General features: G+C 38.3%; 2 protein-coding genes and 1 pseudogene across 2 annotated transcripts; 1 reads left to right on the top strand and 2 right to left on the bottom strand.

The window, feature by feature from the left end:
* Nucleotides 1-15,868: 15,868 nt before the first annotated feature.
* Nucleotides 15,869-16,834, bottom strand: LOC116865405 (olfactory receptor 688-like). Its single transcript, XM_032853676.1, has one exon. It carries the CDS (start codon nt 16,832-16,834, stop codon nt 15,869-15,871), a length of 966 nt encoding a protein of 321 aa, XP_032709567.1.
* A 9,056-nt stretch (nt 16,835-25,890) lies between these two features.
* LOC116865404 (olfactory receptor 52L1-like) lies at nt 25,891-35,382 on the bottom strand (the record flags this gene model as incomplete). The annotated part of the gene is made up of 2 exons (XM_032853675.1): nt 34,412-35,382; nt 25,891-25,921 (listed from the first exon to the last, which is right to left on the bottom strand). Coding segments are annotated over exons 1-2 (1,002 nt in total), but the record flags the coding sequence as incomplete, so codon positions are not given.
* A 13,683-nt stretch (nt 35,383-49,065) lies between these two features.
* On the top strand, nt 49,066-50,032 carry LOC116864910 (annotated as a pseudogene).
* The last annotated feature ends 1,754 nt before the right edge of the window (nt 50,033-51,786 follow it).

The following is a 51,786-nucleotide window of genomic DNA, read 5'->3' as shown; positions in this document are numbered from 1 at the left end:
ATCTCAGTGAGGGCAGGGACCTTATCTACTTTATACCCCTTTATTCCTGTGACTAATATAGCACTGGACATATAGTTGATAGTTAAAAAACTGATATGTATGTTATACCTGAAGCTGATGTGACATTATATGTCAACTATTATTTGAATAAAAAAAAAAACTTACCCAATGACTACTTTTATGTAGGGTAAATTAGCTGCCCAAATTCATGCAGATATCAAATAGCAGAGTTCAATACAAGATAATGTGAAAAGCAGGAAAAAATACAGTTTCATTAAGAAATTCTAGAAAAGTTCAATATAACATTTCAGGATGTTGAAAGTGGTATAATGTTTAGAAGGATGGTCTATGGAGTCAAGCAGATAGATGTAGATTTGAATTTCAAGTTGGTTTCAAATCCTGTTCCTCACATCACAACTACTGGTACCCTGTAGCACCATAGCATAAGGTGAGATGAAGGTTCTCAAGAGATTACAGCTCATCAGCCCCAGGGTCCTAGACTCCCAAACTAGGACTATTCCCGGATGGCTTGAAGAAGGGGGTGGAACAGTGTGAGGAGTTACCTCAGACCATAAAACTCATAAAACTTTGACTGGAGTCTCCTATGTGCGAAGGGGTTTACTTTGCACATTTCCATGGCTGGAGAGCCCCACTGTCTGCAATATGGGCATGTCAGAACTCAGCCACGAATTCCCAGATTAGAGCTCTTAACTTCTGCCCCAGTGAAGAGATTGATGGAAGGTAAAGAAAGGCAAGGTGAGAAATCCAAGGACAGGGAGCCAGATTCATAGACAGGGACAGAATCCTGAGAGGGGGACTGTCTCCACTGATTCCCCTCCCAGGGTCCATGATAGTGGCTGATTTACTTACTACTGCAGGAGGGCCTATGAAGATGCCTCCAGGCTTCCTTCTGGGCTACTTCCCCTTTCCTGGCTGTTGCTGCCTATGCTGGGTCTTTTGTTGCTCAGAGCAGATGTGTCCTTTTCCTACCACTCCTGGGGTTTTGGATGTGAATCACAGGTCTGAAATCACCCGGTCTTGGTCTGAACCCCTGGCCCCCTTCCCAACCCCCAAAGGCTCACCCCATAGCACTCTTCATTGCCATATAACTGCCCCTGGAGCAGATGTCTCACTCCAACAGGAGGTTCCCCAGTGACTTTGGAGGCCTGTCTTGGCTGCTCTGGGAACAAACCTAGTCCCAGGACATGGGCCCAGGAGGTGGACAGCTCTGCCAGTTTGAATTGTCAGAAGAAAGTGTGTTTGCCCTTTTTGTCTAAACGTGGTTTCCTCCCCACTCACTGTAGCAAGTAGTCAGTTCTGTTGTAATGGAATGCAGGAGTTCTTCAAAATCACTGTGCTATGCAAAACTCCACATGAGAAACCACAGGACTTATGGGGAAAATGGAAATAGGAGTGTAGTACTCAGAAATGTTACCAGTGACACATGAAAAAGATAGAGAACTAGGGTAAACCTAGCAGAGTTTGACACATGTCAAATGGTTAAGGAAATACAAATACTGTATTTGTATTTTACTTTAGAAAGTACTTTACAAAGTAAAGACAACACTTTACTTTGAGAAGAACATGAAATTTGGTGTTGAAAGTGGGCTGAAGGGCTGTAGCTTATGAGCTATGGTGAAGTGGTAAAAAGAGCTTCGTCTGAACTCAGAAAATTGTGATTGAGGGTGGAAAGCTGGTGGGCTTTAGGAGTGTGTGTGTGTGTGTGTGTGTGTGTGTTATATCCTAGGACGCTTGCTCCCAGCTTGATGCAGTTTTCTGTGTTTGGATTGCACAAAGGCAAAGGTGAAATCTGGTTATCCTCCAATTGTTTTGTAATGTATCAAACCAAGCGATATAGCAGAAGGGGCTGTATCCTCCTTATCCTGTGTTCACAGTCTTCCCCTAGAATCTTCCACCTCAATATTTGAAGATTCCAAGGACTGAGAACTTCACAGAGTATGTCTATTGCACAGACTTGTGCCTGGGTCTTTCCATGGCACTTCCTAGTCACACCCTGTATCCTCAGGTTCTGTCTTTTACTGACTCATCCTCTTATAAGAGTAATCTTTGTGTGTTGCTCTCACTTCATCACCTTTTTCATCTGTGACCATCTCAAATCTGTCCAATTGCTATATTGAAACTGCTTTTGCTAATGACTTCCATATTGCCTAGTTGAATAAGCATCGAATTAGAAAGAGTCCCAGTAGGGAATAGATGGCCCACTCAAATTAGAACAATTAGGGAAGGATTTATGTATGAAGGGACTACTTAAAAGGATGTCATTAGTAAAAGATCCTAAATCATAGTGCAATTACCTTGGGTTAGTGACAGCACTTGTCATCAGCTTTAGATGTGAAGGGAGGAATCACTAGATATTTGAAGTAGTGAGTTGGCATAGAGGTTACCTTAAAAAGAACTTTTTTGATTGGTGCTGAATTTATTCTGTCTCTTTAGGCATGAGTTATGTTTGTTAACTTTAATGCCACTCTCTCATGTTGATTTTACTCAGATATCTGGTTGTATTTGTTATTAAATAAAATTGTACTGGACAGGATGAGCAGTGGAAGTTGATTTTATTCTTATACTAATGCCAGCAATAAAGAAGAGAGCTCAGATCAATTCGGATACCCAGTTCCATTAACTCAAAGGCAGGGTTAAGCTGGGGTAATGTGTCAGATGGAATGAGTTTAAGTCACCTGGGGTGAGCAAGTGGAAATGTGCTGGGGAACTTCAGTGGGAGGTTGATCAATGGGATGTGTCAAGTACATTGAGTTATTCCTGAGATTTCCAGTGTTTTTGTCTGTGATTAGACCATCTGTGTTTGCTAACTGGTGCCCTTAGAAATTAGGCTGGTATCCTTTACAGGGATTGAGAGATGGGGTGCTATCTCTTTAAGTGTTTATATTTTAGGAGATAGTTCCTGGGTTCTTGAGAAAAACATTTCCTAGGTTGCCAAACTGGCAAGAGGTTAGGAAAAGATTTATATATACCGCAAAGGGACACAGACTTTATAATTACAAATTTGCTCAAGTAAGTACTCTAAGAAAGCAAAGGACAGGGGCTTATAGTCTAGAAGAAACTGTCTAAAGTTTAGTCATCTTGATCTTTGATTGTTTTTTTCCTAGTAGGCATCCCAGGATGCTGCTGTAGTTGGTTGATGCAACATGTAGTACAGGAGATGTGGAATATGTTAATAGCTTAATTTATACTTGAGCTTATTCCCCCATGGTTCATGTGGCATGATTATTTATAGCCATGTGGGTCACTGTCCTGTATTCTGACCCAATCTTGAATATTCTGAAACACCCACCGCTGTTTCTTTACTTTTGGCCTACTTCTCCAGGAATATATGTGCAGGAGGACCGACCTGCCTGACTACTTCTCTGTGCTGCTTATTTATCAGCAGCTTGATTGTATCATGACCTTCTGCTTCTTGTAGTATTAGACATCTCTGAATCTGAATCAACAGTTTTTTTCCCATGCACCTTTTGGGCTTCCATTCTGTTCCATCATTCTATCACAGTAATCTTTCATCTTTTAGAGTTTCCTCATGTTTCTGTTTCATAAATGACTCTCCATTTGTTTTGTATCATATTATGAGTTGATTTATTTTTGAATATCTTGTCAATATTAATTGGTTTTGGAGTGGGAGGAGGTAGGGCGTGCTGACTTTATCATGTTGATCCAGAGATCTTTGGAACTTATTTACCCTTTAGAACTTTTGACACTTTCTTCATGGCTTATTATTTTATTAATGTCTGAGAATAATGCATGAAGAGAACATGATGTGTATTGTCTGTTCTTAGTGTTAGCTATTCAGCTTTCCTTCAAATCCACCTTTGTATAACTTTCCTTTATTATAGAGACTGGGAAGCTAAAATACTCTACTTGAGAGTCTTCCTTGTTATTAGAGATGAACATCAGATCAATTTCTGACCAATCACATATAAAGGTCTATGGAGGTTTCCTTTTCTGTCTCTTCCTGTTGAGAATTGTGTGTGGAGGATGGTGGTCTTTGCCTTGAATGGCAGAGCAGAAAAAATAGAAAGTCTGATCTTTTGTTGGCATAATAGAAGTGTCATAACAACTCTGAACTGCCTGATTATCCCTCTCTCTCACGCTTCCGCTCTGTGATGAGATAAATGACCTCCAATTTGGTTAAGCCATTATAATCTAGTGTCTCTTATACAGCTAAACACAATCCTAATTGATTGTTGACTAATGTTAGTGAGGCACACCTTTCCCCTTCTTGATATTTTGCTCTTTGTGTAGGTCAGCACATTATTAAAACACTGCTGGCTTCTGTTAACCGTTTACTCACTTCCCAGAGTAGAAGTGTTTTCAACATGAGTGACTAATATAAAGAAGAAATGATGGTCATGTAGAGCTCAGTCCTCTTCTTATTTCTGCAACATGTGTCTCTATGGCTGTCAGTCATGGTAACTGCAGTTTTAATGGTTTTATGCCTGCAGGGTCCTATGTCTTAGCAGTTTGGGAGAGTCAGTTTGATTCAAGAAATTGTTGGCATTGGTTAATTGATAGAGTATATGGAATGGAGGATATAAAAGGCATTCAAAATATGTTTAGAATAGCTGAATGGTTTGACAGCCAAGGCAAAAGCATCGTTGTCCAAACTTCTGGGAATTAATACAATTTTTTCAGGAAGCTCTGAAAAAGTGGTGGACAGAGACATATACACCTACCAGCCAGGAGAGCACAAAAAACAAACAAACGAAAAAACAAATGAAAAAAACCCAAAATACATTTGTGGAGAGAAAAATTTCAAGAAAATACTAGCAAACAGATATGAGCAATTTATAAAAATGATTATATGCTATAATCAGATGTATTTTTTTTTTTGCACCAATGACCATTTATTGAGTGCTTCTGTAAAGTAGGCACTGTGCTGTCTATTCACATAGAGACTCACAGAACACTCAAAATTGTATGAACTAGGTCTGATTTGAATGGATCATCACCCTCAGCCTTAGCTCTGCATTTTTTTTTTATATAATTTTATTTTTTATAAACATATATATATATATATATTTTTTTTTTCCCCCAGGGGTACAGGTCTGTGAATCTCCACGTTTACAAACTTCACAGCACTCACCATAGCACATACCCTACCCAATGTCCATAACCCCCCCCCAACCCCCCTCTGCCCAGCAACCCTCAGTTTGTTTTGTGAGATTAAGAGTCACTTATGGTTTGTCTCCCTCCCAATCCCAACTTGTTTCATTTACTCTTCTCCTACCACATTAACCCCCCATGTTGCATCTCCTCTCCCTCATATCAGGGAGATCATATGATAGTTGTCTTTCTCCGATTGACTTATTTCGCTAAGCATGATACCCTCTAGTTCCATCCATGTTGTCGCAAATGGCAAGATTTCATTTCTTTTGATGGCTGCATAGTATTCCATTGTATATATATACCACATCTTCTTTATCCATTCGTCTGTTGATGGACATCTAGGTTCTTTCCATAGTTTGGCTATTGTAGACATTGCTGCTATAAACATTCGGGTGCACGTGCCCCTTCGGATCACTACGTTTGTATCTTTAGGGTAAATATCCAGCAGTGCAAATGCTGTGTCATAGGGTAGTTCTATTTTCAACATTTTGAGGAACCTCCATGCTGTTTTCCAGAGTGGTTGCACCAGCTTGCATTCCCAACAAGAGTGTAGGAGGGTTCCCCTTTCTCCGCATCCTCGCCAGCATCTGTCATTTCCTGACTTGTTAATTTTAGCCATTCTGACTGGTGTGAGGTGATATCTCATTGTGGTTTTGATTTGTATTTCCCTGATGCCGAGTGATGTGGAGCACTTTTTCACGTGTCTGTTGGCCATCTGGATGTCTTCTTGGCAGAAATGTCTGTTCATGTCTTCTGCCCATTTCTTGATTGGATTATTTGTTCTTTGGGTGTTGAATTTGCTAATTTTTTTACAGATTTTGGACACTAGCCCTTTATCTGATATGTCGTTTGCAAATATCTTCTCCCATTCTGTCAGTTGACTTTTGGTTTTGTTAACTGTTTCCTTTGCTATGCAAAAGCTTTTGATCTTGATGAAATCCCCATAGTTCATTTTTGCCCTTGCTTCCCTTGCCTTTGGCCATGTTCCTAGGAAGATGTTGCTGTGGCTGAGGTCGAAGAGGTTGCTGCCTGTGTTCTCCTCAAGGATTTTGATGGATTCCTTTCTCACATTGAGGTCCTTCACCAATTTTGAGTCTATTTTCGTGTGTGGTGTAAGGAAGTGGTCCAATTTCATTTTTCTGCATGTGGCGGTCCAATTTTCCCAACACCATTTATTGAAGAAGCTGTCTTTTTTCCATTGGACATTCTTTCCTGCTTTGTCGAAGATTAGTTGACCATAGAGTTGAGGGTGTATTTCTGGGCTCTCTATTCTATTCCATTAATCTGTGTGTCTGTTTTTGTGCCAGTACCATGCTGTCTTGATGACGACAGCTTTGTAATAGAGCTTGAAGTCCGGAATTGTGATGCCACCAACTTTGGCTTTTTTTTTCAATATTCCTTTGGCTATTCGAGGTCTTTTCTGGTTCCGTATAAATTTTAGGATTATTTGTCCCATTTCTATGAAAAAAATGGATGGGATTTTGATAGGAATTGCATTAAATGTGTAGATTGCGTTAAGTAGCATTGACATTTTCACAATATTTGTTCTTCCAATCCAGGAGCATGGAACATTTTTCCATTTCTTTGTTTCTTCCTCAATTTCTTTCATGAGTACTTTATAGTTTTCTGAGTATAGATTCTTAGCCTCTTTGGTTAGGTTTATTCCTAGGTATCTAGGAATAATAGTTTTGGGTGCAATTGTAAATGGGATTGACTCCTTAATTTCACTCTCTTCTGTCTTGTTGTTGGTGTAGAGAAATGCAACTGATTTCTGTGCATTGATTTTATATCCTGACACTTTCCTGAGTTCCTGTACAAGTTCTAGCAGTTTTGGAGTGGAGTCTTTTGGGTTTTCCACATATAGTATCATATCATCTGCAAAGAGTGATAGTTTGACTTCTTCTTTGCTGATTTGGATGCCTTTAATTACTTTTTGTTGTCTGATTGCTGAGGCTAGGACTTCTAGTACTATGTTGAATAGCAGTGGTGATAACGGACATCCCTGCCGTGTTCCTGACCTTAGAGGAAAAGCTTTCAGTTTTTCTCCATTGAGAATGATATTTGCGATGGGTTTTTCATAGATGGCTTTGATAATATTGAGGTATGTGCCCTCTATCCCTACACTTTGAAGAAAATTGATCAGGAAGGGATGCTGTACTTTGTCAAATGCTTTTTCAGCATCTATGGAGAGTATCATATGGTTCCTGTTCTTTCTTTTATTAATGTGTTTTATCACAATGATTGATTTGCAGATGTTGAACCAACCTTGCAGCCCTGGAATAAAGCCCACTTGGTCGTTGTGAATAATCCTTTAAATGTACTGTTGAATCCTATTGGCTAGTATTTTGGTGAGAATTTTTGCATCTGTGTTCATCAAGGATATTGGTCTGTAGTTCTCTTTTTTGATGGGATCATTGTCTGGTTTTGGGATCAAGGTGATGCTGGCCTCATAAAGTGAGTTTGGAAGTTTTCCTTCCATTTCTATTTTTTGGAACAGTTTGAGGAGAATAGGAATTAGTTCTTCTTTAAATGTTTGGTAGAATTCCCCCAGGAAGCCGTCTGGCCCTGGGCTTTTGTTTGTTTGGAGATTTTTGATGACTGTTTCAATCTCCTTACTGGTTATGGGTCTGTTCAGGCTTTCTATTTCTTCCTGGTTCAGTTGTGGTAGTTTATATGTCTCTAGGAACGCATCCATTTCTTCCAGATTGTCAAATTTGTTGGTGTAGAGTTGCTCATAGTATGTTCTTATAATTGTCTGTATTTCTTTGGTGTTGGTTGTGATCTCTCCTCTTTCATTCATGATTTTATTACTTTGGGTCCTTTCTCTTTTCTTTTTGATAAGTCTGGCCAGGGGTTTATTAATCTTATTAACTCTTTCAAAGAACCAGCTCCTAGTTTCGTTGATTTGTTCTATTGTTTTTTTGGTTTCTATTTCATTGATTTCTGCTCTGATCTTTAATGATTTCTCCTGCTGGGTTTAGGGTTTCTTTCTTGTTCTTTCTCCAGCTCCTTTTGGTGTAGGGTTAAGTTGTGTACTTGAGACTTTTCTTGTTTCTTGAGAAAGGCTTGTACTGCTATATTTTTTCCTCTCAGGACTGCCTTTGTTGTGTCCCACAGATTTTGAACCATTGTGTTTTCATTATTATTTGTTTCCATGAATTTTTTCAATTCTTCTTTAATTTCCTGGTTGACCCATTCATTCTTTAGAAGGATGCTGTTTAGTCTCCATGTATTTGTGTTCTTTCCAAATTTCCTCTTGTGATTGAGTTCTAGCTTCAGAGCATTGTGGTGTGAAAATATGCAGTGCATGATCCCAATCTTTTGATACCAGTTGAGACCTGATTTAGGACCCAGGATGTGATCTATTCTGGAGAATGTTCTATGTGCACTAGAGAAGATTGTGTATTCTGTTGCTTTGGGATGAAATGTTCTGAATATATCTGTGATGTCCATCTGGTCCAGTGTGTCATTTAAGGCCTTTATTTCCTTGTTGATCTTTTGCTTGGATGATTTGTCCATTTCAGTGTGGGGAGTGTTTAAGTCCCCTACTATTATTGTATTATTGTTGATGTGTTTCTTTGATTTTGTTATTAATTGGTTTATATAGTTGGCTGCTCCCACGTTAGGGGCATACATATTTAAAATTGTTAGATCTTCTTGTTGGACAGACCCTTTGAGTATGATATAGTGTCCTTCCTCATCTCTTATTATAGTCCTTGGCTTAAAATCTAATTGATCTGATATAAGGATTGCCACTCCTGCTTTCTTCTGATGTCCATTAGCATGACAAATTGTTTTCCACCCCCTCACTTTAAATCTGGAGGTTCTTTGGGTCTAAAATGAGTTTTTTGTAGGCAACATATAGATGGGTTTTGTTTTATTATCCATTCTGATACCCTGTGTCTTTTGATTGGGGCATTTAGCCCATTAACATTCAGGGTAACTATTGAGAGATATGAATTTAGTGGCATTCTATTGCCTGTAAGGTGACTCTTACTGTATAATTGTGTCTGTTCCTTTCTTATCTACTACTTTTAGGCTCTCTCTTTGCTTAGAGGACCCTTTCAATATTTCCTGTAGAGCTGGTTTAGTGTTTGCAAATTCAGTTTTTGTTTGTCCTGGAAGCTTTTAATCTCTCCTTCTATTTTCAATGATAGCCTAGCTGGATATAGTATTCTTGGCTGCATGTTTTTCTCGTTTAGTGCTCTGAATATATCATGCCAGCTCTTTCTGACCTGCCAGGTCTCTGTGGATAAGTCTGCTACCAATCTAATATTTTTACCATTGTATGTTACAGACTTATAACATACAGGCTGCTTCAGGATTTTCTCTTTGTCACTAAGACTTGTAAATTTTACTATTAGGTGACGGGGTGTGGACCTATTCTTGTTGATTTTGAGGAGGGTTCTCTGAACCTCCTGGATTTTGATGCTTATTCCCTTATCATATTAGCAAAATTCTCTTCAATAATTCTCTCCAATATACCTTCTGCTCCCCTCTCACTTTCTTCTTCTTCTGGAATCCCAATTATTCTAATGTTGTGTCGTCCTATGGTGTCACTTATCTCTGGAATTCTCCCCTCATGGTGCAGTAGCTGTTTGTCCTTCTTTTGCTCAGCTTCTTTATTCTCTGTCATTTGGTCTTCTATATCACTAATTCTTTCTTCCGCTTCATTTATCCTAGCAGCGAGAGCCTCCATTTTGATTGCACCTCATTAATAGCTTTTTTGATTTCAACTTGTTTAGATTTTAGTTCTTTTATTTCTCCAAAAAGGACTTTTATATCTCCTGAGAGGTTTCTCTAATTTCTTCCATGCCTTTTTCGAGCCTGGCTAGAACTTTGAGAATCCTCATTCTGAACTCTAGATCTGACATTTTACCAATGTCTGTATTGATTAGGTTCCAGTCTTTGGTACTGCCTCTTGTTCTTTTTTTTTTTTTTGTGGTGAATTTTTCTGCCTTGTCCTTTTGTCCAGATAAGAGTATATGAAGGAGCAAGTAAAATACTAAAAGGTTGGCAAAGACCCCAGGAAAATACGCTTTAACCAAATCAAAAGAGACCCCAAATCATGGGGGGGAAGAAAGGGGATAAAAAGATCTTCAGAAAAAAAAAAAGAAACAATTAAAAAAAGAAAACAAATAAAGAAAAAATATAAAAAAGAAAAAATATATATATTAGATAAACTAGTTAAAAAAGTTAAAAAAGAAAAGGATAAAAGTTAAAAAAAATTAGCAGTAGAAGAATAAAAAAATTGAAAAAAATTAAGTTAACTGCAAGACTAAAGTACCATGGGGAGAAAGCCATGCGTTCTGTGCTTTTCTTTCTCCTCCTCTGGAATTCTGCTGCTCTCCTTGGTATTGAACCTGCACTCCTTGGTAGGTGAACTTGGTCCTGGCTGGATTTATTGTTGGTCTTCTGGGGGAGGGGCCTGTTGTAGTGATTCTCAAGTGTCTTTGCCCCAGGCAGAATTGCGCCGCCCTTACCAGGGGCCGGGCTAAGGTAATCCGCTCGGGTTTGCTTTCGGGAGCTTTTGTTCCTTGAATGCTTTCCGTTGAGTTCCAGAGGACAGGAATGAAAATGGCAGCCTCCCAGTCCCCGGCCGGAGGAGCCGAGAGCTCGGGGCCCCACTCCTTAGTGCACCCTCAGAGAATAGCGCCCAATCACCCCCGTCTCCCTGGTCTCTGGCTGTGCTCCGAGCTCACCCAGCTTTTGACCTGTTCAAGGTAACCCTGAGCTGAGAGCTCACTCCTCCGCTCTGTCTCTGTAGCTGGCTTCCCCGTTCTAATACCTGCAAGCTCTGTGACACTCAGATACCCCTGATCCTTCTGTGACCCTGCAGGACCTGAGGCCACGCTGACCCCGCGTGGGCTTCACCCTGGTTTATTCTCTGGAGTGATGTCCCTCAGTGGAACAGACTTTTAAAAGTCCTGATTTAGTGCTCCGTTTTTCCGCTGCTTGCCGGGAGCCGGCCCCTCCCCCCGTGGTCTATCTTCCCATTGCTTTGGATTTACTCTCCACCAGTCCTACCTTTTAGAGAGTAGTTTTCTGTTTCTAGAATTGCTGTTCTTCTTCTCTTTAATCTCCTGTTGGATTTGTAGGTGTTTGCAATGTTTAGATAAGCTATCTCGCTGATGATCTGCTACCTGATGTAGTCTCAGCCTGCTACTTCTTCACCATCTTGACTCTTACCCCTCAATCAGATGTGTTTTATCTCCAAAATGCAAGATTGACTTAACATCCAACAATCAATTGATGTAACATGCCATATCCGTGTAATATAAACCCAAACCACATGGTCATCTCAAGATGTAGAAAAAGCATTTGAAAAAAATCTAATACCCATTCAAGATAAAAATACTTACAAACTAGGAATAGAAGGGAATGCCCTCAATCTGATAAAGGGCATCTATTGAAACCCCACAGCTAAAAGACTTGATGACACAAGATTGAAAGTTTTCTCTCTAAGATCAGGAATGAAATACATAGGTCTGTTCCCACCACTTCTATTGAACATTATACTGACGTTCTAACCAGGACAGAGGCAAAAAACTGAAATAAAAGATATTCTGATTGTAAAGGAAGGAGTAAAACTATCTCTGTTTGCAGACAACGTAGCCTTGTATGTAGAGGATCCTAAGCAATCCACTAAAAAGTTATTATAATATAATTGAGTTCCACAAGGTTGCAGGATATAAGGCCACTTATACAAAAATTATTTGTTTTTTACACTAGTAATGAACTATTCAAAACTGAAATAAGAAAACAATTCCATTTAAAACACAATGAAATATTGAAGAAATTAAAGATGAACTAAATAAAGGGAAAGATATTTTGCGTTCATGGATCAGAAGAATTAATATCATTGAGATGACAGTACTCTTTAAATTGATCCATAGATCAATGAAATCCCTATCAAAATTCTATCTGCGTTTTTGGGAGAAATGGACAAACTCATTTTAAAATTCATGTGGAAATTCAAGGGACCTGGAAGAGCTAAACAATCTTAAAAAAGAACGAAGTTGGAGGACTCACACTTTTGAACTTACTACACAGTTATACTGATCAAAACAGCATGGTATTGATATGAGGATCTACATATAGTTCAATGGAATAGAACTGCAAGTTCAGAAATAAATTATCACACTTATGATTAACTGCTTTCAACAAACTTATCAAGTCAGTTCAATGGGAGAAGAGTCTTTTCAATAAATGGTACTGGGATAATTGGATATCCACATGTAATAGAATGAAGTTGGACCCTTTCCTCACTTATCATATATAAAAATTAACTTGAAATGGATCATAGACTTAAATGTAAGAACTAAACTATAAAACCATTAGAAGATAATATAGGAACAAAACTTTAAGACATTGGGTTAAGCAAAATCTATTAGATCAAAAGCACAAGCAACAAAGAAAAATATATAAATTAGACATCATCAAAATGAAAAACATTTGTGCTTCAAGGGATACCATCAATGCATTAAAAAGACAACATACAAAATAAGAGAATATACATGTGAATCATGTATCTGATAAGGAACTTGTATGTAGAATATTCAAGGAACTCTTACAACCCAATAACAAAAGGACAAACAACCCAACTAAAATTCCAGTTTTAAAAATGGGCAACAGATCTGAATGGACATTTCTCTAAAGAAGATATGCATATAGCCAATAAGCTCAACATCATTAGTCATCAGGTAGTGGCAAATCAAAACCACAATGGAATACCACTTCACACTAACTGGAATGCCTATCATCAAAAAGATAGAAATGAAAAATGGACTTTTTTTTTTTTTTTTTTTTAGAGAGAAAGTGCACAAGAGCAGGGAGGGAGGGGGAGGGAGGCGGAGGGAGAGGAAGAGAAAGTATCTTAAGCAGATTCCACACCTAGTGTGGAGCACAATGTGGAGCTCAATCTCATGATCCTGAGGTCATGACCTGTGCCCAAATCAAGAATCGGATGCTTAACCAACTGAACAACCCTGGTGACCCCCAAATGGATTTCTTATTGTAGAATGGTCTTAGAGTTTTAGAATAGTGTTATTTGTGGAGATAGTGTAGAGAGTTCCCATGTATTTCCACTCCCAGTTTCTCTTTTATTAATAACTTATCTGGTACAGTACATTTTTCACTTTTAATGAACTAATATTGATAGAATATTAACTAAAGTGCATACTTTATTCAGATATTTTTAGTTTTTACTTAATGTCTTTTTTTTTGTTCCAGGATTCCACCAGGACATAACATTGCATTTAGAACCATTTTGATTCATGGTTTTCTTACGATTAGACCAGGGTTATGTGTTTTTGGAGAAAGACCATAGGGGTAAAGTGCTGTTCTTATATCATATCAAAGATACTTATGAACACAATTTATCAGTGTTGGTGTGAACTTGATAACCTAGCTGATATGGTGTTTGTCATGTTTCTTCATTTGTAAATTTATTCTTTCTCCCACTTCCCATACTGTGCTCTAGTTGAGGGTGGTGTATGTACATAAATTATTTGGAAGTTTTGTACATGGAAGATTTGTCTGTTATCCTCCATTCATTTATTTGTTGTATCATTTACTTATATTAGTGTGGTATATTAGTGTGGAATATTTTGTACATGGAATATTAACCTCATACTAGGACTTCTGATGTGTAAAGAACTTAGAAGTCATCATTCCTGTCCTGACAAGAAGAAAAGTCAGAAAAAAGGAATATTAATAACTTATCTTGTATCCATTAGGGAATTGATTGTTACAGGACAAAAAGTCACCCTAAAATTTGATGAGATAGAAAAACACTGGTTTTCCTACCTGGTTACTTAGAGTAGAAGCTGCTGGAGTGGCAAACTGGTAGGAAGACTTCAAAGGTAATATTGAAATATTGCTGGATTACAAATGTGGTCTAGCATGAGAATGAGAAATAGGCAGGGGCTGCAATTTTACAGAGGCTCCATTCTATATTATTTACAGCAATCTCTGTAGATTCTCACAGTAAAGATCCAAGAGGAGACCCCTGGCATGGGGAGGGGAAAAGTTAACATTGTGAAATAATCCCAGAGCATTTTCATGATAAAGTTTTCCTCTCCAGGAGAAGAGACTTGCTAGAAATATACCCCATGTAGAGGAAGGTTATTCTTCTGACTCCAGGAAGTCAGTTAGCCCTGTCACCTCCGTTCTCTGATGGGACCAAGAAAAGTGGTTGGTTTTCAGTTTGTCCAGCTTTATCTTGTTGTAAGAATGGGAGTGACAACTTCTGAACTTCTTTTACGATTTGGAGTGAAAGGAAGTTTCTCCGAGTCTCCCATAATTTTTACTGATTTGTTAGTTTTCCAAACACTATATCCATTTAAAGATCTTTGTCCATCATTTCTACTTGTTCTCACCCAGAGTCTTTCAGTTATCCTATACGTCATTAATAGAAATGGAATCCAATCTCTTGGATAACCAGAGGAAAAGAGATTCTAGTATCTTTCTCTTTGGACTTATTTTTTCCTCCCTGAAATTTAAAAAGATCTCAAGGACTTGGTCCAGACATCATATAGAAAGAATAGCAAGGTCTGACCCATCCATTAGTGTGCTGCTGTTTATCAGCTGTCAGTGCTTTTGTTTTTGGTATATGGAATCACAATTTAAAAAAGGTGAAAGCACCTGGTCCAATTCTGCCTTGACATTAGGTGTAATAAAACTCTATCTAACTTGCTCTGTCAAAGGAAAGATTATTCAATTCCTTAAGGATTAATGGCCTAAAATTCTCACAGTTAGTTTCCAAATTTATTGGCACAAGTTAGGTTTCTCTTTGAAAAGTGTGCCATAATGCCATGTGATTGGGTCAGCATGAGATGCAATCATATCCACATGTTATATTGAAGCCAACATTCCACCCTTACTGAGCCATACTCTGGCATTGAAATAAATTAAAAAAAAATGACCAATTTACCCTTCTTTTTGTTCTTAAACATCTGTCATTTCTCTTACGGAAAAAGTTTCTCTTCAGATACTTCTGATATTCTTTACACTTTCAGTGACCCATTGGACATCATTGGGGTTGTTTTAATTCATTAATAAAGTTCAAGTAATGTTGAATGTTAACAAAAAACAGTTGGGATATTCCTCTTTGGGCTCTAATGCAAATAAACTCAAGAGTTGGTGAAGACTTTATAAAGTAATAAAATACTGTCAAATGCTTGACTTACATTTATATAACTAACAGGATCCTCTAGGGGGACTCTAGAGGATTTAAATGTGCTATATTTACTTTTGGACAGGAAGAATCCTGCCAACTTTTAAATGGAAAATTCTTTTATTAAGAGACGTGATTTGTAGTCTCACTTGGATATCATTCCTTTTTATTTTCATCTTTATTTATGTTTTTAAAAGTTAGTAGCAAGGTTGAATAGAGAGAAAAGGATTAAGAACAGGGTTTGCTTGGGTTCTAAAGTCACTGCCAACTTCTTTCCCACTTCACCTTGGATAAGTTTCTCAATAACAATTGTGTCATCTAAATAACAGTTGGACTTGTTTCATAGGGTTGTTATGCAATTATATGAGTTAATATTTGTGAAATGTTTAGAACAGTGCCTGGCACATAGTGTATGCTATACAAAACAGGTAAATTAATATGAATTGATGTTCCTAACAATTAGGAAACATGCAATCTTAACCCAGGGCTGTTACACTCTAAAGCCTGTGCTCTTTCTGTAATACCAGTTATAAAACACTGCCATTTAAAGTTGTCTCACTTCCTGGACATGTTGTCGCCCAAACCAAGCACCTTCTGGAAGCCTACTCTCAGCTCCTGGGTCCGGAGGGCATACACCATGGGGTTAAAGGCTGGGGACATGACATTGTGTAGCACATTGAAGAGAGCAGAGATGACAGGGACCTTTCTTCCTGCCACCTGGGTGACAGACACAACAATAACAGCTGTGTAGAAAAAAAGAATGAGGATGAGATGGGAGCTGCAGGTACTCAGGGCCTTTGATGTTGCTTCAGCAGAGTTCAGCCTCAGCACGGAGCGAATAATCAAAGCATAGGAAGCAAACACCAGACCCATGTCACTCCCAACCATAACCCATACCAACGCCAACTGGTAAAATCTGTTAATTGTGATGTCATCACAGGCCAGACTGGTGACCCCCAAATTAGAGCACAGGCAGTGGTCAATTTCATTCCTGGAGCAGTAGTGTCTCTGGGCAGCCAGTACAGGCACTGGGATGGTCAAGAGGCCATTCCTGAGCACCATGGACAATGTGGCTTTGATCGCAAAAGCCTCAGTGACTATGGAGGGGTACCGAAGTGGGTAGCAGATGGCTACATATCTATCGACAGCCATGCAGAGGAAGATGCCTGACTCCATGCCCATAAAAGAGTGGATGGCATAGATATGAGCAAAGCACTCAGGGAGGCTGACGGCCTTGGCCTCAAACCAGAGAATGGCCAGTATCTTGGGCATGATGATGGTAGCCAGGCCAATGTCCACTATAGCCAAGATACCAAGAAGCCAGTACTGGGGCTGGTGCAGGGAGGGCTCATGTTGGATGGTGAATAAGATGAGGATGTTGGCACCAAGAGCTAAGATGTAGAGCAGAGCCAGGGGCAGGGAGAGCCAGTGCTGCCACTCGTGAATGCCTGGAAGCCCCATGAGGATGAACTCAGACACTTGGATCATGGAGCTATTGTTTATACTTAGGGTAGTATCCATATTGTAGGATGTCTTCTTCTCAGCATCTGCCTGTGGATTAAGTGAAGCAAGGATAGTCTGTGTTTAGCTTAGGTGAAGGTCAAAATTTGTGTACAGGTATAAGATTCACAAACAATAATTCGGTCTTTTAAATATAATGCATTCTTTATCCCCTTGAGATTCTGGGAAAAAGTAATTAAGAATAAAAGAATGTTCAATATAGATAATAAGGTAAAGATTTAATATAATAAAAATAAAGATTTATTGATTTTATGCACCTGGAATCCTGCATAGAAATTTGTTTTCTCATAGTTTTATAGGCAAAAAGTCCAAAATCATGGTGTTGGCAGTTCTGGTTTCTTCTAAGTCCTCTCTTGTTGGCTTTTAGATAGTTATCTTCTTCTGGTGTCTTCATGTCATCTAGTCTTTGTGAATGCACATGTCTGTGTCCAGATTTCCTCTTTTGGACCCTAGTCACATTGGATTATGCCCTGTGGTCAAGATTTCATTTTAACTTAATTACGTCTTTAAAGACCTTTTGCCAACTGTTAATTCTGAGGTACTAGAGATTAGAATTTCAATATATGAATTGAGGGATACAATTGAGCCATAATAAGTAAGTAAATTTAGGGAGTAGAGGTGATGTCTCCATTCCAGGGGATCTTCAGAAAGAGAAAAAAAAAACAGCAGTTAGAGCTCTAACCAGGCTTTTTAAGTGCCCTGTTGCTGGAAAATAGTTTCCGACCTAAAACACTTCATTTAATCTTCACCAAACAGGTGTAATTCATATGAGGAAACAGACTGAATGATTTATCTAAATAAGGATCATGTGTCGAAATCACTAATAAGTGTCAAAGCTATAGCAAAATTTTAATGGTATGCATTTAAATTCAGCATTCCTTCTATAAACTCTTAGTGGATAGCTCAGTACTCTATAGAATAGCATTTGTTTCCTCTTCTGATTATTAAAGTAATGTTAAAGACATATCTAGGGCTATATTTTTAAATCACCAACGTTATTAACAAAAGATAGAAGGAGGGATTAATGGCAATAAACTTTTATTTATTTTTTCTTTTCAAGATTTTATTTGTTTATTTAGATTTTATTTATTTATTTGACAGAGATCACAGTAGGCAGAGAGGCAGGCAGAGAGGGGGTGGGAAGCAGGCTCCCCACTGAGCAGAAAGCCTGATGTGGGGCTCAATCTCAGGACTCTGAGATCATAACCTGGGCCAAAGGCAAAGGCTTAACCCACTGAGCCATCCAGGCATCCCACAATATTTTATTTAAATTCAAGTTAGTTCACATATAGTATAGTATACTTTCAGGGAAGAACTTAGTAATTCATCAGTTGCATATAAGACCCACTGCTCATTACCTCAAATGCCCTCCTTAATGCACATAACCCAGTTTCCCCATCCCCCCTACCCCTCTCCCCTCCAGCAACCCTCAGTTCGTTTCCTAGAGTTAAGAGTCTCTTATGGTTTGTCTCCCTCTCTGTTTTCATCTCACTTTATTTTTCCTTCCCTTTCCCTATGTTTGTCTGTTTTTGTTTCTTAAATTCCAAATGGCAATAAACTTTTAACAACTTCTAGATTTCTGTATGGTACAAGTTGGAAATACAGCATGCTTTTTTTTTTTTTTTTTTGCACACATTTAGACTTTTTTTTTCTTTGTTTAAGTAATTTCATAGCTTACCCTTGGCCCTTTCACACTTGGTCCTTTTCATTTTTACATTCTTGATTTGTTAATTCTTTAATCTTTGGAGAACTTTTCAAATAATTGTACCAAAAAGTGTACTTGAGAGCTTGATATTGGCAAAATGGTGAACTAGGAAGCTCTCTAGGTCTTTGTTCTACCACAGAACACTAATAAAGCAACAGATTGGCCAAAATAGCATTGTGGGAGTTCTGCGAACTAAGAAACTAAGTGAGGATCTATAGGCACCAAGTAAATGCCCAACCAAGGAAATGCCACACTCACAATTGCAGGATTTTTCATGGCATTTTTTCTCACTTTTGCTTTACTGTCTCCCTTGCGCAGGGTGGTACATGCAGGAGGAATCCACCCAAATCTTAGTTCCTCCCTTGAGATGTAAGGAGACCATACATCTCCCTTGAGATGTATGGTCTTCTGACTGGAAAATCTCATCCTTTTGAGGTTGTCCCATTATCTTAGAGCTCAGCCTCATTCCTGTCCTGTTTTCTGATCATAGACATTTGTTTCTACAAAAGTGAAGAGCCTGTGAGAGGGAGATACTAGAGATGAAGATCAAATAAGGAAAGGCAGGGGTGCCTGGGTGGCTCAGTGGGTTAAACCCTCTGCCTTCAGCTCAGGTCATGATCTTGGGGTCCTGGGATTGAGCCCCACGGCGGGCTCTCTGCTCAGCAGGGAGCCTGCTTCCCCCCCTCTCTCTGCCTGCCTCTCTGTCTACCTGTGATCTCTGTCTGTCAAATAAATAAAATCTTTAAAAAAATAGGAAAGACAGCCATGGAAGCCAAAGATAAGGCATGTAGTAATCAAATTCAGAGTTCAGGACAGAATTACTGGAATGTGAGATGTATACATCCCCTCACCTCTCAGGATGTACATTATTGGTTGTTTTCCTTATTACTTCAGGAGACTCTTTGAAGAGGTTCTCAGACTGGCACTGCTTTTTGTGGCTGCTTCTGCTCTCCTGGCTTTGGCTGCTTGTGTTCAGCCTTTTGTTGTTCAGACCACATCTGTAGCTTTGTTTGACATCCCTGGAGTGTGGGGTTTTAGAATAAATTAGATCCTGGGGATGCCCTGATTTGGTGTGCTGCTCTTTAAGCCCTCCCCACTCTATTCTAAGCATCTTCCAGGGACTAATGCTTTTTTACATTGAAATGGGAAAAGGGCTCTAGTGCCCTTAGGGGTTAGTTAAGTAATTTCAGGGAGTAGACTGATTCAACACTAATCTCACTCAGGGCAGCCCACCAGATGGACATCTTTCCACTCCAGACTCCCCAAAGCTTAACTCACCCTTCTCTGATGAATAATGCCCCCTCAAATTAAAGGACAGTTCTGAAGTATTCCCCCCTTCAGATATATTTTTCCTTCATATCCCTTCCAGGGATTGCTCCTATCTATTTTCCCCTTTACAAACTTTGTGCGTAACCTCTTTGTTAATTCTTCTTCATCTCCTCCATACTTATTTCATTGCAATTTAATTTTTGTTTCAACATTGTACAGAAATTACTCTCGCTAATGCTTGCTCTCAAATTGCCCCAAATAATGGATTTTTAGAATGTAGTCTTGCCTGAACACTCTCTGGTCTTAGTCTGTTTTCATTGGTTCCTTCTAGGACCACTTGCCTCTCTTGTATTTTGTGACTTGGTACTTTTAGTGTTAATTAAACTGAAATAACGGAGCGATATTAAACTTGTATTATAAACTTGATATTAAACTTCAGATCAAATGCTCCTTAATGATAAGTATATTTGCTGACAATTCTGTCTAAAATTCAGTCCCAATTCTATCATTCTTTGCATTATCTCTAGGGCACTTAATCACAGCATGCCAAAGTATGGGACTATTTCTTTGTCATTTTGATTTGTAAAATTATTCTCTTATTCTTTGGGTTGTCTTCTTACTTTTTTGGATGGTATCCTTTGAAACACAAACATTTTTAATTTTGATGAAGTCCAATTTGTCTATTTTTCCCTCTCATCCTGTACTTTTGGTATCATGGCTAGGAAGGCTCTGCCTAAACAAGTCATAAAGATTTACTTGTACATTTTTTTCTAAGAGGTTTGGAGTTTAAATTTTCATATTTAGGTCTGTGTCTCATCTTAAGTTAATTTTTGGATATGGTGGAAAGAGGGATTCAACTTCTTTCTTTGCATGGATATTCAGTGCTTTTAGCACTATTTGTGCTAAAAGACTATTCTATTCTCATTGAATGATCTTGGCACCCTTGTTGAAAATCATTTGACCAAAAATGTATGAGTTTATTTGTGAACTTTTTTTTTTTTTTGAGATTTATTTATTTGAGAGAGACAGAGAGCACGAATGGGGAGGAAGGGAAGAGGGAGAGAAAGAAGGCTCAGCAGGGAGCCTGATGTGGTACTTGACCCCAGGACCCTGGGATCTTGATCTGAACTGAAAGCAGATGCTTAACAGACTGAGACACCCAGGTGCCCTATTTGTGGACTCTTATTTCTGTTGCATTCAATTATTTGTCTATATTTATGTCAATACCACATTGTTTCACTTTTTTTTTTAAATTTAATTTTGTTTTTTCAGTGTTCCAAGATTCATTGTTTATGCACCACACCCAGTGCTCCATGCAAAACGTGCCCCCCTTAATACCCACCACCAGGCTCACCCATCTCCCCACTCCACTCCTCTCCAAATCCCTCAGATTGTTTCTCAGAGTCCACAGGCTCTCATGCTTTGTCTCCCCCTCTGATTTACCCCAATTTACACAGCCATCAGAAAGTATGAATACCCAATCACCATTGATGGGACTGGAGGAGATTATGCTGAATGAAATAAGTCAGCAGAGAAAGTCAATTATCATATGGTTTCACTTACTTGTGGAGCATAAGGAATAACATGGAGGACATTAGGAAAAGGAAAGGAAAAGTCGATTGCTTTGTAATCATTTTTGAAATTGGGATATGCAGGTTCTTCAGCTTTGATTTTTTCCATGATTGTTTTGACTCAAGGTCCCTTGAAATTCTGCATGAATTTTATGATCAGCTTGTCCATTTCTTAAAAAAAATTAGTATTTTGCTAGGGTTGTATTGAATCTCTGGATTAATTTGGGGAATACTATCTGAACCATATTAAGTCTTCCAACCATGAGCACAGATGTCTTTCCATTCATTAGTTCTGCTTTAATTTCATTTATTTATTATTTGTTTAAAATTTTTTTTTAAATTTAAATTCAATTTAATTAACATATACTGTATCATTAGTTTCAGGGGTAGAGTTCAGTAATTCATCAGTTGCATATAACACCCAGTGATCGTTGTATCAAGTGTTCTCCTTAATGCCCATCATCCAATTACCTCATGCCCCCACCTTTCTCTCCTTCAGCAAGCCTCAGTTTGTTTCCTAGAGTTAAGCATCTCTTACGGTTTTCCTCCCTCTCTGTTTTCATACTTTAATTTCTTTGAGAAATGGTTTGTAATTTTCATTGTACATTTATTCTTAAGTATTTTATACTTTTTATTAGTATTTTATACTGATTAATGGTATTGCAAATTGAGTTATTTCTTAATTCCATTTTGAATTGTTAATTGCTAATGTATACAAATATACCTGATTTTTTAAATGTTAATGTATCCTGCAACATTTCTGAATTTATTAGCACTAATTTTTTTTGTGAGTTCTTTACAATTTTCTGTATATAAGATCATGCCATCTGTGAATATAGTTCTACTTCTTCCTTTTTTACTTGAATACTCTTTATTTATTTTTACTGCCTAATTGTCTAGTCAGTCTACCTAAAGGTTTGTCAATTTTGTTGATCTTTCCAAAGAGTTGAATCCTGGTTTTGTTGGTTTTCTTTATTCTTTTCTATTCTCTATTTCATTTATTTCTACTGTAATCTTTAGTTTTTCCATCTTTTTTCTTGCTTTGTATTTAGTTTGTTGTTCTTTCCTAGTTACTTAAGCAGGAAAGTTAGGTTTTTGATTTAAGATCTATTTTATTTTTTAATGTACCTGTTATAGGTCTAAATTTTAAGCAATGCTTTTGACATATCCCATAAATTTTGGTATGGTGTATATTCATTTTTATTCTTACCAAGTATTTTCTAATTTTCTTTTTTATTTCCTCTTTGACCCAACTTTTGAAAGATATGTGTTTTTAAATTTTCATGTCTTTTTAAATTTCCAGTTTTCCTTCTATTATTGAGTTTTAATTTCATTCCATTGTGATTAGAGAAGATACTTTGTATGATTTCCGTCTTTTTATATTTACTAATTCTTGTTTTGTGGCCTAATATACGATTTATCCTGTAGAATGTTCTATGTGCCCTTAAAAAGAATGTGCATTTTGCTCTTGTTGGGTTGAATGTTCTATATATAACCATTAGGTCTAGCTGGTTTATAGTGTTGTTCAAGTTTTCTATTTCTTTATCTTATGTGTAGCTGTTTCATCCATTGTTGAAAGTGGTTGTTGAAATCCCCAAGTATTATTGTTGAACTCTTGACATTTTCCTTCAAGTCTGTCATTTTTTGCAGCTTTGTTGTTTGGTGGATATAATTGCTTTATTGTCACAGTTCCTTGACAGATTTACCTTTTGTTATCATATAATATCCTTCTACATCTCATGTAGTGAATTTTAAAATCTAAAGTCTAATCTGATTTTAAGTATACTAATATATATCATAGCTTTCTTTGGTCGCTATTTGCATGGATTATCTTTTTCTTTTCTTTCACTTTCAATTTATTTGTGTTTTTGGTTTTAAAGTGAGTCTCTTTGTAGACATCAAATAGTTAGATCATGTTTTATTTAATCCATTCTGCCAATTTCTGCCTTATAATTGGAGAACTCAGCTAGTTAAATTTAAAGTCATTATGGATAAGGAAGGACTTCTGCCATTTTGCTAATTGCCTTCTACATGTCTTGTATTTTTTGTATTCCTGAATTTCTCAAGTCTATGCGTTATACAAATATATTACAGTATACTATTTTGATTCCCTTCTCCTTTTTTTTCCTCATTTATTTTATTGTATATGTTTTGGTTATTTTTTTTAGTCTTGTTCTGAGGATTACAATTAACACCTTAATTTATTATAATTTTGTTTGTATTAATACCAATTTAGTTTCAATAATATTCACAATACTTTGCTTTTTATATAGTTCCATCCCTTTATCTTGTTATTGTCACAAATTACAACTTTATGTGAATCCTTTAACATAAATTTATAATTTTTGTTTTGTAGTTGTACTTTAAATCATAAAGAAAAAATGTTTATTAATAAATATATAATAGTCTTTTTAAAAAATTAAAAAAAATTAATTCCACTCAGGTTAACATACAATGTTATATTAATTTCAGGTATACAACACAGTGACTCAACTATTCTATGCATTAGTCAGTGCTCATCACAATAAGTGTACTCTTAATTTCCTTCACTTATTGTACACACTCCCCCCAACCACCTCCCCTCTGGTAACAATCAGTTTGTTCTTTATAAGTAAGAGTATACTTTTTGGTTTGTCTCCTTTTTCCCATTTATTCATTTGTTTTGTTTCTTAAATTCTGCATATGGGGGCACTTCAGTGGCTCAGTTGATTGAGAATCAACTAGGTTTCAGCTCAGGTCATGGTCTTGGGGTTGTGGGATCAAGCCCCATGCCAGGCTCTGTGTTCAGAAGGCAGTCTGCTTGAGAATCTTTTTTTCCCTCTACTCTTCCCCCTGTTCACTCACACTCTCTCTCTTTATCAAATAAATAAATCTTAAAAAAATTCCACATATGAGTGAACCACCAGGCTCACCCAACCTCCCACCACTCCTCCCCTCCAAAACCCTCAGGTTGTTTCTCAGAGTCCACAGTCTCTCATGGTTCATCTCCCTCTCCAATTTCCCCCAACTGCCTTCTCCTTTCCATCTCCCCATGTCCTCCGTGTTATTCCTTATGCTCCAAAAAGCAAAACCATATGATAATTGACTCTCTCTGCTTAACTTATCCACTCAGCATAGCCTCTAACAGTCCTGTCCATTTTGATACAAAAGTTGGTTATTCATCCTTTCTGATGGAGGTATAGTACTCCATAGTATATATGGACCACATCTTCTTTATCCATTCATCCATTGAAGGGCATCTTGGTTCTTTTCACAGCTTAGCAACTGTAGCCATTGCTGCTGTGAACATTGGGGGACAGATGGCTCTTCTTTTCATTAAATCTGTATCTTTGGGGTAGTGCAATTGGAGGGTCACAGGGAAGCTCTATTTTTACTTTCTTAAGGAATCTCCACACTGTTTTCCAAAGTGGCCGAACCAACTTGCATTCCCACCAACAATGTAAAAGGGTTCCCCTTTCTCTACATCCTCTCCAACACATGTTGTTTACTGTCTTGTGAATTTTGGCCATTTTAACTCGTGTAAGGTGTTATCTCAATGTGGTTTTGATTTGAATTTCCCTGATGGCTAGTGATGATGAACATTTTTTCATGTGTCTGTTAGCTCTTACTATGTCTTCATTGGAGAAGTGTCTGTTCATGTCTTCTGCCCATTTTTTAACATGATTATCTGTTTTGTGTGTGTTGAGTTTGAGGAACTCTTAATATATCTTGGATATCTGCCCTTTGTCTGTAATGTCATTTGCAAAAGTTTTCTCCCATTCTGTGTGTTACTTCTTTGTTCTGTTGACTATTTCCTTTGCTGTGCAGAAGCTTTTGATCTTGATGAAGTCCCAAAAGTTTATTTTCATTTTTGTTTCCTTTGCCTTTGGAGACATATCTTGAAAGAAGTTTTTGTGGCCGATGTCAAAGAGGTTACTGCCTATGTTCTCCTCCAGGATTCTGAGGGATTCCTGCCTCATGTTGAGGTCTTTTATCCATTTTGAGTTTATCTTTGTGTACGGTGTAAGAGAATGGTCGAGTTTCATTCTTCTACACATAGCTGTCCAATTTTCCCAGCACCATTTATTGAAGAGACTGTCTTTTTTCCACTGTATATTTTTTCCTGCTTTGTCGAAGATTATTTGACCATAAAGTTAAGGGTCCATATCTGGGCTCTCTACTCTGTCCCACTGGTTTATGTGTCTGTTTTTGCGCTAGTACCATGCTGTCTTGGTGATCACAGCTCCATAGTAAACTTGAAATCAGGCAATGTCATGTCCCCAGTTTTGTTTTTCTTCTACAACATTTCCTTAGCAATTTGGGGTCTCTTCTGGTTCCATACAAATTTTAGGATTGTTTGCTCCAGCTCTTTGAAAAATGCCGGTGGAATTTTGATTAGAATGAGATCGAAAGTATAGATTGCTCTAGGCAGTATAGACATTTTAACAATGTTTATTCTTCTGATCCATGAGCATGGAATGGTCTTCCATCTTTTTGTGTCTTCTTCAATTTCTTTCATGAGTGTTCTGTAGTTCCTTGAGTACAGATCCTTTACCTCTTTGGTTAGGTTTATTCCCAGGTATCTTATGGTTCTTGTTGCTATAGTAAATGGAATTGATTCTCTAATTTCCCTTTCTGTATTTTCATTGTCAGTGTATAAGAAAGCAAGTTACATAAGTTAGTGTATACGAAATGATTTTTGATTTTGTATCCTACCACATTACTGAATTGCTGTATGAGTTCTAGTAGTTTGGGGGTGGAGTCTTTTGGGTTTTCCATGTAAAGTATCATGTCATCTGCAAAGACAGAGAGTTTGACTTCTTCATTGCCAATTTGAATAACTTTTATTTCTCTTTGCTGTCTTATTGTTGTTGCTAGGACTTCTAACACTATGTTGAACAAGAGTGGTGAGAGTGGGTATCCTTGTCGTGTTCCTGATCTTAAAGGGAAGGCTCTCAGCTTTCCCCATTGAGGTTGATATTCATTGTGGGTTTTTCATAGATAGATTTTATGAAGTTGAGGAACGTTCCCTCTATCCCTATGCTTTGAAGCATTTTAATATGGAATGGATGCTGTATCTTGTCAAATGCTTTTTCTGCATCAACTGAGAGGATCATTTGGTTCTTCTCTCTTCTCTTGTTGATTTGTTTGAGCCTGATGATGGGTATTATGGAGGGCACATATTGCATGGAGCACTGGGTGGGGTGCATAAACAATGAATTCTGGAACAGTGAAAAGAAATTTAAAAAAATAAATAAAAGTTTAAAAAAAGAATTTATCAAACTCAACACCCAGAAAACAAATAATCTAGCCAAGACATGGGCAGAAGACTTGAACAGACACTTCTCCAAATGAGAAATACAGATGGCCAACAGACACATGGAAAAATGCTCCACATCACTCGCCATTAGGGAAATACAAATTGAAACCACAATGAGGTGTCATCTTACACCAGTTAGAGTGGCTATAATTAATAAGACAAGTAACAACAAATGTTGGTGAGGGTGTGGAGAAAGTGGAACCCTCTTACACTGTTGGTGGGAATATGAGCTTGTGCAGCTACTCTGGAAAACAGTATGGAAGTTCCTCAAGACATTGAAAATAGAGCTAACCTATGACCCATCAATCGCACTACTGGGTATTTACCCCAAAGATATAGACATAGTGTAAAAAAGGGGCACATGCACCCCAGTGTTCATAGCAGCAATATCCACAATAGCCAAACTGTGGAAGGAGCTGAGATATCCTTCAGCAGACAAATGGATTAGAAGATATGATTCACATATACAATGAAATATTACTCAGCCATCAGAAAGGATGAATACCTACCATTTGCATCGACATGGATGGAACTGGAAGGGATTATGCTAAGTGAAATAAGTCAAACAGAGAAAGACAATTATCATATGGTTTCACTCATATGTGGAACATAAGGAATAGTGTGGAGGATCATAGGGGAAAGGAGGGAAAACTGAATGGGAAGAAATCATAGAGGAAGACAAACCATGAGAGACTCTGGACTCTGGGAAAGAAACCAAAGGTTACAGAAGGGAGGGGGTGGGAGGATGTGGTAACCAGGTAATGGGCATTAAGAAGGGCATGTGTTGGGATGAGCACTAATGAATGGGATGCAACTAATGAATCATTGTACACTACATCAAAAACTAATGATGTACTAAATGTTGACTATAATTGAACATAGTAATTTAAAAAAGTGAAAGGCAAAAAAAAAAAAAAAGAACAGCTTTTCTGAGTGATTATTCTAGTTACAGACATTGTTGAATATCTCTTGGGGGGGTCTGTGATGAGGAATTAAGGTAAAACCAGCTAGCTTCATTTCGTGATTTTTTTTCTCCTTTACCAAACAAGAAGGAAAAGGAAGGAAAACAAACAAAAGACTGTTTGTTTTTTTTTAACAATTTCTTTGCTAATATCTCATTTTGCTCATGCATTGTTAACCTAGTTTTATTTGCTTGTATCTCTATGTGTTCTTGTAGTTCACTGAACTTCTTTAAAAGAATTATTCTGAATTCCTTGTCAGACAGTTCCTGCATCACCATTTTCTTATTGGAGTTTTATTAGATTCCTTTGATGATTTTGTGCTTACCTGAATCTTTGGGATCCTCATATCCTTGCACTGCTATCTGTGCATTGGGGTAATCAGTCTCCTTTCCATACTCTACAGCTTTGCTGTTCAGCTCAGCTTGGGGGTACTGAATGGGTCAGTTGGTAGCAACAGTAGCACAAGGCTTGCTATTGTGGTCAGGTGGAGCCACTGTCCAGGCTTCCTGGTTGTGTAGGTCCATAGGCTATGCTCTTTGATTGGGAAAAGTTACTGGCTGGGCTGTCTGCATGGGCAAGACCACAGGCTGTGTTCAACAATCAGGCAGGAACATAGGCTGAGTGAGATTGTAAGCTCAGGCTCCAAGGCTAGCCTAGATCCAGGGTCATTGTTATGTTATGCAGGCTAGAGGCTATGCTCAACAGTTGCACAGGGCTGCTGACTTTCAGTTTGTTTGGGGTGGAGTGTTTTTTTTTGTCATTTTTTTCTGCATTTACCATTTTGTCATTCTTTGAAAATCATTTTTTAATCATTTGATCAGGATAAGACTTCCTGGTCAAGCCCAACAGTGAATTTGGTTCCCTGCCTAGATGAGGTCATATAACAGACTCCAAAGCTAGTAATGCCTCTTTACTGGGGACTCAAATCAGGCAGCAGTGCCAGCTAAGCTCACTGGCCAGATGGATCCATGAGCTTAGTGCTGCAGATGGGGTGATCCACTGGCTGAGATCTCTACTCAGGTTCTACAGCAGGAAGACTGTTCTCTAGCATTTGAGCACTAGTTGTGGTAAACCCTTACCCCTGTTTTCCATCTCTATATTATGCCCTGTGGTCAAGCCATGCAGATTAACTCATGATCCCTCTGAGGCAAGACCAGAATGGACCTCCCAGAAAGCACCCTGCAATGTTGGTGGAGCTGGATGTCCATACTGGGCTCTCCTTTCTTCCTGGAGAAACTGGATAGGACCTTTCAGTGCAGTTCTGTTTTATCCTGGTAGAGGCACAAAGCAGGTATAGTGAAACCTCTCCTCTTACTCTTCTAACGCAGTCTTTCTGGGTCTTTGTGGTCCAGGAGAATGCTACAGCTTCACTCCGTGGTTATGGGATTTTCACAACAGTGTCTTGTCTATGGATAACTACTAGTTTGTCTTCTTGTGAAGAGGACTAATGTCAGGCAGCTTCTGTTACCATCTTGATGATATCATCCCCTTTTCTGTTTGTCCTTGGTAAGTGCTATTAGGGCTTTTGGACTGACAACATGATTTACTTCTTCTCTCTCAAAGTTACTTTCTTTCTTTTTTTTTCCATCTGCAGAAGTTATCTTATAACTGGAAGTTTGTACCTTTGACTGCCTTCACCCATTTCCCCCACCCCAACCCCATACCCTGCCTACGGAAATCACCAATTTGTTCTCTGTTTCCGTAAGTATGGTGTTGTTGTTGTTTTTAAAGATTTTACATACAGTATTTCTTTTCTGACTTACTTCACTTAGCATACTGCTCTCAAGGTCTATCCATGTTGTTGCAAATGACTGGATTTCCTTTTTTATGGTTAAAAAATAATCTATTGTGTGTGTATATTATATATATTATATATATGGAAAATATATATCCCACAATATAGTATGCACACACACCCCACAGTTTGCTATTCATTCACCTGTTACTCATTAATCTATTGAGGAACACTTAGGCTATTCCCATGTCTTGCTATTGCAAATTATGCTGCAATGAACCTAGGGATGCAGATATCTCTTTAAGATACTGATTTCATTTCTTTTGGGTATATATCTAGCAGTGGGATTGTGGAATCATATGGTAGTTCTGCTTTTACTGTTTTGAGGAACTTCTATGGGGCTTTCCATAGTAACTGCACTAATTTACAATACCCATTAACCAATTTATCAATTCCCATTAACAGCCCACAAGTGTTTCCTTTTCTGGGACACCTGAGTGGCTTAGTCAGTTAAGCATCTGCCTTTGGCTCAGGTCATGATCCCAGCATCTTGGGATCAAGTCCTGTATCAGGCTCCTTGTTCAGTGGGGAGCCTGCTTCTCCCTCTCCTTCTGTTGCTCCCCCTGCTTGTGCCCTCTCTCTCTCTCTGACAAATAAATAAATAAATAAAATCTTTTTTAAAAAAGCTTCCTTTTCTCCACATTCTCACCAACACTTGTTATCTCTTGTCTTCTTGATGACAGCCATTCTAACAGATAAGAGGTGATACCTCATTGTGGTTTTGATTTGCATTTCTCTGATGGTCAGTGATGTTGAGCTCCTTTTCATGCACCTCTTGGCCACTTGTAATGTCTATTCATTTCCTCTGCCCATTTTTAATGGGACTGTGTGTTTTTTTCTATTAACTTGTATAAGATCTTCATATAATTTGTATAATAATCCCTTATCAGATATATGGTTTGCAAATATTTTCTTCAGTTCCATAGTTGCTCTCCACTTTGTTGATGGTTTCCTTGCTATGCAGAAGCTTTGTGGTTTGCTGTTCTACCACTTGTTTAGTTTGGACTTTGATGCTTTTTCTTAAGATATCAAATCCAAAAAGTCATTAAGAAGACCAAAGTCGAAAAGTTTACCTCTTCTGTCTCATTTGAAGTGTTTTATGGTTTCACGTCTTACATTCAGGTCTTTAATCCATTTTGAGTTGATTATTATGTATGATGTAAGATTAGGTCCTCTAATCTTCTGCATATGGATATCCAGTTTTCCCAACACTATATATTGAAGAGATAATCCTTTTCCCACTGCATATTTGTATTTGCCTTATTCTAATTAAATTGTCCATATATGCATGTGTTTATTTCTAGAGACTCTATTTTGGTCCACTGATCTGTGTATAGGTTTTATGCCAATACGATTTTGTTTTGATTACTATCAAAACTATTACTATTACAAAACCATTAACTTTGTTATATAGTTTGAAATCAAATGACTAAAGAGATACATAAATAATAATTCAATAAAATTTCTAGAATATGGGGAAATATTCTAGGATTGGGTCAAATACTTTCAAATATTTCTGGAATTTATAAATCTACTGCATTGACTTTATAGAAAAATCAGAATGAAGAAATCTATAAACCAGGGAAGGTATGTATGTGCGGAGGGTAGAATTATTAGTGAAAGGACTGGGGAAAGTTAAATCTAGATGCAGATGTGAAAAATGTTCTTAGTAAGAGATTCAGGAGGTGGGAATGTAAGCTGGTGCAGCAGCTCTGGAAAACAGTATGGATGTTCCTCAAAAAGTTGAAAATAGAGCTTCCCTATAACCCAGCAATGGCACTACTGGGTATTTACCCTAAAGATACAAATGTAATGATCTTAATGATATGGAATGATGTCAATTAGATGCCCCTCCCAACTTCCTTTCTAGTAACATGAACTGGGTAAAGCTTACAAGAGGATTGTCATGATTAGTAAAATGCATCCTGTTTATATGTCATAATTAGTAAAGTTCACCCAAATATTTATAGCAGCAATGTCCACAATAGTGAAACTATGGAAAGAACCTAGATGTCCATCAACAGATGAATGGATAAAGAAGATGTGGTGTATAGATATACAATGAAATACTATGCAGCCATCAAAAGAAATGAAATCTTCCTATTTGCAATGAAGTGGATGGAACTAGAGCATATTATGTTGAGCAAAATAAGTCAGTCAGAGAAAGACAATTATCTGATCTCTCTGATATGAAGAATTTGAGAGGCAGGGCGGGGAGTTGTGTGGGTTAGGGAGGGAGAAAATGAAACAAGAGGGGATCGGGAGGGAGACAAACTATAAGAGACTCTTAATCTCAATAAACAAACAACTGAGGGTTGCTGGGCAGGGGTGAGGAGGTAGGGATAGGGTGGCTGGGCTATGGACATTGGGGAGGGCAAGTGCTATGGTGAGTGCTGCGAAATGTGTGAGCCTGATGAGTCTGGGCAAATAATACACTATATGTTAATAGACTCTGCAAATTAAAAAAAAAAAAAAGAGAGAGATTCAAGATTCAAGAAGTAATCCAAGTTTAAAATCATTAGAACTGATAACAAATTGAAAGCCATCCTTTAGTGACTTGATGAGGGAACTGTTCTTGTATTACCAGAGCAACTGGGTCAGTGAAGTCCTCTCTGTGCAAAATATGACAAGAAAAGTTAAAGCCAAAAAGCCTGTTTTAACATTAGGTTAAATGGATATAAGTTCAAACATTAAAATATTTTCATACTATTGATAAATGTTTAATATGGATAAGCAAGGAAATCAGGGAAGGCACAAATACACACTGCTAGGAATGAAACAGGAGATATATGGGGATGTACTATAGCCAAAGTAGAAAATAAAACAGTAAGAAAATGACATAAACATTTTCTGATAGTAAAATTGAATGAGTAAAATAAACAGATTTTTAGACAAGAACTGAAAACCTTTTCAAAAGGAAATTCTAAAAGACACCCTTCAGGAAGAACACATATCCTACCTGGATGGTCTGATAGGAAAAACATCTACTCCTTAGGCTATATGTTAGCTACAAAAAGATTCTCCCCAAACATAGTGGCTTCACCCAGATACAAGCTTCTGTCCTGGGTTTTTAAGTCAAGGTGGTGGCCCAGATGGCATCAGGGACAGAGGCTCTTCTACAGTGTTGCTCTGACAGCTTCAGCACACATTTCTATCTTTTTTTTTCTATTTAATTTAGTTCTCACTTATTTACATAAATTTACATTTCTAAATATAAATGTAATAAATTTATATTTCTATATTTATGAATTTACACTTTGTAAAAAAGTATTTGATAGCATAGCATTTATTTTTCTTCTCTAATCAAACTGATGATAGTATAATAAAATTTGTATTTTTATTGCCTATAAGTTATTCTCCCAAGTTGTTTTGAATATGCCATAATTATATCCATATTTCTATCTTGTGGTCGAAGGAAGCTCTTCAGATCCCACCATCATACCCATATCCCAAGCATCAGCAAGTGGTGTAAATGGGAGGAGAGAACAAACCGCTACTTGGAATAACCTACCTAAACTAAGTACCTCTAGGGCCATGACGGTTCTCCTGTGGATATGATACAAGATAGAGCACAGCCTGGGCTTCCCCAGGACAACTCACCAGAGTTCAAGTCCAGGCCTACAACCAAGCTGATGAGAACATGTAATTGCTTCTGCAATAAGAACTCACAGGACTCCTCCCTAATTCACCCACATGTACCAACCAAACTGAAGACTTTATACTCCATCTCTGTACCTGAAACTATTCATTAGGAGTAAAATTTATCAAGAAAGAAGAAACTGGAACACTGATCCTTCCAGTCCCTCCTTTCAACCACTATGGAGTCCCAGAATAGGACCCTCTCAACACCAGAGCACTATAGCAGGGCAGCAATGACTTGCATCTACCAGGACTGAATAAAATTTGTTGCTACTTAGAAATACAAAAGAGTTAAGCCATATTTTAGTGCAACATCCAACAAACAGGATGCACTTTACTAATTATGGCAATCCTCTTATAAGCTTTACCCAGTTTATGTTATTAGAAAGGAAGGCGGGGGTCATCTAATTGACATCATTCCATATCCACATTTTAGGAAGAGAAATTCTTCTCCCAAGTGCCAAAACTACTTCTAAATGTATGAATAAAGCTGTGTTTACCATTACCAGACTCTAGCACATTTTATAGTTAATAAATAATAATAATTACCTGGGTGTTCTGCTTTATTAAATTAAGACTTATAAAACACACATATATTCAATACTGGTCATATTTCTTCTTTTTCCTAATCAAAAATATGAACAGATGAAAAATGCAAACAGAACTTCTTAAAAAGAAATCCACTCTACAATATACATTTCTTCCTTGAAAATAGTTTTATATTTTATTTTTCTAAGAACCTATTATAGTGTCTCCCTAATTAAATTAATTTAAATACATGACTAACAGTCATATTGTAACAAGAGGTGTTTTCTGACATATTGACAGTATCAAATGATTTGAGAGACTCTGTTGCTACATAGAACCTGAGTGACCTAGAGCTAATAGCACTAACTTCAAGAGTGTGAAGACACTCTAAAACCAAAGACATGCAAATACTGGGATTTCCCATTCCCTTACCAGATGCTGTTGTACACTTATTAGCTGAATCCAGAAAAAAATGGCTTATCCAAAGCTCTTTTCTCCAGTCCTCAAGTCCCCTCAACACAGGAATAGAGAAATGTTGGGATTAAAAGCAAAAGAAGCCATAGGAAAATATGAAAATAGGAAAATAGGAAAATAGGAAAACTCCAGCTATCTAGGTAACCAAATTAGTGATGGAGCCAAGTCCCCAGCAGTGTTCTTTCCCATGAGACTAGCAGGACAGAAAGAACTCCTCACTGCAGAATGATCTCTATCCACAGAGTCTAGACCAGACAGGGACTCTTGGCTATTCCTTTGGCAGCGGCCTCAGAAAAAAATAATGGGGATGTGTTCAGATCTGTCCTTTTAGGGAGAAAACCCTAATCACTCGCTGGCAGATCTGCCGGGTCTTCACCCCATAAACAAGAGGATTGAATGCAAGTGGCACAAGGAGGTAGAGGGTGGCCAGAAGAACATGAACATGATGGGGTACATGGTGGCCAAAGCGATGAGTGAGGAAGGAGAACATCCCTGGAATATAGAAGATCAGGATGACACAAATATGAGACCCACATGTGCTAAAGGCCTTAAGACGAGCCTCTCCCCCTGGTACCTTCAGCACAGTCTGAAGGATGAGACCATAGGAAATACCAATGGCCATAACATCTAGCCCAACCACAAGCAGGGCCACCGCCAATCCGTAAGTTCGGTTCACTGTGGTTTCTGAGCAGGCCAGTTTTACCACGGCCATATGCTCACAATAGGTGTGACCTATGATGGTGGCCCAGCAGAAGACGAGTCTCTGCAACAGGATAGGGAAGGGGAGGAGGAGGAGCAACCCCCGTACCAGCACTGCCATCCCAATGCGCCCTATGATCCCTGGATGCAAAATGGTAGCATGGTGCAGAGGGTGACAAATGGCTACATAGCGATCCAGAGCCATGGCCACAAGTACACCTGACTCCATGGAAGAGAACGCATGGATGAAGAACATCTGGATCAGGCAGACAGTGTACCCAATCTCATGGGCATGAACCAGGAGCACCGCAAGGGTTTTGGGTGCAGTGGAGGAGGCCAGCACCAGGTCAATGCCAGAGAGCATGGCCAGAAAGAGGTACATAGGCTGGTGCAAGGATGAGTCAGTCCAGACGATGAAGATGATGCTCACATTGCCCATTACGGCAAGGAGATAAAGGACACACAGTGGCAATGCTATCCAGTGCTGGCTTTCCTCCAAACCGGGGATGCCCATCAGGAAAAATGAAGGATGGAGTAGCCTCCAACTTGAATTACTAAGGGCCATCATCAATGGCTCGGACACAGAAGGAAAAGAAACCAAAATCATGATCTCTCCATTCCTGGTGGGTTATCCCAGTGTCTAGATCTGGCCACCATCTTCATGAGAAGAAAGAAGCTGAAAGTGAAGCACAAGCAAATAAAGTGAGATACAAAGAAGAGAATCCCCTGGTCTTGAGACAATGTCTTTAAAGTGAGACATCCACATGTCTGAACTACAATGGGTCTAGTTTCATTTACAGATAAGAGTAAACACTCTGCTTTTAGAGAGATGTTTAAACTCTACCATTCAATTACTTCTCACTTGGAATGTCCACTGGAAAGGATCCTCTGCAGCTCCTCTTGCCATTGATGAACACTGTAAATCAATCTGTTCTCTTCAAAGTATTCTCCCTCAGTTTCCACAACACAGCAGCCTACAGTTGTTCCTCCTATGTTTCCCATCCCACCCCCTTCTCCATCTACATTTCTCTTATATGGTGTTGATTCCAGGGTCCCATCCTCTCCTCTCTTCTCTGTTCTGTACATTATCTCTGATTGAGTTCATCCATTTATTAATATTGTAACCAATTACATCCTTTAATTTCTTCCAAATCCAGGTTTCTGAGTCAAATACTTTTCTGTAATCCAGATCTATTTTGCATTTATCTATATCTAAATATCTATACCACACGCTCAAGGAATTCAAGACTGAATTAACTTGCTTACTCTTCCCAAATCCACTCTTCCTCCTTCATGCTCATAGCTTTGTGAGTTAAATCACTATATGTACCTATTCAACCCAATGTAGAAACCTGAAAGGATCCTTTCTCATTCTTATCTCTCCTCTCTTTTACTTATGACCAGTTCCTGTTGACTACAGTTTAAACCCTTTTGATCCAGTCATTCTTCTCAGCCCCCAGTGTCACTGCCTAGTGACACTCCTAACTTCTATCACCTTAGATCTCTCTGACTTTGATTTCATACCCTTCAAACCAGTCTCCATGTAGTAGGAGGGTGTTTTGTAACATACAGATGTCATCTCACTTCTGAGATTAAAACCCTTAGTCCATTAAATCCATGGAATAAAATCATACATTTAAGACTGGTGTACAAAATTTCAAAGTTATCTCACATACATCATCTTAAATCAATTGTAGTTATCATTATTATTAACATTTATAAAAATATTGCTAAATATGAGATTATGGCCTCTTTCCTTTTTACTTTGTGCACATGAACCTGTTTCTGTCTCAAATTTTTGCTGTTTATGTCTCACCATGAAGTCATGATGATTCAGTGTTCTTGAAACCCCCATATTAACAAGTCATACAATTAAACAGGTGTTCTGTTTAACCTTCTCCATGCAATTCACTTCTAGGTCATTAAAACAAACAACATGATACTGGATCTGTTTGCATCTATATGTTTGTCTTCAGAAACAGACATGGTCTGAAATAATTGTATTTTTCTACATAAGGGAGAGTTTCACATGTATATCTATATAAAAAGAGCCAGTAAAGACTCAGGTCCTTCAGATTGTGCATCTATAGATCACTCCTAGTGTCTTTTTCATGAATCAATGATGGCTTCAATATTGTTCCAAATCTCTGAACATAGCAGTTTCAAAATCTGAAATGACGGATAGGCACATAACTCCCAGTCTGTTTTCCTTCCAGATTCAAATCCACTTATAACTGCAAGTAACAGTCACATATTTTTATTCAGACCTCCAGGAAAGTCCCATAATTACAAAAATTCACATTTTAGTACTTGACATTCTGTATGGTGAGAAAATTAAGTCTTTTTCTTAACTACACCCTCTCTGCTGCAGGTTTCCGCCCATGTCTCAGTTTTCAGCTGAGGAGTCAGAGAATAGCTCTCCATCTGTGGGAGGTCACCCATTGTTTTGATAGGAGCAGTGTCAGCAAAGAAGTGGAGGATGTAGCCCTATACAATGGGTAAGGGAGCGAGCAGACACACAGGTACCTGAGTACCACCTGCCTCTTTATGCTGTGTGGTTTGTAGTCTAGAGCAAAAGCCTAGGGCTATTTCTTAAAAATTAATTGCTAAAGTTAACAAGAGGTTCCCCCAGTGATTCTTACAGGAAAAGCAGAACAGACTTTATTCCCAAGACCTAAGGGAAGATATATTTAGTTCTCTGAGCAGGAAGCAGAAGACAATTAACAAAGAACTGGAGTTGTACATTCCTATTTATTCACATAAATTCAGTCCAAGCAACCTGTCTTCTATGAAGCCATCCCTAAATTCTGTAAGGTGGCATGGCATTCTCCTTTTCTTTCCTATCAAATCACTTTACCAGTCATGTCATTGCACTGACTCCCTTGTACTGGAAAACCTATCAGTGTGTTGGTCCTTGGAGAGCAGGGGCTATGTCTTGCTTGGGGCAGCAGTCCTGGGGCAAGTTTCAGAAGTGCAGAATCTAGCTAGTACTTAGCAATGTTTGCTTAATACTTTATGATTATATTACAATATTATATTACTTATATTATATTATATTATATTATATAAGGTATAATATTACAATATTATTTTACAAATAAATAGATGAGTATATAAAACAACCATAGACAAAAACTTGAGGGATAGGAGTGATTAGCAGATGTGGGTATCTATGAGGGATGAACTGATTGGGCCTCATGCTCCTCACCTGAAGTGATGTTCTGGGTGCCTCATGTCAGAAGGAACCCTGTTGAATCTCTATGCCAGAAAAGTCTATAGCAGGATTCCAGCTGTGTGTCAGAATTGAGGGCCACCTCTGGTCACTGCTGGTCACTTCTATCACTATCTCTGTCATTGCAGGCAGGGAGTGCAGGCAGCCCTCTGTGGGCTATGGCTTCTCCCTGTTTCCATAATCCCTAAAGTGGCATGGACTTGATCATAGTGGTAAAAGAGAGATTCAGGGACACGGAGATTATGAGAGGGCATAGAAACCATGGGTTCTAGGATGACCTACTAGGAGAGGGAAAAACAAAAATCAAACCCTCAGAGGCAGAGTTCAGGTGTCAAATCCAAGACACATAAACAATCAGTAAAAAAATGCCTGGTACAGGGGGACCATTCTCCTGATCTCCAGGCTACCTCTGAGTATGCATATCTCACAGTCTTGATTCAGGAGAGAACTGAGAAAAAGGAGAAAATTGCCAGACTCAAAGTTTCCATTATGGTCCTCTCTGCTCAGCTACAAAAATACCCTGAATCCCCAGTTTAGTCTACATGATGACCATCTGCCCCATGAGACTAACATGAGACTAACAGTGATAAAGGGGATTTTTCATTCAGAAAAGCTATACAGAAATCTCTGAATACCAAAAAGGAAACCAAACACATCACTTGGGTTCAAAGATAAAGATTTCCAGGATGATCTTCTCCTAGCTCTGGCAAGACTTGTGTAAAGTGGGTTAATTAGCTATGTCTACATGCATCGTATATGATGATGAGGATGTCAAGCTAGGATGCTAAAGTCCTCTGTGAATGACTATGAAGATTCAACCATGGCTTTCGTTAGTATTGGAAAACTCAAAGGTTACCTTACAGCAATGTGTGTTCTGAAGGGCAGAAGCTAAGAGGAATTGAACAGAAAGGTTTAGTTTTGAGAAGTCAGACCTGGGGAGAACAGCTACTCTGAGGCAAAAGAAAATAAACTAAGACAACAAAAGTTGTCAGACCAGATGTATTGGAAGACTCAGAGCTGCAGTAGCCAACCAAGAAATAGCTCCTATCACAAGGGCTATGAGAAAGGCAGAAGACAGCTGTCAATAGTCTTCTTCAAAACTATAAGCCCCAGATGTGACCTCAATTCCCACACCTGAAATCCTGTGCATGGACTTTTAGTTGGTTCTCATCTTCACTCTAAAATGTAAGTCCATTCTTGATACTTCTCCAAAGCAAAGCTGATGACTGTGAACAAGGCACTGGAAAGTCAAGATGTTATTACAATTTGACAGGTCTCAAAGGACACACAGATACACCTGGACAGAGCCCAAGTTAGCCTCCACATTGGCTGGAGGCACAGGGAGCTAAGTCTATTGCCCCAGGGATAGCTGGTTAGGCAGGAGAGTTGGTTATCTCCCTCAAATAACCATCCTGTCCTACATAAGGGGGGGGGGAAACTGAAAGACACTTATGAAGTTCACAGTCCCATAACACTAAAATACTGAGATCTAACCACGGTACCTAAGAATACTTCCCCTCCCCCCACAACCCATCACCATGTTTCTAAGGTCTATATACAGTTTGAGGAGGGGGTTGTTTTTGCTTTTTTTTTTTTTTTTTTTTTTGCCTAATACATCATGTCCCACTGTCAACAAAAAATTACAAGTCATATAAAAAGCAAAACACATGATTTAAAGAGACAAAGCATGCATCAGGCCCAGACATGGCAGGGTAGCTGGAATTATCAGACTAGGAATTTTAAACAATTGTGAAAAATAGGCTAAGGGCTCTAATGGACAAAGTATACATCATACAAGAGCATATAGGCAATGTAAGCAGAGAAATGGAAATACTAAGAAGAAAACAAAAAGAAATGCTAGAAATTAAAAACAACAACACTGTAACAGAAAGAAAGAATGACTTTGATGGGTGTATTAGTAGACTAGATATGGCAGAGGAAAGACTCTCTGAGGTTGAGAATAGATCAATAGAATCCTCCAAAACTGAAAAGCAAAGGGAACAAAGACAAAAAAAAAATTGAACAGAATATCAAATGTCTGTGGGACAACTAAAAGGGTTAATATAATGGGGTTACAAGAAGAAGAAAGAGAGAAAGGAAGAAGTATTTGAAACAATGATGACAGAATTTCCCCCAAATGAATGTCAGACACCAAACCACATCCAGGAAGCTCAGAAAACACCAAACAGGATCAATGCCCCAAGAAACTACATCTAGGCAATATCATTTTCAAACTACCAAACATCAAAGATAAAGAAAAAATAATGAAAGAGGTTATAGGGGATAAAAACACCCTACATATAGAGGAACAAAGATAAGAATTACAACTGACTTCACCTCAGAAAATATGCAAGAAATAAAAGAAAGGAATGAAATATTTAAACTGTTAAGAGACAGAAAACAATAACCCAGAATTCTCTACCCTGTGAAATTATCCTTCAAAGTGAATGAGAAATAAAGGTTTTTCTCAGACAAACAAAAACCTCACTGGGTATGACACATTACAAAGAGGACCACACATGTCTGTCCCACAGGCTCTGTTGCAATGTAACATTGACAATTCCTCACCAAGAGATTAAGTCTAATTAAACACTCCCCTAAATCTGAGTGGCCTTGGTGATCCACTGACAATAGAATGTAACAGAAGTTCAAGCCAGAAAAGGCCATTCAGCATCTGTCTGCATGTCTTGGAATGTTTCCTTCCTGGATGCTCCCTCCAGGAATCACCTTCTTAGAATCCAGGTGCCATGCAGTAAGAAGTCTAAAACCACATGAAGAGGCCTTGGGTAAGCCCTCTAGTCAACACTCCCAATTAAGCCCAGTCTTAAAATCATGCCAGCCCAGGAGCAGACATATGAGTGAAGATGCCTTCCACTGATTCCAAACCCTAGTCACATGATTATTTTCACCTGTTTGAGTAGAAGGACGCCACTGGCCTCTACTCCATGGTACTGCTTTTGAATTCCTGACCCACAATATCCATGAGAATGATAAAATAGATGTTATATTGTGCCACTATGTTTATGGTGGTTTGCTAAAAAGAACAGATAACAAGAACACCAGATTTTTCTGAAATAATTTGGAATTTTACTTATGAGTAATTATTGATTATTTTTTAAAGCATATCACTTCTATTGAATTTTTTTTTGAATTTTTAATATAGTTCACAACTACATTAGCAAAATTCATTTCTATTTGGCTGTGAATCTTTACTAAATTCCTTGTTCATACCAATTTCTAGTACTTTTTTTCAAATAAAATCTTTTTTATTTTTTTAATTTAAATTCAATTAGCTAACATGTAGTACATCATCAGGTTTTTTTTAAATTTTTTTAATCATTTTTTAAAATTTATTTTCAGCATAACAGTATTCATTGTTTTTGCACCACACCCAGTGCTCCATGCAATCCATGCCCTCTCTAATACCCACCATATTGTTCCCCCAACCTCCCACCCCCCCACTTCTTCAAACCCTTCAGATTGTTTTTCAGAGTCCATAGACTCTCATTGTTCACCTCCCCTTCCAATTTCCCCCAACTCCCTTCTCCTAACTCCCCATGTCCTCCATGCTATTTGTTATGCATCATTAGTTTTTGATGTAGTGTTAAATGATTCATTAGTTGCATGTAACACTCAGTTCTCATCACATCACATGCCCTCCTTAATGCCTATCATCCTGTTACCCCATCCACAACCTTCAGTTTATTTCCCAGAGTCCAGAGTCTTCATGGTTTGTCTCCCTCTATGATTTCTTCCCATTCAGTTTTCCCTCCCTTCCCCTATGATCCTCCACACTATTCCTTATGTTCCACATATGAGTGAAACCATATGATAATTGTCTTTCTCACAGACATTTCTGCAAAGAAGACATCCAGATGGCCAACAGACACATGAAAAAGTGCTCCATATCACTCGGCATCAGGGAAATACAAATCAAAACCACAATGAGATACCACCTCACACCAGTCGGAATGGCTAAAATTAACAAGTCCGGAAATGACAGATGCTGGCGAGGATGCGGAGAAAGGGGAACCCTCCTACACTGTTGGTGGGAATGCAAGCTGGTGCAACCACTCTGGAAAACAGCATGGAGGTTCCTCAAAAAGCTGAAAATAGAACTACCCTATGACCCAGCAATTGCACTGCTGGGTATTTACCCTAAAGATACAAATGTAGTGACCCGAAGGGGCACGTGCACCCGAATGTTTATAGCAGCAATGTCTACAAAAGCCAAACTATGGAAAGAACCTAGATGTCCATCAAAAGACGAATGGATAAAGAAGTTGTGGTATATATATATATACAATGGAATACTATGCAGCCATCAAAAGAAATGAAATCTTGCCATTGCGACGACGTGGATGGAACTAGAGGGTATCATGCTTAGTGAAATAAGTCAGTCAGAGAAAGACAACTATCATATGATCTCCCTGATATGAGGGAGAGGAGATGCAACATGGGGGGTTAATGGGGTAGGAGAAGAGTAAATGAAACAAGTTGGGATTGGGAGGGAGACAAACCATAAGTGACTCTTAATCTCACAAAACAAACTGAGGGTTGCTGGGGGGAGGGGGGTTGGGAGAGGGGGGGGTGGGGTTATGGACATTGGGTAGGGTATGTGCTATGGTGAGTGCTGTGAAGTGTGTAAACCTGGAGATTCACAGACCTGTACCCCTGGGGAAAAAAAATATATGTTTATAAAAAATAAAATTTAAAAAAAAATTGTCTTTCTCTGTTTGACTTATTTCACTTAGCATAATACCTTCCAGTTCCATCCATGTCGATGCAAATGGTAGGTATTCATCCTTTCTGATGGCTGAGTAATATTTCATTGTATATGTGAATCATATCTTCTAATCCATTTGTCTGCTGAAGGATATCTCAGCTCCTTCCACAGTTTGGCTATTGTGGATATTGCTGCTATGAACACTAGGGTGCATGGTCCCTTTTTTACACTACATCTATATCTTTGGGGTAAGTATCCAGTAGTGCGATTGATGGATCATAGGTTAGCTCTATTTTTAATGTCTTGAGGAACTTCCCACAAACAGTGAAAGAGGATTCCTCTTTCTCCACATCCTCACAAACATTTGTTGTTCTCTATCTTGTTAATTTTTGCCTTTCTAACTGGTATTAGGTAGTATCTCATTATGGTTTTGATTTGTATTTCCTTCATGGCTAGTGATGTTGAACATTTTTTCATGTGTCTGTTAGCCATTTGTATGTCTTTGGAGAAGTGTCTGTTCACATCTTCTGTCCATTTCTTGACCAGATTATTTGTTTTTTGGATGTTGAGTTTGAGAAATTCTTTATAACTCTTGGATATTAGTCCTTTATCTGTAATGTCATTTGCAAATATCTTCTCCCATTCCATGGGTTGCCTCTTAGTTTTGTTGACTGTTTCCTTTGCTGTGCAGAGCTTTTTGTCTTGATGAAGTCCCGAAAGTTCATTTTTGCTTTTGTTTCCCTTGTCTTTAGAGACGTGTCTTGAAATAGAAACTAGAGAAACAGTAGAACAGATCAATGAAACTAGAAGCTGGTTCTTTGAAAGAATAAATAACATCAATAAACCACTGGCCAGACTTACCCCCCCAAGAAAAAAGAGGGGGCCCCTGGGTGGCTCAGCTGGTTAAGTGTCTACCTTCAGTTCATGATCCAAGGGTCCCCAGGACCCTTGGATCAAGTCCTGCATTGGGGTCCCTGCTTGTCAGGGAGCCTCCTTCTCCCTCTCCCTCTGCTTCTGCCCTCTGCTCATTCTCTCTTTCTCTGTCTCTGTCAATTAAATAAATGTAAAAAAGAAGAAAAAAGAAAGGACCCAAATTAATAAAATTATGAATGAAAGGGGAGAAATCAAAACTAATACTGAGGAGATAGAGACAATTATTTGAATTTATTACTAGCAGCTATCTGCCAACAAACTAGGCAGTCTGAAGAAATGGATGCATTCCTGGATATGTATAAGCTACCAATACTGAAACAGGAAGAAATAGATAATCTGAACAGACCAGTAACCAGCAAGTAATCAAAAACTTCCCCGAAACAAGAGTCCAGGGCCAGATGGGTTCCAAGGGAATTCTGCCAAACATTTAAAGAAGAAATCATACCTATTCTACTGAAGCTGTTCCAAAAAACAGAAATGGAAGAAAAACTTCCAAACTCGATCTGTAAGGCCAGTATTACCCTGATCCCATTACCAGAAAGACCCCATCAAAAAGGAAAATTACAGACCAATATCCCTGATGAACATGGATGCCAAAGTACTCAACAAATCCTACTCAAATGGATCCAACAGTACATTAAAAGGATTATTCACCATGACCAGGTGGGATTTATTCCTGGGATGCAAGGGTCATTCAACATTCACAAATCAATCAACATGATAGATCACATTAACAAAAGAAGAGACAAGAACCATATGATCCTCCCAATTGATGCAGAAAAAGCATTTGACAAAATATAGCTTCTTTTCCTGATTAAAACTCTTCAAAGTGTAGGGCTAGAGGGATCATACCTCAATATCATAAAAGCCTAAGCTATGAAAAGCCCACAGCAAATATCATTCTCAATGGGGAAAAACCGAGAGCTTTTTCCTTAAGGTCAGGAACACAACAAGAATGCTCATTCCCACCACTCTTGTTCATCCTAGTACTAGAAGTCCTAGCCTCAGCAATCAGACAACAAAAAGAATAAAATGCATTCAGATTTACAAAGAAGAAGTCTAACTCTCTCTCTTCACAGATGACATGATACTTTATGTGGAAAACCCAAAAGACTCTACCCCCAAATTACTAGAACTCATGCAGCAGGCCAGCAACATGGCAGGATACAAAATTAGGATATAAAATCAATCCACAGAAATCAGTTGCATTTTTATACACTAACAATGTAACTGAAGAAAGAGAAATTAAGGAATCAATTCCATTCACAATATCACCAAAACCTGTAAGATACTTAGGAATCAACCTAACCAAAGAGGTAAAGGATCTATACTCTAGAATCTCAGAACAATTATGAAAGAAATTGAGGAAGACACAAACAGATGGAAAAACCTTCTGTGCTCATGGATTGGAAGAAGAAACATTGTTAAAATGTCTATGCTGCCCAGAACAGTCTACACATTGAATGCAAACCATATCAAAATACCATTGACATTTTTTACAGAGCTGTAACAAATAATACTAAAATTTGCATGAAAACAGAAAAGACCTCGAATTGCCAGTGGAATGTAGAAAAAGGATGCCTGACTTCAAGCTGTAGTACAAAGCTGTGATCATCAAGACAGCATGGTACTGGCCCCCAAAACAGACACATCAACCAATGGAACAGAATAGAGAGCCCAGAAATGGACCTTCAACTCTATGGTCAACTAATCTTTGACAGATCAGGAAAGAATATCCAATGGAAAAAAGACAGTCTCTTCAATAAATGGTGCTGGGAAAATTGGACAGCCACATGAAGAAGAATGAAACTGGACCATTTCCTTATAACCATACACAAAGATAAACTCAAAATGGATGAAAGACCTCTGTGTGAGTCAACAATTCATCAAAATCCTAGAGAACATAGGCAATAGCCTTTTTTCATTGGCCACAGTGACTTCTTTCAAGAAATGCTATTCTAAATACACTGTCAGATTATGTATGACCTTGATTTAAATACAATAAACACAATAAATAAATACAAATGACTTTAACTACTTTATTCACTATTTTATGCCTGTGACTATTTAAAGTTGTTCTAAATACACTGGTCAGATTATGTATGACCTTGATTTCATTAATTAGGTAAAAATATGTTGATCCTACTATATTCTAACAATGTGTGTTTAGAACACCACATTAATGGGGAAAAAAACTGACAGTGATCTGTCTATCCAGTTCATGTGCAGTGTTAAGTAGTCCATATTAAGATAGCTAGTTTTATTTAATGAACAATTGGAAGCTACTGATACTATAATGTAATGTGAAAACTATAAAGGAATCTTAATAAGGGCAATGACCTTAACTACTTTATACACTGTTTGATACCTGTGACTATTCTAGTGCTAGTTATATGTCTGATAATAATATGTAAATATTTATTGAATGTCTGAGATTTACATAAGGTAAATTAGTTGCTCACTCCATGTAGATATCAAATAGCAGAGTTGAATTCAGAATAATATAAAAAACAGGTAGTAGGATAATTTCATTAAGAAATTCTGGTAAGGTTCAATGTAACATTTCAGAACGTTGAAAGTGGTATAATATTTAGAAGGATGGTCTGTGGAGTCAGATATATCTATATTTGATAAATCTATATCTAAGCTGTTAGATATAGATTTGAATTTCAAGTCAGTTTCAAATCCTGTTCTTCACATCGCAACTACTGGCACCCAGTAGCACCATAACATAAGATGAGATTGAAGGTTTCCAGGAGATCAGCTCATCAGCCCCAAGGTTTTAGTAACCCAAACCAGGACTATTCCCAAATGGCATGGAGAAGGGTGTGGGACAGTGTGAGGAATTGACTGCAGATCATAAAACCCTCTAGATTTTTTCATCAGCACGATGGAAGCAGCTCTGGTTCCGGTAACTGGTTGCAGGCAGCTGATTCCTTAAGCAGGACTCAATTTATTGCATCATTGGTGAGTTTCAGGGATAAGGGAAGAAGACCATGCTGTGCTAGGACCACAAGAACTGAGTTGCCAGAAGATTCAGAACAGGAGACCTTCTCTGCATTCTTATATTTGCTCCCATGATATAGAAGTTGGCTGTGGGTGGTGGTACAAGATGGATGAACATTCACAAGAGAAAAGATCTAGAGTCTCAGCAATTCCGTATCATTGAATACAAGGGATCCCATGTTTTATATGGCTGGAAATTTCATGCAAGTACATGACTGAAATACTTCTGGCCTGGCCAGAAAAGCAGTGTAGGGGTTCCAGAGAGTTGAAGTATGGTTCTGAAACAGGGACAGTGTTTTGAGTTCAGTACGACACTGAGCATTCAGGTCCATTAGGGCTAGGGGGAAAAAAAAAACAACAAACTGGTGAAGAAATTTGGTCATTGCCTTCCACCAGCATGTTTGCACAGAGTAGTGTTAACAAAAGAGCAAGTCTCTGATTATTATATAGGATTCATATTCAGCAGAAACAGATCTCTCGGATTTTCCCTTTCCTAGTTTTTTTCTCTTCCCTTTAAAAGTCAGTCATATATTTGGGAGACATTGCTTAGGTAAAATATCTTCACTTTCTTAAAGTGTCTTCATCATGAGTTCTTAAGGATCTTTTTATCCTGGATATCTTCTAGGTGGTAAAGTTTCAAAAATATTCCCGAAACCAAGGTTCACTGAACTGGACACTATTCTAAGCATGGCTAAACCAAAGTGGAGAAGAATAAAATAATTGCCTTCCCTCTGATCACCATTACTTTCTTTAGTAGAGAGTCAGATTCTAATAATTATTATTAACTGAATATGTCAAAATTTTGACTCCTATTCATGTCTAAACTTCTATGTGGCAATATATCCAGGCATCTGATCCTTTTGCTTTTTACCTATTCCTTTGTTTCCTCTCCTTTCTTATCCTTTTTATTAAGTACACTCTTAGTGAAATCCAGGTAGCAGAAGAATGAGCTTAATTTAGAACCATTCTTTACAGTATGTGGAAAGAATGAAGACAGGGAGTTGGATGGATAAGAGACTGGGATTTGTGAAGCATGTTCATGCATAGGGGCTACACATAAGGGGAAGGAAAAAGAATAAAGAGCTAAGGAAGGCCTCTCTCAGGGGTGGCAGAATAGGCAGGAAAAGATAAGTATGGGGCAAGAAATAAAAGTAACAATGGTTTGAACTATATCCTATGTGCTTGTGATTTCTAACTCTCTTCCTTTAACTCCAAGGTTTCAAGTGAATTCAAACTTATTTCTGTAGAAGTCAGACTTGTGTACATTTTGACAGGTTACAGACTCTATAAATTCAACATATCAAAATTGGATCCATCATCTCTGCCTCTAAAACATACATCACATATTTTCAGAGACTGTCTTGTGAAATTCAGTCATTTAATCCAGAAGAGATGGGAGAATTTAAGAATTCCTAACTTCTCTTCTTCTATACAACTACCCAGTCTAATCTTTGCTTATGCCATTATATTTATACCTCTGAAAGTTGCTCCTTTTAAAAACATCTTTAGAACCATTCTAGAGGCATTTATTTACACAGTGATCACTTCTCAACTGAACTATTGAAGCCAACAGTTGCCTCTTTTTAGATGTCCTTTGTCTCTTCTGGTTCCTCAAGTTTGGGTGTAAAAGAAAGAGGGATATGAGAGATTTGGTATCTTTGTTCAAAACTGAAATCATGGTCTTTACAACAAATGGGGATGTGGGATACATATAGAAATTTATTAAGACATGAGAGACTTCAGCATTTTGAATATCTATGGGAAGGATCTATGGAGAGATCCTGACCATATAGGAAATGGAATGGATAATTAAAAAGTCAAAGTTCCTAAGAAGATCAGAGGTGGACGGACACTGTATCAGAGGTGGGAGGATTGTAACTGGGAGGAGGGATAGATCTTTGAGTTGGCTAGATGCAAGGAGAAGAGCAAGGTACAAGTATTGATAAGTTTATGAGTCTATCATAGATATTGAGGAGCTTGCATCTGATAGCTTCTGCTGTCTTTGTGATGCCATTGGGGATGTGATTTCTGACCTATGGAATCTATAATTAATAATTTGCTTTATCATATCACATATCAGTCTCACTTGAAAAAATTTTTGCAGTTTTAGACTATGTTTTAATGGGGTAATTCTTCTCATTTTCCTTTTAAACCTTGTGGGTAGTCTGTCTTATTTGTTTCTCTGAATTAACTTTAGAATAATTTGCTGAGTCCTCTCCCTATTCATATATGTTTTCACTGAACTTTGCCTTCATTTGAGATTGTTCTTCTATACTCAACAGTTTTCTGGATGAATAAATGTTAGCATTTTGACAGTTTTGTTTTCTATTGATGTAATTCCTGTGTCTTACCATACCCAAACCCAGGTGAAATCTCAGTTTAGGATTTATCTCATGACATTGCACAGCAACTACTCCATTTCTCCACTCTTGGAATTCCTCCTCATCTGCTTCCCCAACTACCAGAGTTGGCAGCACTGGCTGTCCCTGCCCCTCAGCCTCCTTTTCCTCCTGGCCATGGGGGCCAACGCCACCCTGCTGATCACCATCTGACTGGAGGCCTCTCTGCATGAGCCCATGTACTACCTGCTCAGCCTCCTCTCCCTGCTGGACATCGTGCTCTGCCTGACAGTCATCCCCAAGGTCCTGGCCATCCTCTGGTTTGATCTCAGGTCCATCAGCTTCTCAGCCTGCTTTCTCCAGATGTTCACTATGAACAGTTTCCTCCCCATGAAGTCCTGCACATTCATGGTTATGGCCTATGACCACTATGTGGCCATCTGCCACCCACTACGATATCCAACCATCATCACTAATCAATTGGTGGCCAAAGCTAGTGCTTTCATTGTGGCTTGGAATGCTTTGCTGCTTTCACCTGTTCCCATTCTCTCTGCCCGGCTCCATTATTGTGGGAAAATGTCATTGGGAACTGCATCTGTGCTAACTTGTCTGTGTCCAGGCTTTCCTGTAACAATTTCACCCTTAACAGAATCTATCAGTTTGTGGCTGGTTGAACGTTACTGAGCTCAGATTTCATCCTCATCTTCCTCTCCTACACCTTCATCCTAAGACCTGTACTTAGGTTCAAGGCTGAAGGGGCTGCTGTCAAAGCCCTGAGCACATGTGGCTCTCACTTCATCCTTATCCTGTTCTTCAGCACCATCCTGCTGGTTGTTGTGTTGACAAATGTGGCCAGAAAGAGGGTCCCCATGGACATCCTCATCTTGCTCAATATCCTTCATCACATCATACCTCCTGCCTTGAACCCTATTGTATATGGATTTAGAACAAAGAGTTAAAACAGGGGTGTCAGAAGTTATTGTGGAGAGGGCTTCAAATACATAGAAGGGCACCATTATAGAAACATCTATTACTATTTCCTTTGTTTCTATTCTGGGATTTGTTATTCCAGACAGTAAAATAATGCTTGGATAGCGAGTATTTCCTACCCACTTTCTGTCCCTCTAGAATCAGGAATTACTGTGGATCTCTTAGTACCTGACCAAATTTCATTTGCCTATTAGGTACCGAATCTTAGGTACCTAAGTTTGTATGTAGACATTTATATTTTTAAATCATCTCATCTTCATAACAGTTCTAGAGGGCAGGGATTGCTGTCTCAGGTTATACATTAGAAAATAAAAATTTGGGTCACCTGGGTAGCTCAGTGGGTTAAATCCTCTGACTTCAGCTCAAGTCATGATCTCAGGGTCCTCGGATCCAGCTCCACATCAGGCTCTCAGCTCAGTGGGGAGCCTACTTCCTCCTCTCTCTCTGCCTGCCTCTCTGCCTACTTGTGATCTCTGTCTGTCAAATTAATAAATAAAATCTTAAAAAAATAAATTTATGGAGAAATATTGACAAAGATCACACTTGGTGAGTGGTAGGGCATCAATTGTTAAAATTCTGGAAGTTCCAATCTAGTGAAAATGGGTGAGGAAACATATATTATTGTAGTTGGTAGGGAGTGATGTCATTATTTACATGGGTATAGGGAATTTAGGGTTTAGGCTAATCAAATAACATTACTCAGTGATCAGACATAATTTTTATTTGCAAAATTCCATAGGATGAAAGCAAGAGCCACTTTTAAAAGGTCCTTAAGCACTGATTCTCGTGAGTAGATTCCAAAATTTTTAAAGGCATTTGAAATGTAGAGAGTACTAATTTCTTATTTTCAACAAATATGATCTTCTTTGTTTTATCAACATCCCTCAACTGGTATATTGGATATAAAGTTCTATACAATATAGCATTAGAGTATTAAAAAAAAAACCTCAATGAAAGGTGGAGAATTGGACAGCTGCTTAATTCCTTTAAGTATATAAGGTATGAAAAATTGGAAGGGGAGGTGAACAATGAGAGACTATGGACTCTGAAAAACAATCTGAAGGGTTTGAAGAGGTGGAGGGGTGGGAGGTTGGGGGAACCATGTGGTGAGTATTAGAGAGGGCACGGACTGCATGGAGCACTGGGTGTGGTACAAAAACAATGAATACTGTTATGCTGAAAATAAATAAAAAATGATTAAAAAATAAATAAAATAAATAAAAAGCTAAAAATAAAGAAAAAGTGGTTAAAAGTATTTTAGAGGAATTTCTTTAAATAATGAGGAGAACTTCATTATCAGTTTGATGTGGTTTTGGAATATAGGTGAAGTTCGGTGGGGTGAGGTCTAGAGCCTGAAGAATTCTTGAGATGTCTTTGGTGCAAAATGCTGGTTTTATTAATGGGACAGGACCTGTGGACAGAAAGAACTGCTGCACTGAGGTCTCAAGGAGTGGCTGATTGTATGCTCTGGAGTTGGGGGAAGTAAGAAAAGGGAGGTTTCAGAAAAACTTTCATGTGCTAAAGAGGATCTACAAGATCATGCTAAAGAGGACCCCCTAAGATATCAGAGGCCTTGTCATTATCAATTTAAGGTTGTTTTCCCTTCCAGCAAGGTGTTAACATTAAGATAGTTGGGAGATTCCTAGAAGAATGTCTCACATCCAACCCAGGAGTAGGCATAGAGCAGGGAGGTTGCAAGGTGTCAGCTTATAGTTTGTCTTCAGGCAGCCTTCTGCTCCCTCATCAAGCTGGTTCTGTGAGAGGGAGAGAAAGACTACTATATTT

The sequence above is a fragment of the Lontra canadensis genome, unplaced genomic scaffold (assembly GCF_010015895.1).
Source record: "Lontra canadensis isolate GAN:19392208 unplaced genomic scaffold, GSC_riverotter_1.0 scaffold7, whole genome shotgun sequence".
Classification (NCBI taxonomy): domain Eukaryota; kingdom Metazoa; phylum Chordata; class Mammalia; order Carnivora; family Mustelidae; genus Lontra; species Lontra canadensis.
Note: the sequence above shows the minus strand (reverse complement) of the source record. Positions and strands in the feature narration are given on the sequence as shown.

What these genes read in the sequence shown, in the direction of transcription:
- LOC116865405 (XM_032853676.1), bottom strand. Translation starts at nt 16,834, where the DNA reads ATGGATACTACCCTAAGTATAAACAATAGCTCCATGATCCAAGTGTCT.